This window comes from Sorex fumeus, unplaced genomic scaffold, assembly GCF_029834395.1.
Source record: "Sorex fumeus unplaced genomic scaffold, SorFum_2.1 ptg000007l, whole genome shotgun sequence".
In the NCBI taxonomy this organism is placed as follows: domain Eukaryota; kingdom Metazoa; phylum Chordata; class Mammalia; order Eulipotyphla; family Soricidae; genus Sorex; species Sorex fumeus.
In genome coordinates this window covers 39571741-39632688 of record NW_026606064.1, presented here as the reverse complement: position 1 = coordinate 39632688, position 60948 = coordinate 39571741, and the positions used below count along the sequence as shown (strand labels likewise).

Below are 60948 nucleotides of genomic sequence, written 5' to 3'. Positions count from 1 at the left end.
TCCTCTGCACAGCCATATAGTTTCCTGAGCATCACCAAGAGTGATCCTCAAAACCCTGGAGTAAGCAGAGGTCAGGAATAAGCTTTGAGCAAGGCAGAGGTGACCCAAACAACCCCCCATCACCACCAGATTCTTATTTACCTCTCATTCACCTTATGACAAGATGTCATTCAATATTATGTAACTTCTTTAATAGAAATAATAGAAAACAAAAGCATGTTTATGGCAAAGTGTTTTAATTAAGAACTCAAATCCCAAAATTTAAAAAATCTCATATAGCAATTTTTATTACATAATTTAACTATTACCAGATTCTCAAAGTTTCAAACTTTTCAACATGAAAGGTTAAACTGTCTCACTATCTTGCAAGTTATTCCAAGAATAAACAACATGATTACAACTACATTAGTTTTTAGAATGAGAGAAGGAAAACTAGGACCATCAAATTGGTACAACTTTTAAAAATAGGATCAAAAGGTAATTTTTACCCCCAAGTTAAGAAATAAAAAGGAACTCTAACCAACCAGTGACTTGGACACAGAAATGGCTCACATATTAATTCATATTGATTCAGTCATTGTTCATGCACATTAAAAGTACTGTAAAAATCTTTTTTATTTATTTTCTATGAAGGGGAGGGAAGAACCGAAATATTGCCTTCTAGCTTTTCTCCATCTGAAGTTCTTAGGATTAAGCACATTAAGGAGGGTCTGACTCAATCAGAACCTAGAGGAAATTGAGTTTCAAGGGCAGTCCATAAGGGTGAGAGCCACTCCTCAAAAACTCTCTTCCCTACGATTGTCAAATGCAACACTGAATGCTTGAGCTGCATGGCTAAAACCCCACATGCAAGAAGAGGTTTTCAAGGAATAGTTTTCACAATCAGCTACAACTTCACAACTGTCACATTAATTTGATATTTTAGGTATCTGCAGTGCTTAAGGATTTTAATAACAATAAAATTCATCAGACTACTAGCAAAGTTATTTTGGACAACATACAGAACTTCCTCTTATTAAATATACATCTCATGGATTAGACTAAGAACTCTCGAGATAAACAAAGTCAAAACAATACAAATATTTTAAATGTCTTTTAAAAAGCTCAAGATTTTCAGCACGAATTTTCAAAGTTCATTTATAAGACAATACTCTGACAATTTTATGTGGAATAAAATAGATTTGTGTTCTTTTAAAAAATAACCAAAATACTTCAAAGACCTAAGTAAAAATATCAAGGATAAATATTTAGTATTTATCTAATACTAAACTTTCACATATCTCCAGGAGATCTAAAATTGTGAAGTATCTTTCTTTTCTTTTTTATAGAATCTAGCATTCATTCTTCCTATAAATATTCTTGTCTTTGCTGGATGAACCAGCATTTCATAAAACCATTTATTCTACTCCCAAAGTAAATGTTCTATAGAGAAGGAGCATTTCTATACACACCACCCTTTTTTTTCTCATTAAATATAATCGAAGATCTACTTGCTAGAAATCTAGGAATGATGGATTTCACACAAAGTCTGAATAATGTACATCACTCAAGACTTTGTTATTAGTGATGAGGGAGGGAAAAGTACTAAGAATAGAGGTGGGCTATATTTCTAATGGGGATCTTAGTATTTTCACCCTGCCCCCGAATGTAACACAATATGTTTAAAAGTTCTAAAAATCACTGTCAACTATTATGGAAGTGGTAAAAGTTCACAGTAGGTATGTGTATACAGGCCAGACTGAAGCCAAGTGACTGATTCTCCATTGTATTCTTAAAAATAAATAAATTTTGGTACCACTCTAAATATATTACACTGGCACTTCATTTATTGGAATGCATTTGAACTATCAAACTATTAAATAAGTGCCTGGGCAATAACTTAAAGAAAAATATATAATCCTTACCCACTCCAGATAATTTCTATATATCACAATTCACAGTTTACATTAAGTGCAAAACTGAAATACAAATTTAATTTTTCAGGGATTAAGTTTCACTATACATGGAATCAGTACTTATGTTAAAACTCACTTTTACTTAATATTTCTTCGTAAAGAAAACCACATATAAGGAAAATGAGTTTTATGCTGCAAGATGAAGTGATTGGAATCTGGAAGTTATTCACAACAGGATGAAAACCAGGGTCCACCTAAACTTCAGAAAAGAATACTAAGTGTTAAGCATCCATAGCCATTTAAAGGCATTGGGTGTCCGTATCTTAAAATATTAAGATGCTTTAAAGCAAAAATCCTTGTAAGATTATCAAAGATTTAGGGAATTATCTTCATAAATAACCAAATGTCTATGGCTTCATACTTTACCCTACTGTTGAGGTAGGAGACTGGGAAGCATCAAAATAGAATAATCAATCTTCTGGACCTTCCCTATAAAAAACCTTGCAGAATCATTTTTTTTCTTAAACCTGTGTCCGGTTTCTTTTGGAGTTTTTGTTCTTTTGTTTCTGTTATACTTTTTAAAAGAAGCTGCCCATGCCTCAGTCTCTTTCTTTAAGCTCTTGCCGAATAACATCTCATGTATTCTGTTATCCATGGATTCTCTGAGGAAGACTTTATCTTTCTGTTTTTCTCCACATCCACAGAGTGAGCGCGCTGCCTCTGAGCAACCAGTTTCCTTTTCTCCACCTGTCTTCTGTTTTTGGCTCGTAATGCTGATTCATGAATCTAAAGGGAATTAAAAAATAAAAATAACAACAAATGGTGTTTGTCCTCATTTTCAAGAATATCTACAAGAAAGCCTCCTTGAGGTCACTGCAGAGCAGAGACAGCCTCGCGATCCAAAATTATTCTGCTTCTATAATACAGCAGCCTCCTCCTGAGGCCTGTGGTTTACTGGCTGCCAATGACAAAGAGTGACAGAAAATGTTCACTGTGCTATATAAGTGATAAGTAGTTTGTTTGCAGAGACCTCTAAAAATTGGATCTAAGAAATAATTACAACTCTTCAGCAGTAAGCATGAATAAGCTTTCATTAAAGTACATAAAATATTTTATGCAAAATGCTAAAAAAACACCCAGGAGTTTCCCACCTAAAACGTGACAAACAAAGCCTGTTCAATTTGATCTCTTGGGGATTACCTTTGTTAAGCCAGTTTTGTTGTCTCAAATATCAATTCAAAACATACCATCTAGCTGGGTTCAGACATCTACATTTATTATTAGAGTATTTAATCAAAATATAAACAGTTTAACATTTTTTCCCCATTTTATCTTTTATGGTCACATCTGGTGATGCTCAGGGATTACTCCTGGCCCTGCACTCAGGATTCACTCCTGGCATTGCTTGGGGGACCACATGGGATGCTGGGAATCAAACCTGGGTCAGCCACATGCAAGGCAAATGCTCTGCCTTCTGTACTATCGCTCTGACCCCAGCCTGACATTCTTTTCCTACTACTTTGCATTCATTCTTTGTTTAAGTCGTAGTGATGCATTAATACTAATATTTACCATGACTTTGTGGTTCTATATATGAATATCCTTTCATCATAACCTGTGATGAGGACTCCACACAGAGACAAATCTGGACTTAAGTTAAAAGAGAATGAATAAAAGCTCCCAGGAGTAAAAGGCATTTGAGACTTTGGAATAGCAAGAGAAAACACAATCACTTGAACTTAATCAAAGAACAAAAGGGAGTTTTGGTAGATGAGAAGCAATCTGATAGAGAAGCCAATAATGGGGGCTGGTTCAGCACTGGCCTTGCGTGAGGCCAACCTAGGTTCAATTCCAGCATCCCATATGGTTTCATGAGCCTGCTAGGAGTGATCCTTGAGTGAAGAGTGAGGAGTAAGCCATGGCTTGGTGTGGCTCCTGAACAAACCAAACAAAACCCAGAGAAGCCAATTACAAAGGAGCCAGAGAAATAACAAAGAAAACAAAGTTTCAAAACAAAAGGATTCAGAAACATAATACAAGCTAGTTCCAAGTACAGTGAGTAGGACACTTACCTTGCATGTACCCAACCCAGGTTCCATTCTGAGCACCTTATTGGTCCCCTGAGCATTGTGAGAAATGATCCCTGAGTGCAAAGCCAGGGGTAAGCCCTAAGCACCACTGGGTGTGACCCCATAATTTAAAATGAATTTTTAAAATTTTTAAAAAGAAAATGCAATCTAAATGGTTAACAGCCAACCCTGGTTGTACCCTTTATTGGTATCTCCTGCTCCACATCATCCCCACCAATGTCTGAAAATGGAAAAGATTGACCAGGCCACTAGTGCTGTGACCCTGTATCAATATAGTTTTCAGGTGTAAACTTCCAACCAAGCCCTTTGATATCCAAGTCACCAGCACCCCAATTTTTTTTGGCCAACCAATGCTCAACTCTGGGTTTTCCTAGGCCTTCCTTCCTAACTCCTAATATCTACCACAACCCCAAACTATCTCTGGAGCCAAGGGTATAAAGCCCATGAAGAAACATAAACCCCCTCCGACCCCAGATGGAAAGCAGAGCACAGGATTCACAACCCACCTCATGGACTGGGGCAGAAGCACAGACATTGTGTGTTTTCTGGCTTCCTGTATCCGTCTGTCTCTCTCCCCACCCATAAAGAGCAAATGGATGTTTTTCTTTTATTTTATTTGAGGATCTTTGAGGACTTCTGACTGTTTTCCTACTTCCTCTAGCAAGTAAGGCACTTTGTTGGTGAGGTTCAACACTGTTAGGTGATTTGTCAGTCTCTTTTGTTCTGCTCTGCTGCTCAGTTTTTTCTTTTACATTTCTCTCTGGCAGTGCTTTAAAAAAAAAAAAAGATAAAACAGATGAAATGCTATAAAATCAGCATTACATATAATATTGGGATTAAAAAATTTATGATGCTTAATTCAGCAATATTTTCACTTACAGTTCAATTCACAAGTTTCACATAAAGCAGGAATATGGAAAGAAGTTAACATAATAGCTTAGTTTGTCCCATTAAAATTCGGGAGGGGCTAAAGAGGTAGTACTGCAGGTAGAGAATTGCCTTGCACACAGGTGACCCCAGGGTTTGATCCCGACTTCGGGGTTTGATCCTGGCATCCCACATGGTCCCCCAAGCACCACCAGGAGTGATTCCTGAGTGCATAAGTCGGGAGTAACCCCTGCGCATCAGTGGGTGTGGCCCAAAAACAAACAAAAAGAATCTTATTAAAAAACAAAACAAAACAAATACATGAGGATAGAACCATCCTTTCAAATGTAACTACTACACTTTGAGACTAAGGTCTCAATGACAAATGAAAAGCAGAAAGCATCACATCCTATGGTCTTCTCCACAGTCCCTGAACCCATTAATCTTTATGTCTGGGTTCAGGGGAAGGTCTGGATTTATGGAAATTACTCAGCAACTGCAAAAGTTTAGTTTTGAAGTTACTCAGCTCAGGTTCTATAACTCCCTTTTCTTTTGACACTTCATGTTCGTGGGCAATGGTCCCTATGGGATTTCCCAGCTCTAGTTGGTGACTCAATCTGAAAGGCTCACTCCTTCACAATGGGAGTGGTTTCCATAGTTACTCAGCAGAAGCACAGCTATGTGTTCACAGTAGGAAGAGGCAGAGAAGAGGGCTGCTGCTTTAAGGGCACCTCCCAGCAAATTGCAGTAGTGATGATGATGATGATTCCCAGTGATGATGAAGATTTAGATGATGAAGATGACAATACTAAATTCTGTCAGAGTGCTTCGCAAACTGACAGGCAGAGTTTCTTACTATTTCTTTTTTGTTTTAGATACAGTTACAAAGCTTTCATGTCTGGCTTTTAGTCGTACAATGATCAAACACCCATCCCCCCACCAGTGCACATTCTCTACCACCAATTCCCCTGTGTACCCTCCCATTTCCAAACCTCCCCCTGCCTCTATGGCAGAGAATTTCCCCCATACTCTCTCTCTCTCTACTTTTGGGCATTATGGTTTGCAACACGGATACTGAGGCTATCACATTTGGTCTACTTTCAGCACACTTCTCCCATCTCGAGTTATCCCTCCAATTATCATTGACTTAGTGAACCCTTCTCTATTACAGTTGCTTTCTCTCCCAGCTCATGAAACAATCTTCCAACTATGGAGCAATATTCCTGGCCCTTGTGTCTACTACTGTCCTTGAGTTTCAGACTCATATTATGTTATTTTATATTCCACAAATGAGTGCAGTCATTCTATGTCTGTCCCTCTCTTTCTGACTCATTTCACGTAGCATGATACTCTCCATGACCATCCACTTATAAGCAAATTTCATAACTCCATCTTTCCTAACAGCTGTATAGTATTCCATTGTGTAGATGTACCAAAGTTTCTTTAAGCAGTCGTCTGTTCTCGGGCATTCGGGTTGCTTCCAGATTCTAACTATTATGAAAAATGCTTCAATGAACATACAGGTATGGATATCATTTCTATTGTGCTTTTTCACACCCTCGGAATATATTCTTAGAAGTGGTATTGCGGGGTCATATGGAAGCTCAATTTCTAGTTTTTGAAGGAATGTCCATATTGTTTTCCAGTAAGAAAAACAGTTGAAATTCCTAACAACAGTGAAAGAATGTCACTTTTCCTCACATCCAACATTGGTTGCTTTTGTTCTTTTGAATGTGTGCCAGTCTCTGTGGTGTAAAATGATATTTCATTGTTGTTTTTATTTGCATCTCCCTGATTAGGGATGTAGAGTATTTTTTCATGTCCCTTTTGGCCATTTGTATTTTTTTTTGAGGTAGCTTCTGTTCATTTCTTCTCCCCCTTTTTTGATGGGGTTGGAGGTTTTTGGGATTCTTCCCTTATTAATCTTTAGTTACTTAGTTTTTTTGTTTGCTATTTGTTTTGTGTTGTTTGGGAGTCAAACTCAGTGATGCTCACTATCTATTTCTGACTCTGCACTCGGTGATCACATCTGGCAGAATTTATAGGACCATATGTGGTGCTGGGGATGTAACCCAAGTCTGTCATATACAAGGCAAAGTTGTGCTATCTTCCTGGTCCCATTTAGACTTTGATAAAAGATAATTAAAATTATTGATGTGTTATACATAAATGCTATTTTATTTTTCTGTATTTAAAAATGAAAATTAGAAAATGTATTTAATTAGATAAACTTAGATCATGCCATTGCTGGGAGGGGGTTAGTTTTAATTTTGGTTTGTTTTAGTTTGGTTTTTGGGCCACACCTGGCGATACTCAGGAGTTATTCCTGGCTCTGCACTCAGGAATTACTCCTGGTAGTGCTTCAGGGGCCATATGAGATGCCAGGAATTGAATCCAGGTCAGCCGCATGCAAGGCAAACTCCATACCCACTCTGGAGCCTAGTGCAGTTAAAAGAACACTCAAATGTAAATTTTATGTTATTTTTTCCTACAGAACTAAAGACTGAACCAAGACCTCATACATCACAGGCAAATGCTCACCACTAAGCGTTATCCCTAGCCCTTCAGATGGAAAGCTTATTGCCTTAAATAATTATATCTAAAAATAGGATGGGGCAGAAACCAAAAAAAAGTGATAAGCATCCATCTTTGAAAGTTAGAAATTAGGGAGCCACACATCACCCAAACTTTAACAACATGTTAGTGATATCCTATACAATGTCTTAATGGCTCCTGCCAAAATGGAACCTTCACACTAGTTCCTATATGAACACTTTTTTGTAAGCATGTTCAGCAGTTCTTCATAACAGACAATACAAAATATATTATTTCGGTTGTGTTTTGGGACAGGGATTGGGGCTTGGGATCGAAACATCCCAATTTGGGTGGTGGGAAAGTGTAATGATGGTGGGACTGATGTTTGAATATTAGGTGTAATCAAATATTGTGAACTAACTTATAAAATAAAAAAAAAATTAAAAAAAGAAAGAAATTAGGGAGCTGGAGAGATAGTACAGCTGGTAGGGTGCTTGGTTTGCACATGACCGACCTGGGCTCAGTCCCTGGCACTTCATATGGTCCCATATGGTCCCTATGCAGTGTCAGGCGTAATTCCTGTATACAAAGCCAGGAGTAACTCCTAAGCATCACCACGTGTGGCCCCAAAACAAAACAAAAGTTAGAAAAGGTGGATGGGTCAGAAGCTTAATACAGGAGATAAGGCTAAACAATAAATCTCTAGGAAGAGAGCACAGAATGTTATACCACAGAGATGCCTCCAAACCCTGTGCCAGGTTGTTTCATTTGGGGCAACCCAGAGCGGGGCAGGTGAGTTCCTCTCCCTGGCCCAACAGAGCCAGTCCCAGTAGCTGAAAACCTCCAGAATTTAATTACCGCCATGCTCACAGCTGATTTCCACACGCTCAACCATGAGTGAATATATTCTCATACTTTACACCACTGACACATCAAGAGTAGCACCCCATATTTGATGGGGTTTAAGGTAAAAGGCAACAAATCTTGGGGAAAAATATACATATATATATACAAATATATATGTATCACTGTCACTGTCCTCCCGTTGTTCATCGATTTTGCTTGAGCGGGCCCAGTAACATCTCCATTTTGAGACTTCTTGTTACTGTGTTTGGCATATCGAATACGTCATGGGTAGCTTGCCAGGCTTTGCCATGCAGGCGAGATACTCTCGGTAGCTTGCCGCACTGTCCGAGAGGGGTGGAGGAATCAAACCGGCTCCACCGGGTTGGCTGCACACAAGGCAAATGCCCTACCACTGTGCTATCGCTCCAGCATATATATATATATATATATATATATATATATACACACACACACACAAATACAAACACAGGATCAACCCTTAATAACATGTTACTACTCTCTTATAATGGCTTAATGGCTCCTGGGTGAATACAACACTCTTCACACACTTTCCTCTAAGAAAACTTTTTTGGATCATTTTTAGCGGATTATTCATAGCAGAATCTTTATTTCTGCCTTGGGGGCAGGGATTGGGATTCAGAATGGAAGCATCTGAAATACGGTGGTGGGAGGGTGTTCAAATATTAAATGTAATCAATTATTGTGAACAACTTTATAAAAATAAAATTTAAAAAAATACAGGAGGGCTGGAGTGATAGCACGGTGATTGGGCGTTTGTCTTGCACACGGCCGACCCAGGTTCGATTCCCAGCATCCCATATGGTCCCCTGAGCACCGCCAGGAATAATTCCTGAGTGCAAAGCCAGGAGTAACCCCTGAGCATCGCTGGGTGTGACCCAAAAGAAAAAAAAATATATATATATACACACATACAGGAGATAAATCTTTCTCACAGCTGCAGATTCAGAGACCCTTAAATACATCTCTAGGACACATATGGTCCCCTGAGAGCCAACCTCCAGAGGTCACTCCTGAGCAGAAAATCAGAATAACACCTGAGCACCACCAGGTGGGGCCCCAAAACAAAGAAAAAAAAAGTAAGAAATTAGAGCATGGAAATGGGTTCATAAACATGTCTTTGCTGAGAACACAGCTGACATTTATTTATTTATTTATTTATTTATTGCTTTTTGGGTCACACCTGGCAATGCACAGGGGTTACTCCTGGCTCTGCACTCAGAAATCACCCCTGGAGGTGCTCAGGGAACCATATGGGATGCTAGGAGTTGAATCCGGGTCAGCAGTGTGCAAGGCAAACGCCCTACCCACTGTGCTATGGCTCCAGCCCCACAGCTGACTTTTATAAACACAGAACAGAGAAGAGAATAAGTGAGGAAACGTTGCTCTGTACTCCAGCAAGAAGCCATAAAGCTCTATCAGGGACACTTGCCTTCAGAGACAAGCCAGCATGTTCTGAAAAAGGCCAGACACATGAAAATGTCACATGCAAGGGTTCAGCAGACAGCCCCCAACCCTGGAGTCTTTCAGCACAGGCTACAGACAGCATGGAGTAGAAAAAAAACAAAACCTATAACCCTGTACCAGGGCCAAATTCAAACCACAGGAGCAGTGATATAAACAAGGGAAAGCCAGGGACAGCATGGATTTGGAACACCAGGTAGAGCAAATCTACCTAAACCAGAAATTAAGAAATGATATCTTCTTAAAAACAGAATTGTTTAGTAAAGAATGAAATCCCAGGGCTGGAGCGATGGCACAGGGGACGGCGATAGCACAAGGGGTGGCGTTTGCCTTGCACGCGACTGACCCGGGTTCGAATTCCAGCATCCCATATGGTCCCCTGAGCACCTCCAGAAGTAAGTCCTGAGTGCAGAGCCAGGAGTAACCCCTGTGCATTGCCGGGTGTGACCCAAAAAGAAAAAAAAAGTTAAAAAGAATGAAATTCCTCGTTTCTCCCTGCTACCCTCTAGAATAGGAGCTGGAAAGCCACTGCATCAAAACAGGCCATCCTATTACTGTTTGAAGTCCCTTTCCAGTTAATGTTAACAAGCACCCCCATATACAGACAGAACTCCCAAAACACTCTGGGTAGGGGAGCAGTGCAGGCTGTGCCCAGGGCTTACCCTGGCTCTGCATAAAAGGATCACTCCTAGGAGTGTTGGCGTGGAGGGCATAAGGAATAACCGTGGCTGTGTGAAAGCAAGCACCTTATTCCCTGTACTGTGCCTCCAGCCCCTAAAATACAAAGCACTTCACAAATTTGCATATCAGCTTTGCGCAGGAGTCATGCTAATCTCTTTTTTTGTTCCAATTTTAGTATATGTGCTGGAGAAGCAACCACCCATAACACTCTTTAAAAGTAACTCCTGGGAGCCAGAGCCACAATACAGCGGGTAGGGAGTTTGCCTTGCACAGGACCAACCCAGGTCAATCAATCCCTGGCATCGCATTGCCTGCTAGGAGGGATTCCTGAGCACAGAGCCAGAAGGAAGCTCTGAGCACTGCCAGGTGTGTCCCCCAAACCAAAACAAACAAACAAAACAAATTACTATTGGAAGTCAGAGCCAGGAGCTGGATATGGCCCCAAAACAAGAAAGTCTTAGTACTAAATATGAACAAAGGTCAAGAACAAACACAGATTAGTACCTTTCTAATGAGAAAGATACCAAAACATACAGAAAAAGACTAGGTCAGAAATTTAAGAGAGATTTTAAAGAACTGTTTGCCCTGATGGCCCCCAGCACCCAAGCAACACTGCAGCCTCAGGCCCTAGCACTGAATCACTGACCCAGTTAAGGGGAGTGACTCTGGGAACCCCAAGCCCCCAAGCACTTTCTGGGAGGCTATATATATGGGCCGGATCTATAGCATAGCGGGTACGGCATTTGCCTTGAACAGGGCCGACCTCAGTTCGTTTCCTCCGCCCCTCTCGGGGAGCCCAGCAAGCTACCAAAAGTATTCCCCCTGCACGGCAAAATCTGGCAAGCTACCCATGAAGTATTCGATATGCCAAAAAAACAGTAACAACAAGTCTCACAATGGAGACGTTACTGGTGCCCGCTCGAGAAAATGGATAAACAATGGAAGGACAGTGCTACAGTGAAAAGAAAACTACAAAGAATAGACTATTAAAAAAACATTTTTGTTCTATTAAAAAATTAACTTAAAAATAAAGTGGCGGCTTTCCGCGCTGCCCAGCGAGGGACCCATACGGCATTGTTCACGATTCCCGTCGTAACTTAAAGGGAAATTTCACAATGCCCGGAGCCCTCTATGTCCTGCAGATGAAGAAGGAGGATGTCCTCAAATTCCTTGCAGCAGGCACCCACTTAGGTGGCACCAACCTGGATTTCCAGATGGAACAGTACATCTACAAAAGGAAAAGTGATGGCATCTACATCATAAATTTGAAGAGAACCTGGGAGAAGCTTCTGTTGGCAGCTTGTGCATTGTTGCCATTGAAAACCCAGCTGATGTCAGCGTGATCTCATCCAGGAATACTGGCCAGCGTGCTACGCTGAAGTTCGCTGCTGCCACGGGTGCCACTCCAATCGCTGGCCGCTTTACTCCTGGAACTTTCACCAATCAAATCCAGGCGGCTTTCCGGGAGCCGAGACTTCTGGTGGTTACTGATCCCAGGGCTGACCACCAGCCCCTCACAGAGGCTTCTTACGTTAACCTGCCTACTATTGCTCTGTGTAACACAGACTCTCCTCTGCACTATGTGGACATTGCCATCCCTTGCAACAACAAGGGAGCTCACTCTGTGGGCCTCATGTGGTAGATGCTGGCCCGGGAGGTTCTGCTCATGCGAGGCACCATCTCTCGTGAACACCCATGGGAGGTCATGCCTGATCTCTACTTCTACAGAGATCCCGAGGAAACTGAAAAGAGCAGGCTGCTGCTGAGAAGGCCGTGACTAAGAAGGAATTCCAGGGTGAATGGATTGCCCCAGCTCCGGAGTTCACCGCGACTCAGCCTGAGGTTGCAGACTGGTCTTAAGGGGTGCAGGTGCCCTCTGTGCCCATTCAGCAGTTCCCTACTGAAGATTGGAGTGCTCAGCCTGCCACAGAAGACTGGTCTGCAGCTCCTACTGCTCAGGCCACTGAGTGGGTTGGAACCACCACCAAGTGGTCTTAAGCTATTCTTCTAGACTGAAACGGGAAATGAAAATAAGGTTGATGGAAAATAAATGAGTTTCTAAAAATAAAAAAGTGGCAGGACTGGAGTGATAGCACAGCGGGTTGGGCGTTTGCCCTGCATGCAGCCAACCCGGGTTCAATTCACAGCATCCCATATGGTCCCTCGAGCACCGCCAGGAGTAATTCCTGAGTGCATGAGCCAGGAGTAACCCCTGTGCATTGCCAGGTGTGACCCAAAAAGGAAAAAATTAATAAATAAAGTGGCATTGCTTAAAGAACAATTGCAACCATAAAAAGTAATCTCTTCAATTCTACCATTCTAGGTATAAACTGTTCCTTTAAAAAAAGAGTAAGGGGGGCTGGAGTGATAGCACAGCAGGTAGGGCATTTGCCTTGCACGCGGTCGACCTGGGTTCAATTCCCAGCATCCCATATGGTCCCCCAAGCACTGCCAGGAGTAATTCCTGAGTGCAGAGCCAGGAGTAAACCCTAGCACCACTGGGTGTGACCCAAAAAGCAAAAATAAATAAATAAATAAATAAATAATAAAATTTAAAAATAAAAAAATATAAAAAGAGTAAGTGGGGGCGGGGGTTGGAGTAATAGTATAGCAGGGAGGGCACTTGCACTGCAAGTAGCTGACCAGGGTTTGATCCCTAGCACCCCATATAGTCCCCAGAGCCCACCACAGTGATCTCTTAAGTGTAAACCCAGGTGTAAACCATGAGCACCACAAACTAAAAGTTAAAAAAAAAAAAAAAGCATGGGCTGGGACTGGAGCGATAGCACAGAGGTAGGGCATTTACCTTGCAAGCCGCTGGCCCGACTGAGCCAGGTTCTACTCCTCCACCCCTCTTGGAAAGCCCGGCTTTCCGAGAGTATTTCGTCCGCACAGCAAAGCCTGACAAGCTACCGGTGACATATTTGATATGCCAACCACAGTAACAGCAAGTCTCACAATGGAGACGTTACTGGGCCCGCTTGAGCAAATCGATGAACAATGGGAGGACAGTGCTACAGTGCTACAGCATGGGCTGGAGTGACTGAACAGCATGTAGGATGCTTGCTTTGCACACAGCGGACCTGAGTTTGATCCCAGGCTTCACATGTGTCCACACAGCACCTCCAGGAATGACTCCTGAGTACAGAGCCAGGAGTAAGTCCTGAGTACAATCAGGTGTGGGCCAAACATGCCCCCTGCCCCCCCCCCCCCACAAAAAACATACAAATAGGTTTTATAACAAAGTGTAGAGAGCCAGAGTGATAGTACAGTGGGTAGGGCACTTGCCTTGTAGGTGGCTCACCCAGGTTCCATCCCTGGGATCCCATGTTCCCCCCAGCACAGCCAGGAGTGATCCCTGAGTACAGAACCAGGAGTAAACCCTGAGCATTGCCCTGTGTGGCCCAAAATACAAAAATAATTTTTTAATTAAATTAAAACGTCGGATAGCCACACCCCACTGTTACTGCCATGCCAACAACCTAAATGGCCTAATTCCACTGCTTCACTGAAAGAATCTCTTCAGAGACACCAAGCCACGTAAACCCAGATACCCGGTGTTGGGCTAAGAAATCTAGGGTAATCTCGGAGTGGGGGTTGGCAGTCTCCCCAACCTCCTACACTTCCTGAAACCCCGGCAGCCATGCCCCACCTCCCATAGCCCTGACTATGTTGACCTACTCACCAGGCCTGCTCTTCAGATATGCAAACTAAATCTCTGAGGAGATGCAAGCCAAGCAACTGAAATTCTGGGACACATGGATCTCACCCCCATCTGAAGCGCCCTTGGGTGAGGGGGCAGACCAAGTCCCCGCCCTACCGAAACCCTGGCAGCCACATCCACAGCCAGCTGCTGCCACCATGCCAACGGCCTGTGGCCTAAAACTCTATGGCTTCACCAAGAAGCTCTGCAGCTTCATCTGAATTCTACAGATCCTAAAGTTTCTGGACTGTACAACTGCACACCTCCAAATTCCACAGTACTGAAATTCCAGTAGAAGCACACCAAAATATATGAGAAAGTAACATAGAAGTCAACTAAACTCTCGGGGTATGGTGCCGCCAGCAGGTCAATCTGTACTTGTGAGGCGAGTGCAACAGCAGCCTGGTGGTGCCTTCAGACTTCCAGATACTCCAAAATTGCTGCTGTGCCTTTGACCAGACCTCAAAAACTTGGGGCAAAGTTTATCAAGAAAGTAAACGGCCAAAGTTAGGTATGTGGGAGGCACACTCACAAACCACCTCTGGCTCAGCTATATAATTGGATGCATAGCCTCTCTGGTTCCTGATTGAACTGCTTAATGACCATGATCCCAGAGACTCAGAAACAAATCTCAAGACCCAGCAGCTTTTGGCAGAAATGCGTCCAGTCCCTACAGTAGGTTACCGATACTGATGCTGGGCCAACCCAGGTGGGAATAGATTTTGTGCCTTGGCCTGTTCCCCCTGGCAGCCCAGTGGCTGCCATCCTCCAGAGGCCACTGGACAGTCAGGTTTGGGCCCGCAGTGACAAGACACGCAGGGCCTCATGGGATGGGGGCGGAGCCCATCCTGTCCTCCCCACCCTAATGAGACCCCAAGACATCGCCCATGAACAACCTTTCTGGCTCCTGATCAAGCTGTTTAATGGCCATGATCCCAGAGACTCAGGAGCAAATCTCGGAACCCAGCAAGTTTTGGCAGAAATCCCTCCAGATTTAAGTGTTAAAACTTCAGAAATGCCACAGAGGCAGGGTGGGATGGGGGGTGGGGGTGGGAGGGATATTATCCATGGTGGTGGAAAATGGGCACTGATGGAGGGATGGGTATTTGATCATTGTATAATAGAAAACCAAGCACCAAAAATTGTAAATCTACAACTGTACCTCATGGTGTTTCACTAATAAAAAGAAAAAAATGTAAAAAAAAAACTTCGGAATTTCCGGGTGTGACCCAAAAAGCAAAAAAAAAAAAAAAAAAAAAAAAAAAACTTTGGAATTTTAAAATCACGCAGCCACTACTGCAGCCATGCGACATATGTTATTCACAACCAGCAATAGAAAACAAATTGTCTACTGTTGCCTTTTCAGCAGATCTGAGTGTTGGGGTAAAATTTCAAATAATAATGGTGGGTCTGGTGTCAAAATATTGAATATGATCAAAGTAGAGAGAGAGTAATGTGGAAATCATCTGCCCCACAGGTAGGGGGAGGGTGTGTGATGGGGGTATACTGGGGTTGTTGGGGGTGGAGAATGGGCACTAGTGAAAGTACAGGTGTTTCACTCTATGACCAAGACTTAGACCCAAAAGCTTTGTAACTGCTCTCACGGTGATTCAATAAATAAAATTATAAAAAATAAAAAAAAAGTATAAGGTGGAGTTCATGCCCAATTCAATCAGCTAATCGGTGGCTGAATAAATAGCAGTATTCTTACATTAAAAAAAAGAAGTCAACTAAACTCAACAAACTAGTTACACAGAAGGCTAAACCCTCAAAAACAACAATTCCACAGTGACTTATGGTAATTTTCAAAAAGTTTCTTTTACTGAAGTATTTCTATAATTCCTTTAGCCATTTGGTTGTACCAAGCAATATAAAACAAATGATTGTTGGGCTGGAGCGATAGCACAGTGGGTAGGGAGTTTGCCTTGCACGCGGCTGACCTGGGTTCAATTCCCAGCATCCCATATTATGGTCCCCTGAGCACTGCCAGTAGTAATTCCTGAGTGCAAAGCCAGGAGTAACACATGTGCATCTCGCTGGGTGTGACCCAAAAAGAAAATTAAAAAAACAAACAAACAAAAAAATGATTGTGTGCCTGCTAAGGGGAAAGGCTTGAGGGATGACTGGGGAAATGGGAACATGGTGGTGGAAAGGTATGATTAATGTCGGAACATCAAAAGTCCATAACAGCTATATAATGAACAGCTTTGTAAATCACAGTGTTTAAATAAAGTAAAATGAATAAATAAATAAAATTTTAAAATAAAAAATGTTAGCGACTTCAGGATGTATACCATTCTGATAATCATAGCAAGAAAAAAAATAGAACAGAGGAAATGATGAGTAACTTGAGGAAAAACCTGACCAAAAAAAATGTAATCCAAATATAATACATGGCTTACCTATAAAGCAATAGTTACACAGCCATTCAAATAGATAGTAGCTCTATAGTTAACATAGTGCACAAAATGAAGCTGTTATAGGGACAACAACTGTGGTGACAAAGCAAGGAGCTAATAGAAATCTTCCTTTCCGAAAATGAGATAAAATATGCAATGTTTATATTTTCAAAACAGATCAGTGTAAATAAGTAGTAGTAAATTCCTGTCCTGTCCTGTCCTCCCGTTGTTCATCGATTTGCTTGAGCGGGCCCAGTAACATCTCCATTGGAGACTTTGTTATTACCTTTTGAAATTACCTAATGAAACACGGCACTACATAACTAAGATTATCAAAGGCTTAGGGTGGACAGGATGGGACTCTGGGACAATGGGGGAGGGAAGTATAGAGTGTTTGAATATTGTCTAAATGAATCCCTATTATGAAAGTATATGGTGCCTTAAAATAAGTTTTTTTGTTTTTGTATTTTTGAGAGTGCTCACGCCTGGCAGTAATCAGGACTTACTCCTGGCTCTATGCTCAGTGGTCGCTCCTAGCAAAGCTTGGGGAATCATATGTGATGCCAGAAATCAATCGCAAGACAAGTGCCCTACCCACTGCTACCCATTGTTAATATTGCTCCAGCCTCAAATTTTTTAAAACATGCTGTTTTCTGAAAAAGAGTTTTAAGAAAAAAGGAAGAGAGAAAGGCCCAGAAAACAACTCAAGAGCTCTTCTACACATAATTACAAAACTCAAGAGCTCTTCTACACATAATTACAATTTCCCAACCCACCATCAGAAGGCCCGGCAGTCCCCACCCTGACCCAACATCTTCTGGCATAAAAAGAACCAGCTCTACAACAAATCTGGAAAAGAACGTGATGCCACTGAAGTGACCCAAATAGATTGATATGGGCTGAGAATTCTGGGGCCATAGCGCGGGCAGATTCCCCTTTCTGACCTAAGGCCCTTTGGCATAGAAACAGCCCAGCCCCACGACAGAACCTTATCAAGCCACCAAGCCATCTTCTCCAACATGATATCTCCAAATCTCATAATACAGACAGTCCAGTGGGAGCACAGCAACTATGATAGGAAAGTAGCATAGAAGCCCACCAACCTCAATGAGCAAAAACTCACACTGAAGGCTCAACGAGCACCAACCAGCTCTGTAAATTCTCAGACACGGACTTTGGTAACACTCATTGTGAGATATAAAATTATTACAAATTGACCTTTATTACTATGTTTTCTGATAATTTTATTTGCCATTTTGTTGTAACAGCAATACAAAGTAGATCTGTTTGTGCCTGCCAACAAAGCAGACTTGGTGGGGTGGAAATAGGACATAGGATTGGTATTTTAACATTGAAAACCTGAAACAGCTGCATTATGGACAACTGCTTTGTAAATCACTGTATTATTTTTAAAAAAAGTCATTAGGGGCTAGCAAGATAAGCTCACTGGACTGGAGTACATGTTTTGCACATAAGATGACTGGGTTTGATCCCAGACACTGAGCTCCTTAGCACTGCCGAGTATGGCCCAAATCAAGAAATTTAGATACTACAAATGAAAAATATAATAAAAAGGCAAATGAAAATGGTAGGGTATAAAATTAAAGAAGAAATTTATGAATGACAACTTTCGACTAAGTTCAGAAAGAACAGAACAAAGAAAACAGAAAGGAGGAAACAATATTTTAAAAACTTCCTAGAATTTGAATGCAAGAGCCACCCAATTCACTGGAAATATTAGACTTAGACCAAGGGGAAATTTCAGAATACAATAGACAAAGACTCATACAAAGGATGAAGAATCAGATGACATGGGACTGTAACAGTACTATAAAAAATTACAAAACACAGTAATCCCTCCAGATTTCCTTAGAAACAATTACATTTAACCTAGAATTCTAAGCCCTGTCACAAACTCACCAATATTGTGAGGATGGAAATGCTGTCTTTTGACATGTCTGGTCTTAGAAATTAAACTCTCAGACACTCTTAGGAGGCTACTAAAGATAACTTCCACCAGGAAGGCATTAACCAAAACATACATGAACTTCACAACAAACACTCCTACCCAAGAAAAACCATTGAGTCCCTGGTGGGGCAGCCCAGAACCCTCTCAGGATGTACTGGGCATCAGGCCACATTGGTAACAACCAGGCCAGTGCAAGTAGGTCAGAGGCCCTAGGAGGGAGGCCTTAAGATGTCAGGAGTGATAGTGAACCTGATATGTTAATTGTATCATGAAAGAAAGAAAAGAGAAACATGGCAAACATTGTAGGGCAGCTTTGAGCAACCTCATCCACACACACAACACTGTACATACTGAGAATTTAACAAATTTTACAAGGACTACATTAAAAAAAAAAAGTGGGGATAGGCCATGTATGTGACTGAGAGAGCAGTAAAAGAATCCAAATCATGGGGCTGGACTGATAGTATGGGAGGCAGGGCACTTGCATTGCAAGTAGTCAGCCCAGATTTGATCCCCAGCATCCCATAAGGTCCCCTAAGCCCCACAAGGAGTAATCCCTAGGTCAGAAAGAAAGAAAGAAAGAAAGAAAGAAAGAAAGAAAGAAAGAAAGAAAGAAGGAAGGAAGGAAGGAAGGAAGGAAGGAAGGAAGGAAGGAAGGAAGGAAGGAAGGAAGGAAGACCACAAGAGAAGGTTGAAAACAGTAATTCAGAAATGTCCTGTACACAATGTTACTTAGGGATTATAAAAATAAATATCAGGCTTGTTCTTCAAGATGATATTCTCCCTTGAACATGGATTTTGCTTGCTTATCTCTATATTTGCTTGCTTATTTCCACTCTGGAGAAGCACGTGTTTGCTTTCAAACACATATGTTGAATAATATTAGTTTCTCCTTGCTCCTCCCACAGGGAGCTTAGGTTTATTGAGTTGCACCCATCACAGTGCTCCCAAAGCACCTCAATTCCATCAGACACTAATAATCCTATATTGCCATTCTCTTTCCTTTATGTCCCTTGCATGGTTTAGCATGTCCTTTTTTCTATGGACACAGAAAGAGAGTCAATGTTATGCTTTTATAACATGGGAGTTAATAGACTCTGAATAATAATATTCACTTCTGGGCATCCATCATATTTACTTGACTTAAGCCTCAGTTGCCCTTATTTCCTAACACGCCCAAGAGGAGGGAGGGTCCCAGTGAGGAACAAGGATGGACCTAGGGCAAGCAGTAATCAACCCTGGCATCAAAATGGGATAAGCTAAGCACCAATAAGTATAATACGTTAAGAACACGGTCACAGAACAAACTGTCATGATCCAAAAAGAAGTAACTGAATAAGGACTCTGCTGGGGTTAGGAAAGATTGACCTGGCCTGAGGACTGTAGTCTGAGATATATAGCAAGGAAGAGCCACTCTTTAAACTTAATATATCTCTTACTGTGTTCATACAAAATGATTAGATATATTAGTGAGAAGTAAATTTATTGTGATTATTTAAATGGATTATCTGCTAAGGAAAGGAGAAAGCAAAATTCCCTTAGAGGGAATCTCACCCTAGTAATAGAGTGCTGAACTCTCAGATGAGCATCTGTCCCGAGTTAATCTTCTAAAAGAACTTCCCCTGAAGGAAGGGTTTTATATGTTTATTGTTATGATAATATTCAACCCTACTTACATGTACCCCCAACTTTCATGATTTCTATATAGCTACACTGTGAGATTTCAATAAAGGTTCACTAACTACCAACCAGTGGCCCTGTCCCTTCATTCCCCATTCAGCTGTTGTTGCTAGTGGTCAGCTGGCGGAAAGGTTCTTGGCCCCACCAAACACACCCAGTTTGAACTCACACATGAGCTTCCTCTCTTTCTAAGCACCTCTCATCTTTCTAAGCAAGTTTTAATTAAAAAATTAATAGATATATACCAGAAACCATAGAAACAGTGCAGCAGGTAGGTGTTTGCCTCACAACCGGGGTTTGATCCCCAGCACCATTATGGCCCCCTGAACACAACAGAAGTGTTTCCGAAGCACAGAGATAGAAGTAATCCCTGAGCACCAAATAAAACCAGGGCAGATGCATATAGCCCTCCAAGGAACAGGCAGTCGGGGTGTATGCATGGCAAGAGGCTGCTGTAGCTTCTATTATTCTGTAATAAACCAAACAAATAAGATAACCCAACTCTAGGTTTCTAGATGAGGGTGGGGGTGGGGGTAGGGAAAAACAATGTATCTTCGGTTAAAGCAAGAACTAAATGTCTATATGTCTTATTGAAAATACAAGAGTGCTCACCATTCCAGTATAAAAAAAACTATACAATGAATTGCAATCCTGCCAACCACAGGAATTAACAGGATCTGTGAGAGGCAGAAGCAAAGCAAAAACAAACATATCCTGCAAATGGAGATCCTGAGAGCAGAGATGTCCCTTCTTTCTACCTGGAAACTGGAAACCAGAAATAATAGCAGAGAAAATATTAGTGATCTTAACCAATGGAAGGACTCCCGGTCTCTTAGGAAACCAAAACAATCATGAACTCAGACAAAGAGCCACAACCCAGTACTTTAATGCTATCAGAAAATCGTATTCATCCACCTATAGAAAGAACTGACAAGACTTTGACAAGGGAAAAAAAGGCCCATTTCAATAATGCACAGCTTATAATTAAGCTGGGAAGTGAGTGCCCGCAGAAATAAACTAGAAGACATATTCCCTACCACCTCACCTCCACTGTTGGAATTTTTAGCAATGATCACTGAAACCAGGAGTCTAGCAGCTCAGGAATCTGGGAATTCACAAATAACATAAAAAGAGAATGATAGCTCTGTCACAGATGAAGAACTAAACACAGTTCAAGATTAGGAATAACAGACTGAATTCCTCAACTCCTGAATGTTCTTCGCTGTGATGCTAGGATCAAAGTCTCAGTGAGGGCCAAAGAGATAGTAAAGGGGTTTAGGTGCTTGCCTGACATAGGTTCGGTCCCTCAGCCCCATCAAGAGAAATCCTTGAGCTCAGAGCAAGGAGTAAGCCCTGGGCACAGCTGACTGTGACCCTATCAAAACAAAAAACAAAACAAACAAAAAAACACAAACCTGAGAGTTCAATTACCAGTGCAGTGCAGGAAACAAACAGCATTATAGTCATCTGAGCTTTCATTTTACAAAATGTAGGGGAAAAATATGATCCTAACTCAGAACTGTTTTTGAAGGTTGAATGAGAAAATCCACATTCTACAGCCATTGGCTGTAGTCATATACTAAACTCTCAATCCATTTTAGTCCGAGTTTGCTTTTTTCTAAAGTGAAATCTCTTTAAAACCATGGGACCTCCAGAGATCAGCAAGACCAAGAGTTAGCAAGTAGCAGACAGGAAAGATGGCTAGTTCTGGTCTACCTAAGGCGTTGTATGTGGCTCTTAGCACCAGTCACTACCCAACCCGGTACCCCAATCCTGCAACCTTTAAGACAGGAATGGTTCAGGGCCTGAGACTGACATGCAAAAGCTTCCTCCGCTAGCTTCTGAGTGGGCGGACAAGCAGCCAAGAGAAGAACCTAACACTTGAAAGACGTATTTGCTCCCAGGCAGGAGATATTCACAGTCTGCTAAACAAATGCAAAATATTCTTTAGAGCCGGCACCGGGGAGGTCAGGGGGCAAAGACAGAAAACAACAGCCCCATTCAATAGACAGAAACCCAGCTCAGAGGTTCTTGGGGTCACCTTTGAGAATCTGATGGAAGCTGGCCTCCACTCATTAAAAAAAATAAAAATAAAAAGTGACTTAGAAATAAATGGATGGGAGCTCAGTGGGGCGTACAGCCTCGCAAAGACCCGGGCTCAACCCCAGGCCACCTGACTGCAGATACAAAGAATGGGAGGGCGGAGGAAGAGCTGACATCTTCCTTATTTTGACCAGGGGCGGACTTTCAGTCTGCAAAAGGAAGAAGCTCTAGCCCTGAATCAGAGGCAGCCGCTCAGTTGTCAAAAGCAAAGCCCGTGTTCCGACCCCCCCGAGGCTCCCGAGCAGCCCCGGTTCCCGGACCCAGTACCTGTCTGAGCCGTGGCCCTCGCGGGCTCCGCGCTCTGCTCCTCGGCGGGCCCGCGCGCTGCAGGTTCCGCAGGTTCCGCGGCCTCCCGCGCCGCAGGTTCGGCGGGCGGCGGCGGCGGCGAGGCCCGGGCGCCGACGGGCGCGGGGGTCCCGGCACCGGAGGACGCCGAGGACGCCGAGTCGTCCGAGTTGGGGGCCGGGCCCCAGTCGTCCCAGAGCCAGGGCGCGTGCGCCTGCTCCAGCAGCCGGCGGCCCAGGCGGTAGTGCAGCAGCTCCCGGTAGCACGGCCCGTACTCGTCCCAGCGCGGCTGCTGGTAGCGCTTCATGTACTCGCTCTTCACCCCGCTTCCCGGGGACATGGTGCCCGCCCGGCGGCCCCGGTGCCCGCCGCGCCGCCGCCGCCGCCGCTGCCTACGAGACCCGGGACACGACACAGAAGCGGCCCCACCCCTGCCCCGCCGGCCCGCCGCGACGTTTAAACGGGGAGCCACGCCCGCCGGGGGCGGGAGGCCAGTCCGGGAAGGGGCGGGCTCCGGGGACCCGGGCCGGAGGCACCTCACCCCGCCGGCCGTCCCGCCGCTGGCCGGGGATCCCGGGGAGCGTGGCGGGGGGCTGCCGGGCGGGGGGTGCCCCTCGGACGCAGCGCCGTCGGGTGAATGCTCGAAGCTAAGGGCTAGGGCGAGAGGGACTCGGGGAACCGGGGATGGGAGGTGGCGATGGGAGGCAAAGGAGGTGCGGAGGTGCTCGGGCGTGGGATGGCCTGGGTGGGGGGGTCCTCGGGGCGCCTTCCGAGCGAGGTGCGGGAGCAGCTTACCTCCTTCCTGCCTCAGCGGCCTGGTCCCCGAGCCCAGCCCAAGCTGTGGCGCAGCAGCTCCGGGCGCTCAGCTCACCGCCGCGCTTTCCTCCCGAGCAAGATGTCGCTGCGGCAGCGGGAACGGAGGCGCCGCCTCAGTCCCGGGAGCGACGCCTCCCCCGCGCGCTCGCGGCCGACAGCCCTCCGCCCCGCCGGTGCGCGGGGGCGCAGCTTCGGCGGCGCCGGGAGCCACGCGCTGGGGTGAGGGCCAGCCTCCCAGCCCGCGCCCCGTACCAGTGGGCACCTGTCGTGCAGGACAAGCAGTCTGGAAGGCCTCCTTCGGTTTATGCAGCGCCCTAGAGCGATGACGCCCCGGGGCTCCTGGCACTTCTGTGCACCCCAGTTTACAGATGGTCTTCCTTCCTCCTGGAGTTCACAGCATCTGTTCCTCTGGTTTTTTGGGGTTTTTGTTTGTTTTGCTTTTGGGGTGGGGTGCACAGGGGTTACTCCTGGCTTTGCATTCGGGAATTACTCCTGGCGGTGCCCAGGAGACCATATGGGATGCCAAGAATCGAACCCGGGCCTGACACGTGCAAGGTAAACGCCCTACCCGTTGTGCTATCACTCCAGGCCCTGTTTCTCCGGTTTTAACCCTTGTCAACATGTTACAGTAGCCTAATTCCTTTGGTGTGTGGAATTATACAATGTTGCCCCAGTTGTGGGCTGGAATGATAGCGCAGCGGTAGGGCGTTTGCCTTGCGCAAAGTCAGCCCGGCCCAGTCAGGTTGGATTCCTCCGCCCCTCTCACAGAGCCCCACAAGCTACCGAGAGTGTCTTGCTCCCACGGCAAAGCCTGGCAAGCTACCCTTGACATATTCAATATGCCAAACTCACTAACAAGTCTCAAAATGGAGACGTTACTGGCCCGCTCCAGCAAATGGATGAACAACTGGAGGACAGTGCTACAGTGCAGTTGCCCCAGTTGTAGTTACAGTTTCCAATGTGGCCCCGTCCCAGGGTTTACACCTGAGGCTTCTTGCAGTCTTGATATCCTGGTCCTGGCCCCCAGCAGAACTAAACCCGAGGTAGATTGGGCTGCTCAGGCTGCTCTGGGACATTATTACTAGATCAAAAATCATTAGCATTGAGTTAATATTTTTGTTTGAATTTTTTGGTTTGTTTTGGGGGCACACCGGCGATGTTCAGGGATTAATCCTGGCTTTGAACTCAGGAATCACTCCTGGTAGGCTCTGGGAACCACATTGGATGCTGGAGTTGGAACTGGATCTGTCCTCTTGCAAGGCAAGCGCCCTACTTGCTGTGCTATCATTCGGGCCCCAGCACTTCGTTGTTAATGGTAGTGTTTCGAAGAGACTTCTGTGACCTATTGTTATTGATGCCCCCACAGTATCCCAGATTTCTCAGCATCACAATATTGGTCCCCACCCCAAGTACTTTCTAATGCATTTCCTTTTTTTTTTCCAGGGTTGTTTCTAATGGTTGAAAACAAGAGAGACTTCATAAATAATTGTATTAATAGTATATGTGAATGACAATGTGCAGTTACATGAAAAAAGCAGAACAATCTGATTCAATTAGTTTTGGCTACCTGATTAACCACCAGTAAAAAAGTAGTATGAAAGACAAGTAAGGGTTATTATTTCTCATGACTCTGTAATTAACTGTGAGATTTCAATTTGCTGGTTTAAGCTCACTAATAACTGGCATTCAGCTAGAGGCCAGGCAGGCCTGGAATATGAAGATTTCCTTGCTGGTATACTGCAGGCCATGAAGTTGAGAGTGGGAAACCCTCTTGGTTTCTCCTCCCTTCTCTTTGGATGTTTTTCCTGTGTCCCTTTCTTCCCAGAGAGAAGTAACAGAAGCTGAAAGGCCTAAAGCTCACATCCCTCTCTTTTGTTTATTTTTAATGCTCAAGGAAGTCACAGTACTAGACCAGATTTAGGGAGAAAGAAATCCTACCCCTGCACAAGAGAAGCAATGTCACACTTACATCACAAAGAGCATTATCCTGAAGAGGGGATTTGTTGACAAATTTACCACCATATACATTTGATATATGATCCCACTTATTGTATACAAATTGGTTTGGGAATAGCATATTTTACTTTTTCCAGTGCAGTGAACAACCTTCATACAGATGGAGAAAGTGTCAAATGAAGCTAACTGAAAACTACCAGCAAAAGAGAACAAATCCTAGTCACAGGCTCAGCTGTTACCAAGGTGATATGATTGGCTGATCTAGAGTCACATGCACATCTCTGCAAATGGGGATTGGGTGGGAAGTGGAGATTGACAACCCTAAGAGAATCACTGGAATAGGAAGAGAGTGGTTCCCCAGGAGAGGATCAGCAGACAGACAAAACAATATGAATGAAAAAGATATTCATCCATATACTTGCCTTTTATTTAAGGATGAGAAAGACCTGATAGCCCTTGTGGAGGGTGACCTACCTTCCCTGCCCCCCACACCCCCAACCCTCAGGTTTGACAAGTTTTAACAGGTACAAGAATACAAGTAAAAACAGTATCAAAAGAATTACATTTCTCTGAGGACATAAACCTTCCTCTAAAATCTTCTGCTGTTCACACAACAATGAACGATTGCCGAGGTAGATGTTGGTGTCGATTTGTTCTACCAGTGAAATCAAAACCAGTGAACAAAGATAAAACTGTGGCAAATGTAAGAGACCTAAATATAGTTTCTTCACTGAAAGGGCAATTTTAGGAATGGCCTAAGAATCTCAGAGGAGAAATAGAACGAACAGGATATCAGCTAGATAAACAGGGGACTGCAGTAGCCAGGCAAGCAGCAGCACTGGACATGGATGAGATGGGAGGAGGATGCCCTGTGGGCCTCTTCCCTCGAGGAAGATTAAGAGCCCACAGAAAGGAAGGTCTGATGCTGGACTCCTGAAAGAGCAGAGAAAAATAACAGATTTGGGGACTAGAGCAATAGCACAGGGGGTAGGGCATTTGCCTTGCATGTGGCCGACCCGGGTTCGATTCCCAGCATCCCATATGATTCCCCGAGCACCGCCAGGAGTAATTCCTGACTGCAGAGCCAGGAGTAACCTCTGAGCATTGCTGGGTGTGACCAAAAAGGAAAAAAACAAAACAACAACAACAAAACCAGGTGTTTGATACACAGCAGACCTAAGACAACCTGCTAGTATTGCTTTACCAGTAACACAAAGCAGGTCAGGGAGACAGGTACCTCAGGCAGATCTGTGAAATGCCTGTTGAATAGTCTCAAGCTCGTGCTCTTTCAAGGTGCCATCCCATAATGACAATGACCTTGTACTCAGCTGAGGGATACTATCTTCAAAGAACTTCTTGATCTCATTCTTTCTCAAATATCTTTCTCCCATGTCTAATTCTCCACTCCAACCTCTCCTGAATCCCTCACACAGCACAACCTCCATTAGCCAGTCTGCTCCCGCCTCCCCGCCCCGCCCCCCCCCCACACATACACACCACCCTCGGGAATCTTCTTTCCACTCTACTCTTTTTGTAAACTTGTCTTCTGGGTTATAAGTTAAAAATAAAAATGCTCTCTCCCAGGGTTCTGGAGGGATAGGACAGTTGGCAGATCACTTGCCTTGCACACAGCAAACCTGGGTTTAATCCTCAGAACCACATGTGGTGCCACCCTCCAGTCCTCCCCCTCCCCCCAGCAGTGATCCCTAAGTGCAGAGCCAGGAGTAAGCGCTGACTGCCTAGGGTATGGCCCAAAACAAACAACAATAGCAAAAAAAATGCTCTCTCCCAGTCTCAATTGCAAGCTGCAATGTAGGCCAGAGACCTCATTCTGCTTATATGCTTTTAAAAAACTCTGGTGTTAATAGGATGCATGCTAGCTAATCTAATCATTCCCCAGAGGAGAGGTGGTCTCTGTTCTCCTTCTCTGGGCTCCATCCCTGTTTTATCAGCCTCCCAGAGATTCTGGAAGGCACTGTACAACTTTTAAATATGGGTATTTTATCCTAAATTTAGAAGATATGTTTCTGACAAGAAATGATGTAGTCTATTTAATATACAGGTTTGAGCTGACACCTCCCTCCTCTCGGTAGGCTTCCCCCTATCCTTGGCAGGCTGCCCCCTTTTCTTGGCAGCTCCCTGTTCCTCCCACTCCCCTTTCCTTAAACTAATGCTTCCAGTTCTTTCCTCACTTCTCTCTTCATACCCTCTGCACGGGGCATGGCAGAACAGTGATTATCTCTGTATGTGCCGTGGCTTGAACCCCTTCATATGAGACACAGCTGTGCACGTCAACAACCTGCCAGTTTATCCTCCGTTATCTCCATGCCTGTTGCTTGACAACAACTGAAGCTCACGATTCCTTTCTACATTTATGCTGGTCCCCACACCAACCCTTCTTCTACAGTCCCAGCTCCTATTCCTGGCATTTTATTCTCCTAGACATGAGACACAGAATCATCTGAGACAGGTTGCCTTGTATGCAGTCACTTGCTTGAGTGAGCAGGTGTTGTCTTGTGGGCTTATGCCTTTCCTTGTCACTATGGATAGTACTGACTAGCCACATATCCCAGGTACATTCTCAAGCATCAAGCCTCTTGCAAGGAAGCAAGGAAGCAAGTACCAAATCCAAGAACTCTGCAGCCCAGGTCCAAGTTTCTAGACCCAGAGGTCCTCCTAGGCCATGGCAAGAAAAGCCACAGCCCAGGAGGGAGCTGTCAGACCTACTGATTGATCTAGAGTGCTAAATGAGAGCAAGGAAAAGTAACATTTAAAACACCTTCAAGTACAGATAGTACTGTTTAAGTGCCCTCTTTCCGTTCCTGTCTACAACAGACAAAGCCAGAAAGTACCACCAAAACTTTGTCTCCACAGGAAGAAATTTTACTAGACTTTTACCTGCTTGAGGTTACTGAAGTCTGCAAGGAAAACAACCCTAAGAGCTTTCCTTTTCATTTTCATTTCATCATCCTGTTATTCGTCGATTGCCTCGAGCAGGCCCCAGTAACGTCTCTTTCATCCTAGCCCTGAAATTATATTCAAGGCTATTTAGGAGAATGAGACCCATCATTGTTACTGGTATCTGGCATATTTGGTACGCCACGGGGAGTTTGCCAGACTCTGCCCTGTGGGCAGGCTACATTCGATAGCCTGCAAGTTTGTCCAAAGTAGTAATGAGACAATAAGATGTCATAAAAAAAAGTTCTGATAAGATGTCGCGCGGCCGCATTTGCGGCCGCGTGGTTCCGGAATCTGGATTTTATAGTCTCTGAGTCTTGGCCGCTGATGGGATTACACGGCGCCAGGGGGCCAGGTGGTGGGTGTGACCCCCGCCTACTGGAATTTGGAGGATCTGGGTGGAAGATGCTCGACTCCAATTCGAGTAGGCTTGGAGGTCTCGGCCCCGGAACCCGCGTGGCTTTGTCCCTCTGCCAGTACCTTCATGTGTGCGGAGAGTGGTCTCAGCATGGTGGTGGCTTTCCTTATTAAGAAGAAAAGAGGAGTCTGTCTATAGCTGACCTCTGGTGTACTCACTGGACACAGAGCCTGACTGTGACTCCTGCTGACTTTCCTGAAGAGCCACACTGCCCCAGATGAGAACCCCTGAGCCCACATGGGCTCGGTCATCCCAGAGTCCCAAGGTAGTGTGGTTTCTAAGCCATAGATAGACCTTCATTCTCACAATCCTGGAGATGAAAATCTGAGACCAAAGGTACAGCAAGTGGAGTTCTGGTGAAGTCAGCTTTCTCGTTCACAAAAATTACTTCTCATCGAGTCCTTATATGAACATACAGATGAGATTTGGGGACTAGATAAGGGGCCTCTTGGGGCCTCTTATTTGGGGAAAGGAGGGAGAGGACCACACTTTATGGTGCTCATAGGTTACTCTTGACTCTGCAATTAGACTCCTGGCAGTGCTCAGGAGACCACATTGGATGCTGGAGATTGAACCAGGGTCGGCCACATATAAGGCAAATGCCCTACTGTACTATCACTGCAGCCTTTGGGGCCTCTTGTATACAGGCACTAGATACAAAAGTTCTCCACTCCCATCATCAGATCAACTCCCAAAGACCCTATCTCCTGAGGCTGGAGTGATAGCACAGGGGGTAGGGCATTTGCCTTGCATGCGGCTGACTCGGGTTCAATTCCCAGCATCCCATATGGTCCCCCAAGCACCACCAGGGGTAATTCCTGAGTGCAGAGCCAGGAGTGACCCCTGTGCATTACCAGTTGTGACCATGTGACCAAAAAGAAAAAAAAAGACCCTATCTCCTAACATCTTTTGAGGAGGAGGAAAAGATTTAAGCAAGTAAATTCTGGACTCAAACATTCAGATCACAGTGAACTCTGCCTGCTTTTCTCTACTCCTGTTGGCGTTTACCCACAAGCCTTTCCCAAGCAGTGCGGCTCTGCTTGCCTCCTGCCCTCTCCTCCCACTCTAGCACAGTCCTGCCTTCCTCCAGAACAACCCCCCTTCCCACTTTAATCCCCTCTCACTTATAATCAAAAATATTCCAAATTACCTTGACTACTAGATAATAAGTCATCCAATTCAGAAAAACAGCATGATTACCATGGCAATTTGTCTGACACAGAATTCTCTGTGCCATCTCATCTGGCTGCATGGGTAACGCCTGCTTTGAAAAAGTGCCCAAATTGTAGTTCTTGCTATTTTTCTCTGTGGTATAGAATCCTGAACCCTAACTTGCATGTTTCTGAAGAAATTTTTGTCCATTTGCACGGATTCCATCAGCGCATGCCATGAAGCTCGACTTTTTCTGAGGCTTCACAATATTCATCAGATGATGTCCAGTTATTAGGCAGCATAAAGGAAAGGTAAAGGCCCTCCCGTTGATCGTCGATTTGTTCGAGCAGGCCCAGTAACGTCTCCATTGGAGACTTTGTTGTTACTGTGTCTGGCATATCGAATACTCTCGGTAGCTTGCCGGGCTCTCCGAGAGGGGCGGAGGAATCGAACTCGGGTCGGCCATGTTGGCCGCTTGTAAGGCCAACGCCCTACCGCTGTGCTATCGCTCCAGCATAGAATATCTACATTCCTAGTTTGGAGAGTTAGGGTTTTGTTAGGATTTTTGTTTGGTTGATTTTCTTTGGGAGGGGGGGGTGTTGGTTTTGTTTTTGAATCACACCAGGCAGTTCTCAAAGTTTACTTCAGGATCTGCACTCAGGAATCACTCCTGGCAGTGTACCAGGGGCCATATGGAATACTGGGGATCGAACCCAAGTCAGCTGCATGCAAGGCAAGCACTCTACCTGCTTTTATTATCTCTACAGCCCCTTGGGTACTTTTTTAAATCAGAAAATAGATCTGACTTTGGAAGGCTTTATTAGACTGTGGAGCAAGAAAAAAAGCAATATATCTCATGGAGGATTGCCTAACCTATGAGTGTGTTTTATTGCTCTAGGCATTCCAGTTTCTATTTTCCCTTGCATTTTAGCCAATCCAATAGAAATCAATCTATTTCAGATCATTCTCTGGCATCTCAGAGTTGCTTTTCCTGGAATGTACTTGATATGAGAGCATGGACTTCATTTAAAGAACTCTACAAGAGGAACCGGAGCTATAGTCCAGCAGTAGGGCCTTTGCCTTGCACACAGCCTACCCAGGTGCTATCCCTGGCATCCCATATGGTTCCCTGAGCACCTCCATAGGCAATTCATGAGTGCAGAGCCAGGAATAACCCCTGACCATTGCCGATTGTTATCCAAAAAGAAAAAAGAGAAAATAACTCTACAAGAAACAGCCAGAATCAATTCTATCAAATCTCTGCAAGGGAAGCATAGTGACCTAATCATTGATGTCCAAAGGCACTACAAATTAAATTCTTTACTTTTGGTACTAATGTTAATAATCAACAAAAATTTTTGGTCAAAATAAAACAAAAGCACCTCCTAAACTGGTCAGTTATTATCTGGAACATCTTTTGTTTATTTATTTATTTTTTTATTTGCACCATGAATGAATCCAAGTGGTAATGCAAGGTTTTACTTTCTTTGACTTTTAATTTTTCTATCATGCACCCTGTTCTGAAGATTTTTATTGTTCCTCTTCCTGACCTTGACTTAAGCAAGTTTGTTTTCAGTTCTGATTTGTTCCCCATTTTAGCAACAATGGTTAGGAATCTGATTTTTCTAACCTAACCATTTTATGAACTATGGTAGAATGATGGGAAACTGTTCTCTGCCACAGGAACTACAGTAGACAATTGGATTAATGTTCTCTTTTTGTCTCTTCCTGAATTGAGGATGCAATTGACTATTGTGAATTTTTTTTAAAAAAGTGTTTTTAAAAATGACCTCTGAGAATTAATCTAAAATTGAACTTCTGTATTTTAATGCAGTAAGGAATTTAAGCTGGTCCTAAAGGACTTTTCAGTTCTGCCCTTACTTACTCCTGGCTGGAATCTCTGAGCTGAAGTTCTCCTCAATGAATATTATTGTTTATCTGAGGACCTTCAACAATGCCTCAAGAGACCATGTGACTTAAAGTAGGGGCTTTTAAATTACACATTATTCCAACAACGTGAAAGTTTGGAGACTGAGACTAATCACATGGAGAGTTGACTAGAGAACCCTAGTAAAGATACCAGGTGAAGTTCCCTGGTTGGCAATACATCAACATAATATAACAGCTTGAAGAAGTTAACACTCTTTGGGTTTGGTTCTTGTTTTTTGCTTTATTTTTGGTGGTACTCAGGACTTACTCCTGGTTCTACATTTGCGGATCACTCATGATGGGGTTTGGGGAATCATATGGAATGCCTGGGACCAAACCAGGGTTGGCCACATGCAAAAACCCTACCCGCTGAACTGACCATTAACTACCCGCTAACGGTCTCTGAGGAGTTAACACTACTCTTAACTCCATCCATGTAGACAGGGTAACTAAAAATTGTGTTTGGAACCCTCTGGGCCTATGTTTGATTCACATCTTGGACTTGTTTTAAACTGCATCTTTCTGCTGTTGTAAATAATAGCTCATCAGTTTTCAATGAGTTCTGTGAATTATCAAATTCAAACTGAAGGGCAAAATTTCTCCCAGACCATGCACAAGACTGAGTCATCTAGGGCACACTGGAGGCAGGGTGAGTGAGCTCCATGCCCGTCCAAACAGAGCCCCAGCAGCTGAAAACCTCCACACTCCACAATTACTGCCATGTTCCTGGCCAGACCCCACACAAGCCTCATTCAGAAATCTATTTGTTGAAAAACTCAGGTATGTGGGTTTTGTGACTGAAATCTCCAGGCTTTCACAGAGTTGGGAATGTACTGCCTCCTTCCATCTCCCTCCATCTTCTGAAAGCCCTGACACACACACACACACACACACACACACACACACACACACAAAGCTGCCACCCAGTTAAAAAATTTAACTCCAGCTCAAACACCTCATTAAAAATGTTAGACTTCCTGGAACACGCATGACATCTCAAACTCTATGACACTGATAAACCAGGAGTACCACACAAGATTCGATGGATGTAATGTAGAAAGCAACCCACTTTGATTAACAAAATATAAACACAGAAGCCTTAACTTGTAACATCATCTTAATAATCTCTTATACAAGAGCTTAATAGCTCCATGGTGAGATACAACAATCCTCACTATTATCTAAGGAAATATTTTCTTATCATCCTTTTAGCAAATTATTTATAACAAGCAATATAAAATAAATTATTGATAGCTTGCTATGGGGGCAGGCTTAAGGGATGGTTGGGAAAATTGGAAATAATGGTGGTGGGAAGGTGCAATGGTAGTGGGATTAGTACTGGAATATTGAATGTCTGTAACTCTGATCTCTGAGGAATTAACTTGATAATTTGTTAAATTGATAGATTAATAAAGTTATAAAAATTTTTAAAAACAGGAAGGGTGGACATTTGGAGTTTCAGGTATGCAATATGTTCGCACAAGAAGGGTGGTCTAGGAATTATGCTCCTAATTTCTCAATACTAGAGATTAAACACAAGCACACAGTTTATAAAGAATTGCTTGTTTATTCTAAGCTTCTGATTTTATTTACTTATTTTTTGAGGCACATCCAGTGATGCTCAGGGTTTACTCCCCTCTCTATGTCCAGGATCATTCAGGGGAATGAGTTCAAGGGAGTTGAACTGGGTCAATCACACCCAAAGCATGTGCTTTACCTCCTATACTATCTCTCCAAGCATAAAATTGTTTATTTAAAAGTATAGAAAATGTGGGGAAAAGTATCTGACACTTCTAATCAGGCTACAAAGTTCAACTAGAATCTCTGTTGGCAGGAGTTTGTGAGAGTAGTTGTAACAAATCTTGAAATCTTTTTTAATATATCTCCTTAGATTTATAGACTGATTAGATATTGGCTACTTAATATCCTTGTAAATTTAGTTTCTGAAGCTGAGAATAAGATCATAAGGTCCTATAAAGGAAAGTTAATTTCCAAAGACCATATTTTACTGACAGAGCTGAAGTCAGAATTTACTCCTTTATTTTACTCATAAATATGGATGACTGTCCATGGTCCTCCCGTTGTTCATTGATTTTGCTGGAGGGGGCCCAGTAATGTCTCTATTTTGAGACTTGTTGTTACTGTGTTTGGCACATCGAATACATCACGGGTAGCTTGCCAGGCTTTGCCGTGCGTGCGAGATACTCTCGGTAGCTTGCCGGGCTCTCTGAGAGGGGCAGAGGAATCAAACTCAGGTCAGTCTTGTTGGCCACTTGCAAGGCAAATGCCCTATCCACTGTGCTATCGCTCCAGCCCATAATATGGATAAAAATATGCTATTTTCTGGTAGATAGCTCTCCTCCTAAGGTAACATAAAACCCCAAAGACAATTCAGGACAATCAATTAATGGGCTATACTATTTTCCACTGTCACAATAAGGGTGTTTCAAATATATCATTTAAAAATATGTATCATTTTTAATGCACTAGGTATTAAAATAGCAACAAACATACAGTAGAAGGATATTTGCAGATCCTGAAACCAATGGCAAGCATCTTAACTGATTCATTCCATGATAGTTGAGATGTACTGTTTTATAATAATCCATGCCTTTGACGATCTATCTGCATGGGAAGTCATTAGACACTCTTGCCTTGCATGCTGCTGACCTGGGTTCAATCCCCAGGACTTCATGTGGCTCCCAAGCCTGTCAGGACTAATTCTTGAGCTCAGAACTAGGAGTAAGCACTGAGCACAGCCAGCTGTGGCCCAGAAGTAAAAGGAAAGAAAAAACTCTATTTTGGCTCTTTCCTTTTCCTGTACAAATAGATCCTTTGTCTTCTTAAAATGGAAAGCTGCATACATAATACAGTGATTCTCATGTGGGGAGAAAATGACTTGGTTTATTAAACATTTATTGGAGGCCTGGGAATCAGATTTCCCCTCAAGAAATAGAACTTTCATGGCTGGAGTGATAGCACAGTGGGTAGGGTGTTTGCCTTGCACATGGTTGGAATCCCAGAATCCCCTATGGTCCCCTGAGCACCGCCAGGGGTAATTCCTGAGTGCATAGTCAGGAGTGACCCCTATGCATCTACGGGTGTGAGCCAAAAAAGAAAAAAAAATAAAAGAAATCTCTGAGCAATTAAAATGGACCAGAAATGTGATCGACTATTTTATCAGATGAAAGATTCTTATTGGGGATTTAAGTGTTACTGGAGAGCCAAATTGTATCAGTGGACTCACTTGGCATTTATGAGCAAAGGCTCTGCGGTCCAGTAGACCTGACATAAAATCCAGTTACCAGTGTGGCCCCCATATTAGCTATTTGCCTTTATAAACCTTAGCTTTCAACCTGAAAAAAAAAATGGGGAGGTAACAATAATTTGTGTGAGATGCACATGGAGAACTTCATAAGCACTTCATAAGTGCCAGTCATGTTTTTTTTTCTATTTTTAAACCTAAAAAAGGGGGGGGGGGAATTGTCTGCAACCAGAATGAGCAGAACAAGAGAGGCATGCCTTGCAACTAACCTGTTTTCCATACTTGGCACCACATACGATCCCTGAACCCCACCTAAGCACAGAGCCAGTCCTGAGCACAACCCCTCATCAAAAGCAAAGGAAAAGTAAAAAAGATACTCCTCTCACCCAAGAAATTTCAAGGGATTTTATTATTTCTGTGTCAGGAACTAAGTCAAAGGTGCTTGGTTTCAAAGACAGTCACTAAAATTAAAGATACTTCTAATGTTCTTTTATTGGTGGGGAGTGTCTGCTCCACACCCAGCAATGCTCATGGCTTCCACCTATCTTTGTGCTTAGGGGTCACCCCTGGCAGTACTTGGGGTGACATGTACAAACCAAGATGCACTGTATGCCAGGAAAGCATTTTAACCCCTGTGCTATCTCTCCAGCTCCACTTCTAGTGTTGCACTTAGAAAAGTGCAAGAATTTTAGGGGTCAGAGTGATAGTACAGCAGGTAGGGAACTTGTCTTGCATGTGAGCAACTAACCCAAGTTCAGTCCCTGACTTCCCATATGGTCCCCCAAGCATTGCAAGGAGTAACTCCTGAGTGCAGAGCCAAGAGTAATCCCTGAGCATTGCCAGTGCTATCTATAAACCAAAAAAGAAAATCACAAGAATTTTAGGCATTCTGTAATATTGCAAGAGGCAAAGACATGTATATGTATGTGTATGTGTGGGCAATCAGAACATGTATGCATGTATATAATGCACACAGATATTCTATTGTTCTGTGGTGCTGACAGAGAAGGCATACCACCTCTTAACTATTGTAACCCTGCAAGAACATACATTAAAATCTGGTCACGTGGATTCAACACGCATGCTCCCTTAAGAAAAATATATGAAAGCATATGGGTATTTGCTTCTACTATGTCTGCCAAGGTCAGCCATCTGGATCTGCAAACACAGATCCTCCACACCATTTAGACCATCTGGACCCACTGTTCCACCTGGCACACCCCCCTAACCCCCGTTGCGTATTACTTGGTCAGCTTCCAACCTGTACTTATATTCAGCTCAGTCCTTCAATCCTACAAACCTGTACTGCCTTTTCTGGAAACACTGAGTGTTTGTATCTCCTCATAGGCATGTGTCTCATAGGCATGCACTGCATCTGGGGCATGACCAGTGAAATCAGAGCTGTCCCCTACTGCTGACAGACAACATGTTATAGGGAAAGAGTGGAAGAGGCTGGGGCTGAAAAGATAGTATGGCAGAAAAGGCATTTGCATACCACATATGGTTCCTTGATCCCACCAGGAGTGATCTCTGAGCGCAGAGCCCTGACTAATCCCTGAGCCATGTTTGGCCCTTCCCCCAAAAGAGAGTGGGAAAGATCAGATTCATCTGTTAATTGTGCCCCTAGGACATGTCTGACACTTTGGCAGAAACAGATCAGATATCACAACATTCACCAGACATGCCCTCCAAGAGGACACAGAGAACAAAAGTCACAGTCAGTAGGACAGTTTCTGATGTGGAGTAAACAGAAAGAGAAGGACTTTCTGTGTTCCATCTCCACACTACAGATGTTCTCTGGGCATCACCAGGAGTGAATCCTGAGTGCAGAACCAGGAAAAAACCCTGAACACAGCACACAGCAAGAAAAGAGACAGACAAAAAGAGAGAAAATAGAGAGAGGGAGGAAAGAACGAAGGAGGAAGGAAGGAAGGAGGGAAGGAAGGAAGGAAGGAAGGAAGGAAGGAAGGAAGGAAGGAAGGAAGGAAGGAAGGAAGGAAGGATGGAAGGAAGGAAGGGAGGAAGGAAGGAAGATTCTTTTAGAAGATGTCAGCCCTGAGGACTTTGTATTTCCCTCTTAGCAGCCCAGGAGGTGGATGAGCGGGGACCAAGCTGGATTTTTTTTCATGCAACTTCATTCAAGAGTTCTGAACTTATAACTCTGCTGCCAACTTCGTGTTTCTGCTTAAATCACCCTTTACGTTGGGGATTCTTTTTTAGTTTCTCCTTTTTGTGCCACAACCAGTGATACCTGGCTATCCTATTCCTGTCTCCGCACCAGGAATTAGTCCTGGTAGTGGTTGGGGGACCATTTGGGATGCTGGGGATTGAACCCAGGTTGACTGTATGCAAAGCAAGCGCTTTACCCACCTTTCCTCAGCCGTAAATTGGGGATTCTTAAAGTTTTTCCACCTGTGATCCCTTTTCTTACACAACCCCAAGTTATGTAAAATAGATATACAACCAAATCGATTTGCTCCAGCGGGCCCAGTAACGTCTCCATTTTGAGACTTGTTGTTACTGTGTTTGGCATATCGAATTTGTCACGGGGAGCTTGCCAGGCTTTGCCGTGCGGGCGAGATACTCTTGGTAGCTTGCCGGGATCTCCGAGAGGGGCAGAGGAATCGAACCTGGCACAGCCAGGGCGGCTCCGCGCAAGGCAAACACCCTACCACTGTGCTATTGCTCCAGCCCATACAATCAAATAGTAAAATTAATATTAAATCATATGAAAGTTATTTTATTTTATTTTTTGTCTTTTGGGTCACCGGCAATGCACAGGGGTTACTCCCGGCTCTGCACTCAGGAATTACCCCTGGCGGTGCTCAGGGGACCATGTGGGATGCTGGGATTCGAACCTGGGTCGGCTGCATGCAAGGCAAACGCCCTACCTGCTGTGCTATCGGTCCAGCCCCTAAAAGTTATTTTAAAACAATCCCCACGTTCAGTATTGTAATCCCCATATGAGATCCCCAATCCAAAGTTTAAGGAGCTAGGTTTTAAGAAATACTGAATTTCAAAATATGCTAAATTCCCTACATAGAACAGAGAAAGTCAAGAGCAGAGAAGAGAAGGAAGAACTACCTTAGATGGGAAATTTTTAGAGAGTTTTGTGTATGTATGTGTGTGCATGTGTATGTGTGTGCATGTGTATATATGTGTGCATATACATGTGTTTGTGTGTATAAGTGTATGTGTGCAGCCAGGGATTGAACTCAGGGCTTCATACATGTTGTTGTGTCATGCACTTGACCAGCAAACTACATCTTCAGCCTTAGTTTTTTCTTAGTTGTTTTTGGGTTTTTTAATTTTATTTTGTTTTGGGTCACACCTGGCAATGTTCAGGGGTTACTCTTGGCTCCGCACTCGGGAATTACTCCTAGCAGTGCTCAGGGGATCATATGGGATGCCAGGATTGAACACAGGTCAGTCATGTGCAAGATGAGCACATGCATGCTGTACTATGGCTCAGGCTTCTTAGATGACAATTTTTAAGGAACTGTACTTTTCTAAATGTAAATACAGCATAGCATTGTCTCTGTCCTCCTGTTGTTCATCGATTTGCTTGAGCGGGCACCAGTAACGTCTCCATTGTGAGACTTATTATTACTGCTTTTGGCATATCAAATACTCCATGGGGAGCTATCCAGGCTCTGCCATGCGGGTGGAATACTCTCGGTAGCTTGCCAGGCTCTCCGAGAGGGACGGAGGAATTGAACTCAGGTCAGTTGTGCGGAAGGCAAATACCTTACCCACTGTGCTATCACCCAGCCCAATACAGCATAATAACGCAAATTAAAATGACTCTGAAATAGGACAGAGGTTAAGAGCTTGCCTTACTCTCCCACCCCAAATCTTGCTGACCTCTGTTCAATTCCAGGCACCACATGTATTCCACCAAGCACCACCAGACCATGCATCACTATGTGTGGCCAACCCCAACACCAAAAGCTCCATGAAAATGAATAACAGTTTATATGATTCAGCTTCATCTAGTGTTCTGCCAATCCTATTTAGGATGACTCAAGTGAACAACTTGTAGATGACAGACAATAGGCAGATCGGGCGATAGTTGCCAATGTATGGATGTCTCCCTTCTTGAACAGTAGTACGGTCCTGCTGGTTTTCCATTGGGACGGAACCTTGCATTCAGACAGGTAGCGAGTGAAGAGCCGAGCCAGTGTATTGATGAGTACTGACGGCAGGTTCTTCAGGTGTTCAGGTCTGACCTTGTCTGGGCTGGGTGCTGTTTGTTTCTTTACCGACGAAATGGTGTGTCGGATTTCGGAAGGGAGAACGTTGGGAACGACATATCCATCCTGTGGAATTTGGTATGTCGGCAAGTGGACATGGCTATTGAAGAGATTTGAGTAGAAGTCATGGATAATCTTCTCCATTGCCGTTCTGGAGGATGTGATGGATCCATGAGGACGTCGGAGGGCAGTCATCATGGTCTTATAGTTGGCAAAGGACAGGCGGGCTTTACGAATACTTTTCCCAGCTTCTGCCGCATCTACCAGTACTTCTGCTCTTCTCTCTTTGAGGTCTTCCTTGATCGCATCTCTGCACTGCTTTGCGAGCTCGGACATTAGCTTGCGGTTGCCTGAGGCATGCGCCAAACCACGCTGGCGAATTAGCTCAAGAGTTTTCAAAGATAGGCGATTTTTTGTGGCTATCTCTCTCTTGGCATTCTTCACACATTCATGGAGGTGCTGAACCAGTTGATCGTATTCCTCGTCAATGTTGTCAACAATGGCATCTTCCCATGTTGCCGCAATAGTACCAAAGAGTTCCCAGTTGGTGGTCATTCTGGGAGTTCTCTTTTTGAACTTTGCAGCCCTTTCTCCCCTCTCTGTGAAGTAGAATTTTGCACGAAGGAGACGGTGGTCCGATCCCGTTCGAAATTTGGGGACAACAGCGACATCGGTCAGGCAAAACCGTCGATTGAATATGATGTGGTCTATTTCGTTGTGGAATCGTCCACCGGGAGACTCCCATGTCCATCGTTTAGATTCTGCCTTCTGGAACTGTGAGTTACCATGAATGGTCTTGGTCGACATGATGAACTCAGACAGTCTCTCACCCTGTTCGTTCCATTCTAGGCCATGGGTCCCGATGTGAAGTTCTTCAGCTGATCTTCTCGGTCCTATCTTGGCATTAAAATCACCCACAATGATCTTGTAGAAGGTGTGCTCTTCTTTATAGAACTTCTCTAGCTCCATGTAAAACTTCTCGATTTCTCTTTCATCATAATGAGATGTTGGTGCGTAGACAACGAAGATAGAAACTGCAGGCAGTGAGCCACATCTATTCAAATGTAAACGTCCGATTCGGGTTGTTAGGCATTCGAATGAATCAATGCTCTTGACCAAGTTTGTGTTGACAAGGACACCAACGCCTCCAACACCTCTTTTATCGCATGTTCCGAGGAACAATTCTTCTCCAGTGTCAAAAACGGCATGGTGAGATTCATGCCTTCTTGTCTCGGTCAGACCAATGATGTCATACTTGATCATTCGTGCTTGTACCATCAGGTCCTCGATGGATGCATCTGATGCTAGCGTACGTGCATTGAAAGTACAGACGATCATGCAAGCAAGCAGGGTTCTGCAAAGGGTTCAGCACCATCGACCATATCCACACAATAACCAAGCTCATTGAGGTTTCTCGGGAGTTCAAGATGCCGCTCTGTTTAACGTTCATTGATTTAAAGAAGGCCTTTGATTCTGTTGAGACGGAAGCGGTCATTGAAGCCCTAGCCAATCAGGGCATTCAAACTGAATACATCAGGATCCTCCGTGAGCTGTATTACGGATTCACTACCAGGATCTCACCATTCTACAAAGAACTAATCATTGATGTCAAGAGAGGGGTTCGGCAGGGTGATACCATTTCACCAAAACTCTTCAGTGCCACCCTCAAGAACAAAACGTGACGACTGGAATGAGGAGGAATGGGAGTGAAGATAAATGGTCGGCAATTACACCACCTCCGCTTTGCTGATGACATTGTTTTAATAACACCAAACATCAGCCAAGCGGCACAAATGCTGGCCGACTTTGACCGTGAGTGTGGAAAGGTAGGACTACAGCTGAATCTTACGAAGACAATGTTTATGAGAAACAGCCTTGTTCCTGACGCCCCATTCGCTCTCAATGGAACGACCATCTCCGAATGCAACAGCTATGTGTACCTAGGTCGAGAGGTCAACATGACAAATGACCTGGCACCTGAGCTGCGCAGGAGGAAGAGAGCGGCTTGGAATGCCTTCAAGAACGTCGAAGAAATAGCTAAGAGGACGAAGAACCTCCGGCTCCGGGCACATCTCTTTGATTCCACTGTTCTTCCTGCATTAACATATGCCTCAGAGACCTGGGCCCTATGCAAACAAGATGAGAACGCTATTCAGGTCTCCCAAAGAAGAATAGAAAGAGCTATGCTTGGAATATCACGTTTCACTCAAATGAGAGAAAGAATCCGGAGTTCTGACATCCGTCGACGATCAAGGATCAGGGACGCTGTCTCATTTGCCAAGGTGTCGAAAATCAGATGGGCTGGTCACATAATGAGATTTAAAGACGACCGCTGGACTAGAGCTGTTACCGACTGGATTCCACGGGATGTCAAAAGACCGCGTGGCCGCCCACCTTCCAGATGGTCAGACTTCTTCGTCAAGATCATGAACGATCAGTTTGAGGCCCTTCATGTTCCCGGAGCGAACAGATGCCATTGGGCTACACTAGCACGCGACAGGGACAAATGGAGACGTTACTGGCGCCCGCTCGAGCAAATCGACGACTAACGGGAAGTTAAGTGATTAAGTGATTAAGTGATGATTCAGCTAAGTGTGCAGTTAGTTAATGAACACTGGCATACTTCAGGGTGATATTGCTTTAGCTACAAATTTGCTATAGAAATTAAAATCTTCCAAATGTGCACTGCTATTGCTTGATTAGGAATTCCAAAGTATGTAGTAAGCATCTTTAGTTAATTGGGCTCTCTTTTTTCATGTTTGATTTGGGGCCACACCCGGTGATGTTCAGGACTTACTCCTGACTCTGAGCTCAGGAATCACTCCTGGTGAGGCTCAGGATACAGGGGATCCAACCTGGGTTGGTCACATGCAAGGCAAGCACTCTCCCTGATGAACAGTGGCCCCTGGACTCTCCTCTTTAAAGGATCATAGAATTGGTAACTTTTCCTTTTTTTATATGTGTAATATTTTTAACATATAAAGGAAGAAATTATTTTAGTGTGTCTAGCTCATAAGGATTTTCTTTCAGCAGCTTGCTTTTCAAGCCCAATCTCTCCCTTGAGCACATATCTCACTTGCTTGTCTCTATGTGCTCTCTTTTGAACATATTTCTCCTCTTTATCTCCGCTCACATCTTTCTAAGCAAGTTTCAATATAAATTATCTTATTGCACAAAAAAATAATAATTCTTTCATAATAAGTGAAGTTTTTTAATAACTGGTGTTTGAATCAATGGGGTCTTTCTGGGGGCTGGAGATCATTAATTGAAATTTTAGAAGTTCTTTTGGTCAAACTGAAAGTGATAGGCATTGGTCTGCCTATGATCATGTACTTGGCGCTTGACTGGTAGTCATATTTGGGAACACTTGGAATTATAAAAATTTTCTTAGTTTACCTGCCACTCTACCCTTAGACTCTATAAAACTTTGTTTGTTTTGGGATCACACTCAGCAATGTTCATGGGTAAGTCCTAGCTCTGCACTCAGGAATTACTCCTGGCAGTGCTCAAGGGACCGTAGGGGATACCAGGGATTGAATCTGGGTCAGCTGCATGGAAGGCAAACACCCTACCCACAGTACTCTCTCTCCAGTCCCATAAGTGTTTTCTTTGCATACCTATGTGCTGGAGTCACATAAAAGTTTCTTGGGCAAAATGAAGTTATGAATGGAAAACATTTAAGAAGCCCTGTCTTAAAGATCATCAGATCAAGGTCTTCATTTTGGTGATGAGGAAACTAAATATCACCCCATCAATACCTCTGAACCCCAGAAAAGCTTCCTGCTATTTAAATAGTAAATAATTTTGTAAATTACTAATATTACATAACTTTGACAGCACATATCTTAAACAGTCTCTCCCAAGTCTCATCTCTGTTTCAAAACAACTGCCCCTTAGAGGGGATTGTGGATGCAGGAATCTTTTACTTTATTGCCCCTTACTGTTTCCTGCTTTCCTTATCCCTTCTTTTCATTGCTATTGTGATGACAATGTGGTATTTTTACATTTGCTCACTGCAGGTCACACTCTGTTGTGCACATTCTGATGCTAGTGCTCACTGGAGATCAATTTGGTACTCACATGTGGTCTCAGGAATTGCACACCTACCCACACAGGCTCTCCCATGTCTTTTACTGGTGGTCATTGCACACACCTGGCTGTGCTCTGGAGCTTGCACCCTCCGTTGAGGTACCAAGAGACTCAGATAGAAGATCCCAGGGATCAGGATTCACGCACACTGGCAGCACCAGGAATCAAACTTGTGGCTTCACTCTGGCAACACAGGCAGTTTTTCCAGGGATCCATGCTCAGCAAATAGAATTTTTTAAAAATTTCATGATGTGTCTTTCTTTGGGCATTTTTGTTGTAAATTTTTTAACACATCCCCTTAAATATTTCTTTCCCATCTCCTTTGCTTCCAGACCCCTCCTTATCCATTTCAATATTCTCAGGTTTGTTCCTGTTTCTGGTTTTTTAAAATGCAGGCACCACTTTCCTCTTGCCTTTCCCCATTTTGTTGTCGCTGCTGCAATGTCTGGATGTCACACACCCTCAATCTGTGGCACTAGCATTCCTGGGGATATCATCATTCATCACACTTTAATCAAAGTAACACACACTTGCTTGTGGCATGAGTTATCCTAACTGGTAGTGCCAGTTATCCCAACTGGACTTGAAAAGCCTGTTGGTCCTGTGCCAGGAACCAAACTCACAGCTTCACACTTGCAAGGCAGGTGCTCCATCACTAGGTGGTCCCTGGCTCTTATACTTATTATTGAATCATAAAACAGTGTGGCCTGTTTAACTGCCCAGCTTTTCACATGGATTACCAGGATGTTTCTCCCCTATTTGAAATTCTAAATTCAGTGATATTCATCCTGGTTGACATTTGACTCACTGATCCCAGCCCATCTTTCTAGGACCCATCAAGAGGTTGGTGCATTTGATCATCTAGGTAGTAGCTTTCCCTAAAAATTTTGGATTATTTTAGATTTGGTGGACAGTTTTCTATTTCAATAATCGGAAGCAAGAACACAATGTTCTACTCTCCACCACAATATACATTCAGTTCTGTTTGATTTGGCTTTGATTCATGTTTTTGAGCCACATTATGGCACAACTCCTGACTCAATGCTGGGGGATCCCTCCCAGGCAGTGTAGGGAATTAAACTAGGGCTTCCATGTGCAAAGAATATTCTCCAGCCCTTGAAGCTCTCTTACAGGCTCTCAATCCAGTTTTTAAATAAAAATTACTCAACGATTCATCTTTCACCTAATTTTGCTGCTACCCTTACGAAATTTTTCCAGTGCTCTAACCTATGAGATTCCTCTGAGGTGTTAACTGAGTGCCCCAAGGCAATTTGAACAAAGCATGGTGTGGGTTTATTGTGACCTATTCTTTCTGAACTAATTCAGATTCCTGCTGGCCTCTATCTCCTTTTCTTAATGGTCATGAATCACATATCCAACTGGTAATTCCAGGACCATTCTGGGACTGCTACACATACCTACACTTGGAAAGTACTAGAATTTCCTTTGTGCTTGCTTTGGCAGCATATATACTAAAATTGGAATGATACAGATGATTTAACACAGCCCCAAGCAAGGGTGACATGAAAATTCATGAAGAATGCTAAATTTAAAATAAAATGCTCTTTTAAAAATGGAGGGGGACAGTCAGAGTGACAATACAGCAGGCAAGGGTGCTTGCCTTACAAGGAGTCAACTTGGGTTCAATCCCTGGTGTCTCATATGATACCCCAAGCACCTCTAGGTATGACTCCTAACTGGAGAGCAAGGAATAACCCTTGAGTATCACCGGGTATGGCCACCCATATTTTTATTTTGTGTTTGGGTCACCGGCAGAGCCTGACAAGCTCACCATGGTGTATTTGATATGCCAAAAACAGTAACAAGTCTCACAATGGAGACATTACTGGTGCCTGCTTGAACAAATCAATGAACAATGAGAGGACAGTGCTACAGTGCTACAGTTTGGGTCACGCCTAGGGCCTCTTTTGGTTAATTGCCTTGGGGTCACTCTGGTGGTGCTCAGATATTGAGTCTTTGGTCTTCCAGATGCAAACATGCACTCCAGCGCTTTATGCCATATTGCCAGCCCAAATTTCCTTTAAAAAAAAAATGAAGTGCCTGTCTGATTCCAGTCTTTGAAAAAATACTTCTGTCATTCACTATGATATCTTTAAAATCACCAAGATGAAGGTCACTCATTGTCTTCAAAATATTTTTCTGAATAACCAGTGGGCGATAGCTTGGCCTGAGGCTTAACACGGGGGAGACGCACATTGCTCTCCCTGGAGTATGCTGTTGCGTAAAAGTGCGCTGCAGAGGATGAGTGGGAAAAAGGAAAGTCTTTTTCCATCACATTGGCGCTTCTATCACTCAGCAGAGAACTCGGATGTTTCAACTTCTCAGAGCAACAAGTTACAGCACAGGCATTCCCATACCTACCAGCTGGGGTCCTGGGGACTGAACTTTCCTCAGAGGCCCAGATTCCCTCAAAGGCTCAGGTGGCTGTTCCTGGGCAGCAGGCCACTGAGATTTAGCCGTTAATGATATTCTGGCCTGATTCACAAAAGGGCATATATTTCTTCCTCTCCAAATTTCTATGTGATCTACTTGCCACAGCCAACATCAGCCTGGCGGGCTCCAAGATAGATATAAAGGGCATGCGAAAATGAGAAGAGGGAGATTTTTAATGTTTTCCTCAGCAGATTCTTTGCATGAAATTAGTCTGGAAGAAAGTTCATTACAGAACCAAGATTTTTCTCTTTTTCCCCTTTCCTTTCCTAGGGGTGGGGTTGCTGGGGGCCCACACTTGGCAATCCTCAGGACTCTCTCCTGGCTCTGTGCTCAGGAATCATTCCTGGCTGGCTTAGAGAAACATATGAGATGCTGGGGATTGAACCCAGGGTGGCCATGTGTAAAGCAAGAACCTTACCTGCTGTACTATCAATCTAGCCTGAACGAACTTTTTCTGACCGGTTTTCTTGTGGCATCAGAGATCAAGAGCGTTTATCCAGAGCATGTCTCAGAGTTAGGAAGATGGTATAGGGTTGTGATGCTGACAAGATGATGAGATTTATTTCCTAAAGAGGTCAACGACCTAGCTCATTGAAGAAGCCAGGACCTCTGTCTTGACCTGACTCCAAGTTCAGCCTGGATCTTTCCCAGTCCTTGGTCAGGAGGTACAGCTCTCCTCTTCGCTCAGGGCACTGAAGGCCCAGGGAAATATGTTTGAAGAGTGGGCAGTAGAATTTATTTTAACAATGAAAACCCTTACCTGGCTGCATTCACATAGATCCAGGAACCACTTGGGCACTCAAGTCTATGGTCTGAAATAGACACATTTGCACACAACCCTCCCAAGTGACTCCAAGAATCATCTTGTGGCTCTTTCTTGGCACTGCCTACAGAGTTGGCTGCTGTCTCCTGCTAGATGGCACCCTGGCCACCCTCAGACACCTCGGGAAGCCCAAGATCATCAAAAAGCACAAAGAATTTCATTAGGCACCATTCTGACAACTGTCAAGATTAAGCAGAGTTGGCAGAAATTCAGAGGCATCAATAACAGGGTGTGCTAAAGATTTAAGGACCATATCTAGATGCCTAACATGGGTTATGGGAGCAACAAGAAGACAAAGCAAATTCTGCTCAGTGGATTTTGGAAGTTCCTGGTTCACAGTGTCAGGAAGCTTGAGGTGCTGCTGATGTGAAACTAATCTTACTGTACTGAGATTGCCCACAACATTTCCTCCAAGAATCACAAAGCAATTGTGGAAAGAGTAGCCCAGTTGTCCATCAGAGTCACCAAACCTGACTGTGCTGGCCCGCACAGTGAAAAAAATGAATAGACAGTCACTGGGTGCATTATATTGTGTTAATAAAACTGTAAAACTATGCCATGATCTAGACACACATTGTCCTCTGTCAGAAGAAAGCATAAAAAGACTCACTATAGCCATGCTGCCGGACCCCATGGCAGGCTGTTTCAACCAGGGCACCCCAGAGGGGGGCGGGTGAGGCCCCTTTCAGTCCCAAGGGACCCAGCCCCAGCAGCCAGAAACCTCCAGAACTCAACTGCCACCATGCTCACGGCCGCTCTCCACATCCTCAGGCCAAGCCTCACCCACTAATGAACCTATTCCTGGACCAAGCGGGCGCATTTGTGGCAACTCAACCACTAATACCTCACAACAATAATATTCCAAGAGTTGCGCATCACGTTTGATGGGGTTTAAAGTAGAAGGCAACCAATCTTAGAGGGAAATCTATTTTACAGATATATATACACACACACATATATAAAAAATATATAAGCACACAAGGCTCATTTAAAACACCTTTAAAACATTTTATGTAAATGTTATAGAAGGGCTTAATGACCCCTGGGTGAAATACAAAAACCTTCAGACATTTTCCTCTAAGGAAATTTTTTGGAGCATTTTCAGCAGTTTATTCATAGCAAACAATCGAATGGGCCCAGTAACATCTCCATCGTGACAATTGTTACTATGTTTGGCATATCGAATATGTCAGGGGTAGCTTGCCAGGCTTTGCCATGCAGGTGAGATACTCTCAGTAGCTTACCGGGCTCTCCCAGAGGGGTGGAGGAATTGAACTCGGGTCGGCCATGTTGGCTGCGTGCAAGGCAAACGCCCTACCTGCTGTGCTATCACTCCAGCCCAACAAACAATACAAAATAAATTATTTTGGTTCTGTTTTGGGGCAGGGGTTGTGGTTCAGGATGGAAACATCCCAAATAGGGTGGTGGGAAAGTGTAATGGTGGTGGGATTAGTTTTCGAATATTAAATGCAATCAGATATTGTGAACTACTAAATAGAAATAGAATAAAATTTTAAAAAAAACTATAGAACTGCCAAAAAAGGAATCGGCTTATGTGTTCTATAGAAGGCTGCTTTGAGCTTAGTGTTTTGTCTGTTTTGGGTTTTGTTTGTTTGTTTGTTTGTTGCTTTGGAGCCACACCAGTAGTGCTCAAGGATTACTTCTGGCTCTGTGTTCAGAGACCATTCCTGGTGGTGCTCAGGGAACTGACCACATATGGTGCCAGGAATGAAACTGGTCTGCTGCATACAAGGGCAAGTGCCTTGCCCCTGTAGTATCTCTATGGCCCTGCAGTTTCTCAAGGACAGACCCCATGATTTGGGTGCTGACCACATCTCTTGCCTGAGTGCACCTGCTGGAGGCCAAGGCACTGTTGCAACTGTAGATCAGAGCCAGGTTCTAGCGTGTACCAAGTGAGGTCCTGGATGTGCACCTCAGCTAGTTAGTCTCCCAGGGTCTAGAACACCAGAGAGGGATAGAAACTGATGTGGGTGGGCCCCACATGTGGCTTATGTGAAGCGGAGAGGAGAAAAATGATCATTTTTTTCCCATCCACCTATGCCACCCAGGACTCAGGGTTACTGGGTTTTTGTCTCACCTCACAGAAAAGAATTTCAGGAGTAGACAAGCAGTGAAATAAAACAGATTTTATTTGGAGTTTTTTTAAAGGAGGAAGGGAAAGTGAGATAGAATGGAGAGTAACATGCTCAAAAGAGAACCTGGGTTTCTCCAACACATCCTAGCATTAGGCATGAAAGCACAAAAGTACACAAGAGGAGAGATGTGGGCGACACATGTGCTCAGGCACCACATGTGCTCAGCCATGTGGGCACAAGCAGCACCTGGGCTCAGGAAGCATATGGCGCCCTTTCTTTGTTCCATTTGGCTTTTATAGGATTTCTCCAACCTACCCCCACGTGGGGCTTCTACCTAGGTCGAAGTCCATTGCTAAGGAGGTTACCAAGGGGGATAGGGTTGGGTTGGTGATGGTCTTCTTTGAAATTACTTTCCTGGCCTTTTGTTTCTGCAGGACCTTCTCTGAGTCTGTTGCTGTAGATAGGTGAGGGTCTTATCAGACTTTAGTTCCTGTTTTTTTCCTGTTTTCTGCAAGGTCAGCCTTTGCCATTGCCTTAGGAGGGGGCCTTCCCTATCTTCCTGCCTGCCTACATCAAACTGAGTGCAGAGAGGCAGAAACTCAATCAGAAAAGAGACATGAGACCCTTGGAGACCTTCATGCCTGGCCCAATTGCACCTGAGTCCTTATCTTCCTTCTCAGGGTTAAAGAAAACTATGGAGTTCTTGACACCCTCTACCCTCCTTGCCTAAGAGGCAGCTCCCATGGTAGGGGTGCCCAACTGGCATCTCCAGGAGACCTGACCACACCGTACCTCCAGATACTGTGTCACTTGACTGGGGAGAGAACACTTCTTTAGGGTACTTTAAAATAATTATTAAACTTAATCCTATACTGAGTGTCTCTATGGTTGGAGAATTTCTTTCCCTTTCCCTTTCCCTTCTACTATCCAATAAACTTTCTAATAAAAAAATTAGTGTAGGGAGTCCAGAGTTGTGCCTCAACGGTAAAACAAATGCCTTGCTTACATCGCTACCACTGCAAAACAAAATATAAAAATGGTTATTATGGGGACTGGAGGGATAGTACAGCAGGTACAGTATTTGCCTTGCACACAGCAGACCTGGGTTCAATTCCCAGCATCCATTATGGTCTCCCAAGCACCACCACAGGTAATATATGCAGGGGCTGAGAGAGCACAGGAGTTAAAGCTCTTGCCTTGCATGCAGCCAATCCCAGCTCCATTACTAGCACCACATACACTCTTAGAGCCAGGCATGACCCCAAGCACCACCAGGTGTGGGTCCAAAGCCAAAATGATTAAAAAAATGAAATAAAATAATTTCTAATAATCATATGCACTCTAGAAAACTGGGAAAACACAGAGAGAAATCGATCTGTATATACAGTGGAATACTACTTGTATCACTTGTATTACTTGTCATCCTGTTGATCTTTGATTTGCTCGAGCGGGCACTAGTAACATCTCCATTTGTCTCTGTCGCGTGCTAGTGTAGCCCAATGGCATCTACTCGCTCCAGGAACACGAAGAGCCTCAAACTGTTTGTTCAGGGTTTTGATGAAGAAGTCTGACCAACTCATAGGTGGGCAGCCACGCGTCCTTTTGACGTCCCATGGAATCCAGTCTGTAACAACTCTAGTCCAGCGGTCATCTCTAAATCACATTAGTCCAATCCATCTGACTTTCGACACCTTGGCAAATGAGACAGCATCCCTGATTCTTGATCATCGATGGAGGTTGGAACTCCGGATTCTTTCTCTCATTTGACTGAAACGTGATACTCCAAGAATAGCTTTTTCGATTCCTCTTTGGGAGACCCGAGTAGCCCTGTTTTCGTAGGACTCAGGTCTCTGAGGTGTATGTTAGTGCAGGAAGAATGGTGGAATCGAAAAAATGTGCCCGGAGCCAAAGGTTCTTCGTCCTCTTAACAAATTCTTTGATGCTCTTGAAGGTGTTCCATGCTGCTCTCTTCTTCCTGCGCACCAAGTCATTCCTCATGTTGAGTTCTCGACCCAGGTACACATAGCTGCTGCATTTGGAGATGTTCGTTATGTTGAGAGCAAATGGAACATCAGGGACAAGTTCATTTTTTATGAACATTGTCTTGGTGAGATTCAGCTGTAGCCTGACCTTTCCACACTCACGGTCGAAGTCGGCCAGCATTTGTGCTGCTTGGCTAATGCTTGGTGTTATTAGAATGATGTCATCAGTGAAGCAGAGATGGTGTAGTTGCCAACTGTCTATCTTCACTCCCATTTCTTCCCATTCCAGTTGTCACATGACATTCTCAAGGGTGGCACTGAAGAGTTTCAGTGAAATGACATCACCCTGACGAACCTCTTTCTTTACGTCGATGATCACTTCCTTGTAGAATGGTGAGATCCTGGTGGTGAATCCGTAATACAGCTCGCGGAGGATCCTGATGTACTGAGTTTGAATGCCCTGTTTGGCTAGGGTTTCGATGACCTAAAAAAGGTGAAATCCTGCAGTTTGTAGTGTGGATGAATCTGAAGGGTATCATGCTCAGCAAATTTGTTCCTAGAACCAGTTGTTTCCCCTGAGCACTGCTAAAATGACTCTCCACTCTCTGAAGGACCACTGGGTGTGCCCAACCCCTTCTCCAAAGAAAGGGTCAGTGATAATAGACCCTCAGAGTCTGTTTATAGAAGGAATTTGCTAAGTGGACCATTGCATGAGCAGGGAAAAGAGTAAAAGAGGAAGAGAGAGAATACAAGACATAAGGCATTTGTCTTGCATGTAATTGATTCCTGTTCAATTTCCAGCAGTGGATATGGTTTACCAAGCAGTGCCAGGAGTGAGTCAGAAGTAAGTCCTGAGCAAAGAAGAGTATGGCCCAAAAACCTCCCAAAAAGAGAAAGGGAACCTCTTAAAGATAGTGGTGGAAAGATGCAGAAACTCTGGTGGAGGGTGTAGCAACATTGTAATCCAAAAACTGTAGCATTGTAATTAATAGCATTGTAAATCACAGTGCACAAATGAATCATACTAATGGAGAAATTATATTTAAACAAAATACCCATAAACTCCCCAGTTTAATGCATAGCCTTCCAACATTTATTTAAATAGAGTATCTCGCCCGCACGGCAGAGCCTGGCAAGCTCCCCGTGACGTATTCAATATGCCAAACACAATAACAACAAAGTCTCCAATGGAGACGTTACTGGGCCCGCTCGAGCAAATCGACGAACAACGGGAGGGCCTTTACCTTTTTTTTTTTTTACCTTTTATGCTTATTTTAAGAAATAAAATTGGAGGTTTGTTCTTCAAGCCCATGTTCTCCCTTGAACATATATCTCACTTGCTGTCTCTGTTTCTTCGTTTACTTGTGTTTTCCACTCTGAAGAAACCTGTTTTCTCTTCAACACATAATTCTCCTCTCTCTTTTTCTCTTGCATCTTTCTAAGTAAGTTTTGTTTTACTTTCGGGCCTTGTTTGATACTACTCGGCCTTACTCTTGGGCCTCTGCTCAGGGATATCTCCTGGCAGGCTCAGAAAACCATCTGGGGTGCTGGGGATCAAACCTGGGTTAGTTGTGCGCAAGGCAAGTGCCTTACCCACTGTATTATTGCTCTGGCCCAGTAAGTTCCATTCAGTAAAAACTACATTGCTTCACTAAAAATAAATACTAAAAAATAAAGTTGGAAGCTATTTTTTAATGGCAATATATTACCATTACTCATATTACCCATGTATTTTTAAAAATATAATCCTGTGTTATGGTCATTTTCTAGTCATTTCAAAATCTTTCAGTATATATTTGTGGTTGCTTAACAGTCCACCTTTTTTTTTCTTTTTTTTTCTTTTTGGGTCACACTCGGCAATGCACAGAGCTTACTCCTGGCTTTACACTCAGGAAGTACTCCTGGCTGTGCTCGGGAGACCATATGGGATCCTGGGAATCAAACCCAGATCCACCTTGTGCAAGGCAAAAACGCCCTACCTGCTGTACTATCACTCCAGCCCCTTAACAGTCCACCTTAGGCTATGCAGGTAGCTTATCAAACTGGGTTGGTTTCAGCATCTTGTACCGTCGTCTTGCTGCATTTGTTGTTTATTATTTAGTCCCTTGATGCCTTCATTATAGAGACACCCCCACAAGTGGAGGCTGCTAGTGAAGGACCCAGGTCCCAATTCTCATTCTTGGCTGCCTGTACTTCAGGAAACAGCTGCCAAGAAAGAGTGTCGCACCAGGTTTTGTCCCACCCATCTCTAACTCATTTATCTTGACTGAGAAATTAGGCTACATAAGGGACAACTCGCCTCCTGGTTGGGGCCTAATTTTTAGCTGCTTTCTCTAGTTCTCCCTTCACCGTCCTGGGGCCAAGCAGCTCCAGCAGGACTAATAAGCAAGTCCTCCAAGGACACCATGTGCCCTGTCCAAGGAGTTTTCTCTTGAACACAAGACATCAATTTGCTACTACTTTTGCTCACTTGAGATCTGTAAGATACATTCCTGTAAGTAAAATTGCTGTAGTGGAATATTAAGGGGGCTCTTTGGAAAATAAAAAAATTTAAGAAAAGATTTCCTACCTATGAAGTAGTTCAAAGGCATGAAGATCACATCTCTTTGACACATACAAACCCTAAACTATTCATAGAGAAGAAACTGAGGCACCATCCATATGCAAAACTTCAAGAAATCCAAGGAATTTGGATATTTTTTTCTTTATTGGGGGGCCACACTTGGTAGTGCTCAAAGCTTTCTTCTGGCTCTGCAATTAGTGATCATCACTCTTGGTGTGGCCCCCAGGTCCATATGGGGTGCCAAAAATTGAACCCAGCTCCTCTTCGTAATCTCATAGATTCTTCTGTAGCTTCTTTTGATTTTTATTTCCTTTTTTTTTTTTTTAATTTTTGGGCCACCATATGGGATGCCAGGGATTGAGCCTCTATTGGACACATGCAAGTGCAAGACAAGCATCCTACCCACCATACTGTTGCTCATGTGGAAAGGTGAAATCTTTCTTTAGGTTTTTGGGTCAACCTGGTGATGCTTAAGGTTATTCCTGGTTCATTACTCAGGAATTACTCCTGGTGGTGCTTGGTGGGCCATATGGGATACAGGGAATTGAATGAGGTCAGCACAAGGCATATGTAAGGCAAATGTGATATACTCTGGCTCCTTCTGTAGCTTCTTTTCTGATGGATCCACCCTTGTCAGTGTGGAGCCCTAGATTTCTATAGTTCGGTAGTATCTCAGTATCTCTTCAAAAGGCTTAAGATTTGTATTTCAAAGTAATGTTGTCTTCATGCCTTTGGACTACTTCTGGACTAGTAATCTCTTTTAAGTTTTTTTATTATTTCCCAAACATCCTTACTCCCACCCAACTCCCAATCTATTTGCCTACAACAATATGATTATTAAAAAGATAATAAAGAGACCAAGAGGCAAGTCCCAGGCTATATAGTAAACTGCAAGCAGGGCAGTTGGAGAAAAGCTCTACTTTCTTTTCTTTTCTTTTCTTTTCTTTCCTTTCCTTTTCTTTTCTTTTCTTTTTTTTAGGGCCACACTCAGCAGTGCTCAGGAGTTATACCTGTCAGTGCCAAAAGAAATATATACAGTGCTGGGACTATTGTTGCAGCTGGAGCTGCATGTAAAGCAAGTATCTTTAAACCTTTGTAGGGTTCCAGGTCCCAGGACCATGGGAGGGCACTTTGGTGGGGGTGTCAAAGCAGCCAAAAGAGAAGCAGCCATGGGGATGGAATCTAACATCCATTCTTTTCTGGAGCTGCTCACACTCCAGCTGTCTCATACAGCCACCCTTTTGATCTCTAATATCTCAAGGGTCTGGGGCAGCAACTACAATGGTGATGGTTCCTTTGCTCTCCCTACTCTCTCTGAGCTTCTCTCAGTGGGCAGATGGTCATAATCATTCAATAATCTGCATTAAACAGACAGGAATGTCTGCACTCCTTTGCTCATGTAGGTAAAGAGGAAATCCATGTGTTCTCTGGAATATTGGGTACTATTCTTCAAGCATGAGCACTTTTAAGGCACAAGTTCATGGCTGAGATATCACCAGGAGGTCCCAGATGGGGTAGGTGCTGCCGTCCCGCCTTCTCCACGCATGAGAATGAATCCACTAAAAAGCCCAGGTATGCGGGACTAGTGACTGAAAACTCCAGGTTTCACAGAGTCAGGGATGTGTGACTTCTCCCCATCTCCCCCGTACTTTTGGTTCCCTGGCAGTCACACCCAAGAACTGCCTCTGGGTGCTATTTAAGCACATTATTGGCCATGATTCAGAGACTCACAGATGAATCTTGGAAGAGAGCAGCAGGCCACAGAGATGCCTCTGGACCCCAAATATTTTTAAAAAAATATTTTAGAATTCCAGGAGTGCACAACCACTTTTGCGGCCACATGGCATCTCATACTAGCTTAACAAGCAATTATAACAAGCGATAACAAGCGATAGCACAGCGGGTAGGGCGTTCGCCTTACACGTGGCCAACATGGCCGACCCGAGTTCGATTCCTCCGCCCCTCTCGGAGAGCCCGGCAAGCTACCGAGAGTATTCGATATGCCAAACACAGTAACAACAAAGTCTCCAATGGAGACGTTACTGGGCCCGCTCAAGCAAATCAACGATCAACGGGAGGGCCTTTACCTTTACCTTTTTATAACAAAATAAATTATTTATCATCTGCTTTCAGGGCAGGATTGTGTGGTGGTGGTGGCGGTAAAATGTGAAATAATGATGGTGGGAAGGTATAGCAGTGGTGGGAATGGTGTTGAAATGTTGAATGTAAACAATTATTGGGAATGGCACTGTAGCACTGTCATCCAGTTGTTCGTAGATTTGCTCGAGCAGGCACCAGTAACGTCTCCACTGTGAGACTTGTTGTTGCTGTTTTTTGAATACACCATGCCAAAAATAGTAAACTTGCCAGGCTCTGCCGGTGACCCAAACACAAAATAAAAATATGGATGGCCACACCCAGTGATGCTCAGGGGTTATTCCTTGTTCTCCACTTAGGAATCATTCCTAGAGGTGTTTGGGGTACCATATGAGACACCAGGGATTGAACCCAGGTTGACCCTTTGCAAGCCAAGCAGCCTTGCCTGCTGTATTGTCACTCTGACTGTCCCCCTCCATTTTTAAAAGAGCATTTTATTTTAAATTTAGCATGCTTCATGAATTTTCATGTCACCCTTGCTTGGGGCTGTGTTAAATCATCTGTATCGTTCCAATTTTACAGGGAGCTTGCCAGGCTCCTCCCTGAGGGCAGGATACTCTCGGTAGCTTGCTGGGTTCTCCGAGAGGGATGGAGAAATCAAACCCGGGTCAGCCACGTGCAAGGCAAATGACCTACCCTCTGTGCTATTGCTCCAGCCCAATTATGAATAAGTTTATGAAAATAAAATTTAAAAAGACAAATAAAGCCTCATTTATCTGTCAGGTTAAAATGATAAGTCTAATCAAGTCGAATTCCTCTCCATCCTTCTGTGAAATCTTCAATATTGAATTTTCTATTAAGGAATAAGATAGGCATAAGTGGGAGCCCAGCTGGTCTATGTCTATGCCCAAATGGGTCTCTTTCTGTGGGTGCTTCCTGGATCTATTGGTGACATGGGACCCTTAGCAGACAAAACATTATGTGATCACAAGTAAAATGAACTAGCTTCTGACCTCTGTGAGGGAGGGGAGTTTGGAATACCATTTATTGTCTGTCATCTGTTCCCTAAGAGAGAGCTGTAAAGGAGTGTGGATCCTGGTGAAGGACACCCCAGCCCCTCCCCACTCACCCAGCCCTTTGTTCCTGCAGAGGTACTTAATCTGCAACTAAGCTCAGTGTGAAGTCAGGGAAGGAGAGAAATGTTGGAGAGGGGGACTCAGGGCACCAAAACTTCTGGGTCTTTGTTTTGTTCTTCTATAAAATAACGTGGCATCTTCTTTCTCTCCTGGAGAACTTTGGAGCAATTTCTTTTGCAACTACTTTCAAGAAAAATAGATTGCTAGAGAAGCAGTTGGGTTTTCCATTTAGGATGACGCGCAAGGAAACAGGCTACCCACACTCTGCAAAGAAGGTGAAAAATAATCCTGTTTTCTTTTATCACATAAAGACAGTGCCCCCTCAGAGGCAGTGACATCATCGCTTCCAGGAAGCATCTGTCCTTTTCAGGCTTGAATCTCAGTTGCTTCATTTTGAGCTTGATTCTCTGGGAAATTTCTGAAATGCACTAAAGACATACACAACGCAGCAACACCTGTGAAGAGAGGATGTACTTTATCACTGGTAACATCTGCACTGCTTCACTGTGGGTCAGAGCCAAATCTTCCCCCAAATCTACAGAATTTATGTTCCCCTACCACAATGCATGTGAGTTCAAATCCAGATGCACCCCTCCCCCCATCCCCTCCCCGGTTGCGATGAGCTTCTGCTCAGTTGGAACTTCACTTTGTGGGTCAAGCAGCTTATGAGCATATATTTCTGAATAAATACTCGTGTTTCTTTTAAGAGAACTCTGTGTGTGTGTATGTGTGTGTGTGTGTGTGTGTGTGTGTGTGTGTGTGTGTGTGTTCTGCTCATGGGTCCCCAGAATCCCAGAACAAGGAGACATCTATGACAAGTTTTCTGGAATGGTGGTGGGAGTTGGGAGTGGTAGGCAATTTTGTTTTTGTTAGAGCAAAATGCTCTGTGGTCTTTTTCTCTTTGACTTTTGCTGCTACCTACCTGTACTCTTCTGTACTCACGCACCTCTCTTGTGTGCCTGCAGATCTCCTGTACTCATGAACCTCTCCTGAATTCATGCACTTTTCCAGAGGCCTGAGACCCCCACTCACCCCAGCACCCTGTCGAAGTAGTAAATTGATTCATCTCTGAAGGTTACATGACCTGTGTGCAGAAGTTGGGGTCAAGCACAGGGGAGGAAAATTAAGTCATCCAGCCAGCCCCCAGAGAATTCAGTGCTATGGAAAGGTTATGTTTCTGCCACCAAGTGTGGGCTGGCCAGAAGATGTGGCCTCAGTGACCAAGGGCAGTTGTTTCTCCTCTGGGGCCCACAGGGAAGGGGCCAGGATCAAGGCCACACCAGAGAGGCAGCAGAGGTTGCTGAGCCTCTCAACACTCCAAGTAGCTTTGAAGAAACTGCTCTGGTCCTTAAAATCCCAGAAGGCCTGACTCTCTCACCAAGTAGAGCCCCTGTGGGTGGTGATGGTGGAGAGATAGGGGCAGGAGAGGGAGAGAAAGGGGGAGAGGGAGAAGAAAAGGAAGGAGAGAGAGGGAGGGAGGGAGGGAGGGAGGGAGGGAGGGAGGGAGGGGAAGGAGAGATGGAGGAAAAGGGAGAGAGGGGGGAAGGGAGAGGGAGAAGGAGATGGAAAGGGAGAGAGGGGAGGGAGAAGGAGGGATGAAGGAAGGGGAGGGAGAGGGAGAAGGAGAAAGAGAGAGAAGGAGAGGGAGAGGGATAGGAGGGACAGGGAATAGGAGAGAGAAAGGGAGAAGGAGGGAGAGGGAGAGAGAGCGAGGGAGAGCGAGGGATGGAGGAGGGACAGTCTTCTCTGCTGCTTGATTTAAGGTAGGAGACTGCATGAGCAGGTGCTGACTACATGTTCCTTTCAAAGATGCCAGGACCAAGGACACTGGCAGATAAGTCAGAAAGTATTGGATATGGTAAAGTCTTGCTGCTTTATATGATTATTCAGACTTTTATTAAATCTGATGGCTTATTATTAGGACACTGAGATTCAGGTCACATTCACTTGCTGAGGGCACAGAAATTTTGGAGCACAGGGATGGAAAAAAGACAATAGGTCAGTGGAGGGTGACAGTGGTGGGCAGAGGGAAGAAGAGCAGCAGAAGGAGCAAGAAAATACGATCCATTCCGAGTTTTTGCCTAAGCAGCACTTAGAAGTGAGCATCTGAGGACCGGGAACAGTCAGGCACTTAGGGGTGACAAAGAATGGAGGAGTCTAAGTAAGTGTCCCTGGGTTCTGCCCAGTGACACAGGCTCATCCTGCTTGATGGCCTCTGCCAGGAAGTCTGGGACTCTTGGTATAAGGAAGCAGGAGGCAAAGGGCTGAGGTCCCCTAGGGGGCTACCACATTGCTGCACCCCTAAGGGCCAGGTGTACAAGAAGGGCTGGGTTCAGTGTTCTCTGAAACATTTCCAGATTTAATATTGTGATGATGTAATTTTTGTAATATTGTGTGATTTGCTGCAAGTAAGATATTAGGTCATTGAGAAGGACTACTTGCTACACCTTATATTCATGAGGAGTTGCTTCAATTAATTCATGGTGCGATCTTTAAAACCATTTAAAATGAGCAGAATCAGCTGTTTTGCTATATTAGTGGCAGATAAACCAAATAGTTTAGCAAGCACAGGAAGATAGAAACATTTACCATGCCACTTGACTTACTTATGACAGCTTTGCCTGCTTGCTGGCTCTCTTTGTCCCTAATGCTCTTCACCAATAGACAATAACCATTACTACTGAGGCATTCTAAACAAGCCACACAAGTCAGCTGTTGGAAGCAAACTGACAATGCACATGCACTTAGAACCCTGGGCTCCTGGATAGTAGTACATGAGAAAACAAATGTGCTTGCATATGCCACTGGCAAACACATTGCTGCCACTTATGTGGCATGATGAGCAGAATTATACCCTGTGACAATTACACTAGGAAAGGTTACAAACCAGTTTTGGAATGAAAAAAAAAACAGGGTGAAACCCAGAAAAGGCTTAATCTTAAACTTTGCATTATCTCCTTGGTCCAGGAAGATTTGTTTTGTTTGTTTTGGGGTCACATCCAGAAGTACTCAAGGGTTGCTCCTGGTGTTGTGCTCAGGGATCAGTCCTGGAAACAGGGATCACTTTGGGGACCATATAGAATTTATTGACCATATTGACCAATTGACCATTATAGATCAATTTGGGGACCATATAGGAATGAACCCTGGTCAGCCACTTACAAGGCAAAAGTCCAACTCATTGTACTATCCATCAGTCCAAGAAAGATGTTTATTGTAAAGCTCATGGATGAGTTTTAGGTGAGATAAGAGGCATGCCCTGCCTTGCAGAGTCACACAGGAGACTGGTTTCTACCCCAAAGGGAAGGTACGACAGGGTAAGCAAGTTTAAGATTAGTTCCGATGAATAATTCCATTGGGGCATATTGGCTTGACTGGCTGCCTGGCACCTGGCTCTGAGATTATGTCTAGAATGTAAGAGAGGACACTGGAGCTTGGGTTCTGGATTGGTTGAGTTTGCAAAGGAAAGGAGCTTGTGGACAAAGCTTTTGTTGTCTCTCAGAATTAGCTAGTCCTGTGGGGGGCAGTCTTTACAAGGTCATCAAGGCCCAAGATGTCAAAACAACCGAACAAAATAGATGATATATATATAGGAAGGTAACTGTGTGGTAGAGGACTTGTCTTGCATTTGTGAGATTCTGTATTTGATCCCAAGTGCTGCTGCAGAGGGTGGGGAGGAGGGAAACAGTCTCAAATACCAACAGTTAGAAATTACTTGGGGCTGGTGAAATAGATTGCATCTCAGGGTTGATCATCAGGTTGATCCTCAGGTCTGTGTGGTCCCCTGACCACATCAGAAGAAATCACTGAGTACCAAGCCAGGAGTAGTTCCCAACATTGCTGGCTGTGGTACCTGCCCCGCCCCCATCAGAAAAAAAAATAAAACCCTGATAAATACATTAAGATACCTGTTTATTTTTCTCTCTTTATGTAAACTGTTAGCAAGCTCAGAATAAACTTTATGATTCACTGTAAATCTCACGCCTAGATTTCCAGTGTCTCATTCCTAGATTTCCAATTTCTTCACATGTATTTATGTTTGTACAAATATCTGAAGCACCGAGGAGGACTTGGCAACAGCCTGAAGATTTGGAAGTAAACAGTGAAGGGCAGTAGTGGGGGTTGGAAATGCTAGGCTTTTGGGGTGGGGCACATCAGGTGGTGCTTAGGGCTTACTTCTGGCTCTGCACTCAGGAATCACTCCTGGCAGGGTTTAGGGGACCACATGGGATACCAGAGATGGAACTTGGGTCAACTGCATGCAAGGCAGGAAAAGCCCAACTACTGTACTATCTCCATGGCCCTATATGATGTACTATTCAATAGATAATTTATTTATATGCCATTTCATTTACCTACATACCCGGATTGCATAAAAATTACTGCAAAGGCCACAAAGGGGCTG

The 60948-nt window shown here is 44.0% G+C and overlaps 1 protein-coding gene, 1 non-coding gene and 3 pseudogenes across 2 annotated transcripts; 3 read left to right on the top strand and 2 right to left on the bottom strand.

The window, feature by feature from the left end:
- Positions 1-219: 219 nt before the first annotated feature.
- CCSAP (centriole, cilia and spindle associated protein) lies at positions 220-23126 on the bottom strand. Its single transcript, XM_056133070.1, has 3 exons — positions 22539-23126; positions 4492-4754; positions 220-2681 (listed from the first exon to the last, which is right to left on the bottom strand). The coding sequence occupies exons 1-3, from the start codon at positions 22894-22896 to the stop codon at positions 2508-2510; spliced, it is 795 nt and encodes a 264-aa protein (XP_055989045.1). The 5' UTR covers positions 22897-23126; the 3' UTR covers positions 220-2507.
- Positions 10512-10612, bottom strand: LOC130017112 (uncharacterized; annotated as a pseudogene).
- On the top strand, positions 11460-12468 carry LOC130040969 (40S ribosomal protein SA-like; annotated as a pseudogene).
- A 9321-nt stretch (positions 23127-32447) lies between the features above and the next one.
- LOC130016213 (60S ribosomal protein L32-like) lies at positions 32448-47177 on the top strand (annotated as a pseudogene).
- LOC130017154 (U6 spliceosomal RNA) lies at positions 44841-44945 on the top strand. The gene has a single exon (XR_008791340.1). It is a non-coding gene; the product is annotated as a U6 spliceosomal RNA (small nuclear RNA).
- Positions 47178-60948: the final 13771 nt, after the last annotated feature.

What these genes read in the sequence shown, in the direction of transcription:
- CCSAP (XM_056133070.1), bottom strand. Translation starts at nt 22,896, where the DNA reads ATGTCCCCGGGAAGCGGGGTGAAGAGCGAGTACATGAAGCGCTACCAG. An exon ending in GAGGGCCACGGCTCAGACAG is followed by an intron (nt 4,755 to 22,538) that starts GTACTGGGTCCG and finishes TTTTTTTTAAAG; the next exon opens with CACTGCCAGAGAGAAATGTA. An exon ending in CTTCTGCCCCAGTCCATGAG is followed by an intron (nt 2,682 to 4,491) that starts GTGGGTTGTGAA and finishes AATTCCCTTTAG; the next exon opens with ATTCATGAATCAGCATTACG.